The sequence below is a fragment of the Eumetopias jubatus genome, unplaced genomic scaffold, assembly GCF_037043125.1.
Source record: "Eumetopias jubatus isolate StellerSeaLion01/CBP00866 unplaced genomic scaffold, mEumJub1_p1.0 scaffold_8, whole genome shotgun sequence".
Taxonomy (NCBI): Eukaryota; Metazoa; Chordata; class Mammalia; order Carnivora; family Otariidae; genus Eumetopias; species Eumetopias jubatus.
Genome location: NW_028274814.1, coordinates 94,842,969 through 94,901,943, shown reverse-complemented (window position 1 = coordinate 94,901,943; position 58,975 = coordinate 94,842,969). Strand labels below are relative to the sequence as shown.

General features: G+C 36.9%; 1 protein-coding gene across 1 annotated transcript; it reads right to left on the bottom strand.

Moving 5' to 3' along the window:
* Positions 1-11,645: 11,645 nt before the first annotated feature.
* RAP1B (RAP1B, member of RAS oncogene family) lies at positions 11,646-57,504 on the bottom strand. The gene is made up of 8 exons (XM_028110748.2): positions 57,344-57,504; positions 22,116-22,198; positions 20,507-20,575; positions 19,217-19,273; positions 18,096-18,236; positions 16,061-16,204; positions 15,089-15,205; positions 11,646-12,893 (listed from the first exon to the last, which is right to left on the bottom strand). Exons 2-7 carry the CDS (start codon positions 22,170-22,172, stop codon positions 15,119-15,121), a joined length of 555 nt encoding a protein of 184 aa, XP_027966549.1. The 5' UTR covers positions 22,173-22,198; positions 57,344-57,504; the 3' UTR covers positions 11,646-12,893; positions 15,089-15,118.
* Positions 57,505-58,975: the final 1,471 nt, after the last annotated feature.

The window sequence follows — 58,975 nt, the reverse complement described above, 5'->3', positions numbered from 1 at the left end:
AGGTCATTGTCCAGACCTCAGTGTGTTGGCTGAAGATGGGAGGCATGTGCTGAGCGAGACGGAGATACAGAGTGACATGGGAGAGAGCAGAGAGGGGGAAGGAATTTAGAGGGAACAAACACACATTATTATCGGACCAAATGATAGACTTTCAGAAACACTATAATAATTAAAAATTTAAATAGGCAGCTTACCAAATATGTACCGTTATCTTTGTTTATAAATAAATATCTTATCTAATTTAGAGAATCTATCAAACTATATCCTGAAGAGAATGCATCATGCATCCATAACGCTATGAATCTATTCTTTTTTTTTTTTTCCTGGAGAGGGAGGGAGAGAGAAAGGAGAGAGAGAGGAGGGGCAGAGGGAAAGTGAGAGAGAGAATCCCAAGCAGGCTCCCCACCCAGCATCTGGGGCTCCATCTCAGGACCCTGAGATCATGACCTGAGCCGAAATCAAGAGTCAGACGCTTAACTGACTAAGCCACCGAGGCGCCTCGCTATGAATCATTCTTTGACAACAAGATTTTCAAGGTGTTATTTTAATGATTGAAAACATAGCATATTTGGTTATAAATCAAGAGCAGGAGTTGACTTTAAAAATACTTTGAGTGTATTCTGAGCTACAAATATATTGACATATAAGAGCAAACTACGCAGGTTCTATAAATAGAAGTGCATTTAAAAGCATAAATGATTGGCAGTGGTAATGCAAGAAAAAGCTGTGTCTGTCTTGAACATTGACCTTGAAACTTGTTTGGAAGCTTTAGTCTATGCTGCAAAAGGGCATTAGATAAATCTGTACTTCAAAGTCCATCTTGGCTTCCTATTTGCAATTTTTAAATGATTGAGGTTAATCTTCAGGAAACTGCTTGCCATCCTAGGGGAGCATCACCTCCTTGTCTTTCACAAAATCAACTAAAGTTCTTTAGCCATTGCAAAAAGGTTGGATTTTGGTAATAAAAAAAGCTAAACTCCTTTGACTTTTTGAATGATGATTTTTTTTTCCCTGACTTAAGTATGAAGTTATGATAACTTAAAATTTTTTAAACTTATTTTTACTTAACGATAGCATAACAACATGAGAGGCAAACAAATAATTCAAAAGTCACTCATATTACTACTGCTTCACACAGTGATTTTTATTATTGCTCATTATCCCTCCACATGTTTACATTCATATTTTATATCTAATAATGATATTCGTCTAGCTTTTAAAATTTATATTCCAGAAACTGTTACTGACAATAGGGATGCTCCATGTCTTTGTGTTCCTGTTTTTTCTTTTTCTTACTGATGTATTTTTGCTTTTTTTCTTTCACCTACTGAGGTCCCCCTAACTTCCTCACCTCTTCCCTCCTCTGTAACCATGTTAACAACCTGGTACATATCTTTCAGTAGCTTGCTTTGTCCACTTTCGATACCTCATAGAAATCCCTCTCAGTCAACCATTAAACATCATACTCATTTTGAAATGCTGCATAATGTTCTATGTTTTGCATGAATCAATTCGATTATTCTCCACTGATGATGTCATTCACCCTGTCTCTGTTTTTTCTTCAATAGTGTGTGGCAGTAAATAGTCTTTGTGTATGTATCTTTTCATTTTTTTGGTGTAGCTGTCAGGAATAGGATAGCTGGGGCAAATATGCCTGTTTTCCAATTTTAACAGATATTAGCATATAGCACATTAAAAATTTTAGTTTACCCAAAGGCTCTACAATGCACATTGCCATCAGTAATATAGGATTCCTTTCTTGTTCGCTAACCTCCTTTCTGGAACTACAGTATAAGTTATCTCTGCGAATTTTGCCCATGTGTTGGGTTCTTTGGTACTTTGCTTTGCACTTCTCTGCTACTAGTTGGAACATTTTTTTATGTTTATGAGCTATTTGGATTTGCTCTTCTCTGAATTGCCTGATAATATTTCATCCAGTTTTCCTTTGGATTGTTTCTTCACAATTTCTAAGAACTTTGTATTCTATATATTATTTTATTTTCCCAAATCTACTTTGTAATATATTTTGCCAAGCAAATTATATATATGTATATATATTCTTTATATAGAAATATTCTTTATTATAATTTAAATATATAATGTTTTAATTTTTAAAATAGCTTGAGTTTCTTGAATTGGCCAAAAAGGTCTTCTTTATCTCTAGACTACACTTCTGTCTCTTAGATTTTTTTTTTTAAAGATTTTATTTATTTGAGAGAGAGAGAATGAGAGAGAGAGAGCACATGAGAGGGGGGAGGGTCAGAGGGAGAAGCAGACTCCCTGCTGAGCAGGGAGCCCGATGCGGGACTCGATCCCAGGACTCCAGGATCATGACCTGAGCCAAAGGCAGTCGCTTAACCAACTGAGCCACCCAGGCGCCCTCTTAGATTTTCTTCTAAGATTTTTGTTTTACTTTATAGCTTGAAAAATTTAAAAACATCTGAAATTTGCTTTATATAGGGGTTGAACTTTTATTTTCTTCAGATGGATAGCTAGTTGTGCCAGCATCATTTCTTTTATTTTTTTTTAAAGATTTTATTTGTGAGAGAGAGAGAGAGAGAGCACAAGCAGTGGGAGTAGCAGGCCTCCCACTGAGCAGGGAGCCTGATGTGGGACTTGATCCCAGGACCCTGGCTGGGATCATGACCTGAGCCAAAGGCAGATGCTTAACTGACTGAGCCACCCAGGTGCCCCTGCCAGCATCATTTATTAATATTCTTTCTTATTGAAATGTATTTTTCTCATATATTAATTTCTGTTATGTACTAGAATCTACTTCTGGACTCAATTCTATGCTGATTAGTGTCATTACTTCTTTCACTTGAACTTAAAGATCACTTAATTTCAATTTCAAAACTTAACCCAGTTGAAATTCAAATTGGAATTATAGTACATTAAAATATTAATTTGGGGGAATATTAAGTTGGGGGAATTAATTTGGGGGATATTTTATGATACTGTCTTCCCATTCAAGAATATAGTATTTGTTCAGATCTTGATTTATGTTCTCTATTAGGACTTTATAACAGCTTTTCCTTATTAGCTTTATTCCTTGAGGGATTTATAGTTTTTGTCATAAATGTTTACCCCATATCAACTTCCAAGTACTTACTGTGAATATAGACTAAAGCTATTAATTTTTGGCATACTTATCTTGTATCTAGACACCTTCCCAAGTTCCTGAATAATTCTAATAGATTTTTTTTGAACTTTTGAGGTATCCACTTATTTTTTTTAAGACTTTAAGTAATCTCTACACCCAACTATGGGGCTCAAACTTACAACCCTGAGATCCAAGAATCATATGCTCCACCGACTAAGCCAGCCAGGCACCTAGAGGTATTCACTTATAATATCAGCAAAAATAATTTCATTTTCCAGTGCATAAAATGAATATTTAATTCTATTGATTTGATGCTTCTGTTGGCAGTATTAGAGGACACTAATAACCCGTCTTGCATAGCATTTTTTTTTTAAGATTTTATTTATTTATTTGACAGAGAGAGAGAGACAGCGAGGGAGGAAACACAAGCAGGGGGAGTGGGAGAGGGAGAAGCCGGCTTCCCGCTGAGCAGGGAGCCCGATGCAGGGCTCGATCCCAGGACCCTGGGACCATGATCTGAGCTGAAGGCAGACGCCCAATGACTGAGCCCCCCAGGCGCCCCACACAGTACTGTTTTGAGGACTAAATAAAACATGTATAAAGTGCTTACTGAGTGGCATATAGTAGGGGACCCAAGGAATGATTAATATTATTACTTTCAACTATTAGCGCTTGAGTTCTTCAATCTAAAAAGGTCTCTTTCATGGAAACACCATATCAGAAAACATGAATTAAAGAATCATTTGCTAGTTTTTCTTATTCTTTCATCATTCCCCTTAGTTTGTTTTGGGGAACCTGGGTGACAGCTTTCTTAAACTTCTGTGATTCTCTCACCTTTGACAGAACAGCAGGAAAGGAAAGCAGAGAAATAGCTTATGTATGGAATGGTCCCATAGAGTCCTATGTAATAACAGGTTAATAATTAATATATAATAATTATTACAATTGCACAGATTATTTTCCTTTGGAGAAGAGGGGTTAATAGTCGAACGAAGCTTCAAGCTAGATATTGAATGTATTGTGATTTAACTCATGTGGTGTTTCAGTTTATTTCGTGCAGGTCAAGGAGACCTGCCACAAAATCTTTTGCTACCCAGAATTCACCTTTCTTCTTTAAAGTGAGATAAAGCAGTTAAGCCAATTGTGACCAATTTTACGGCTTCTCTCAGTGAGTTTTATAAGCAACTGAGCTAAGATAAAAGCCCTTCCTTATGATGTAAGAGCCCTGGGGAGAGGAACTCTTAGGGAGATGCAGCTCCCTGATGACAGTGGCGGAGGGGGCCTTGCAAATCGCCTTCCCTTTCCAGGGCTGACCGTTTAGCATTTTACATCTTCCCTGTTTGGACAACTTCCTGAGACTTGTCCTCTTTTCCCTCCTTGAGCGAATCTTGGCGGAGGGCGTTGGGCAACAAAAGCATTAACTCTACATCTGGCATTAGCCACATTCTGAAAAGGGGAGAAGGCCTTGACTGTAAGAATATCTTATACTGGTTCAGAGTGGAAAGAAATTGGTGTTAGGGCAGTGGCTAACAACATTCTCTTTGTTCCTGAAAAATTAAGAGCTAGCTATTAGGTGTTTGCTAAATAGTTAATTACCAGCTGGTCCAGCTTCTGCAAGGAGCTCAAAAATGTATTTCAGGAATTGATATTGTTTTATGAGTCTAACCAAATAGAGACTCTATTAAAGTTGCCAGTTAAAATCTTGTATGATGCTTTACTGAAGTCAGAAAATTCAAAGGAATGAATGAGTGAAATGAGAACTTTTCCCAGAATAGTTCCAGTAGAGAAGGACTAAATCAACTTCTGGGAACTTTAAGTTTATATCTTAACATGTAAACCACACAGATGGTTACTGTCTCCTTCTACCATTACTTCAAGTAATTTATGTATAAAACTTATCTGGAGAAGGTCCAAATTCAGTTCTGAGAAGTGATTACAGACGGAAACCTCACCCCTAATGCAAGATGTAATAATAATAAAAAAAAAAGGTTGGACTAAGTTAATCCCTAATTTGCTTAAATGTTCAATGTACTTTCTTCTGTTCAAATCAATTTTTGTCATTTAATTCGTCCTATCACTCCCATTTCTAAAACAGGAAACAAACAAAAAATAGTAAAGAAAACATTGAATTCACTGCAGAAGTTGAGTAAAATCTTCTAAATCATGACCCTGTTTGGTTTCAGAAGTGCTCCTTTACTTCTAATATGAACTCATGTATATCTGATTAAAGGTGGCATGAGGTGGAGGGAAAACCCTCGAGTATGAAAATGAAAAGTAAGAAAATAAAGTTCGTTATTTATATCACTCCTAAATCTAAGTCAGTAGAAGGGGGAAATTTCTGTCACCACTGAAAAATATAAAATACGTAGTGTAGACAAGATGTATGCTAATTCATAAGTGGATGGTAATTCAGTGGGATAACAGCAGTAATATATGGGTACTATGTTGGTTCTGGAATTGTGGAACTAGCCCAGAATAGACCTCTTATGGATTCCTGGAAGTCTCATCTGATTCTAGGTTCCTCTCCAAAGAATCTCTACTGAGTAGATCAAACCTGGGGCTTTCCTAGGTGAGATCTCTCAAGGGAGCTCCCTAGGCCTGCTGATTCAATTCAGCATGTTTGGGGTTATCCTAGAGTAGACCCATGCTAGTCGTTGTTACTGTAAAATTAGTAAAACACTGTGCAGTAGGCTGATAATGGCTCCCAGATAATGTCTGCATCCTAAGCCCTAACCTGCGATGTTATCTTTATTTGAAAAAGGGTCTTTGCAGATGTAATTAAGGATTTTGAGATAAGGTTATCCTGGATTACCCAGGTGGGCCCTAAATGCCATCACAAATGTCCTTAAAAGAGAGGAGACACACACAGAGAAGATACTAAGATGTAAGCAGAGTTTGGAAGGATTGTGGCCTAATGCCTAGGAATGCCAGCAGCAAGGAATGGGTTCTCTTCTAGAGCTGCTAGGGAGCAAGGCCTTGCCGACACTTTGATTTTGGCCTTTTGGCCTCCAGAAGTGTGAGAAAGTTTGTTCTTTTAAGCCACCAAACTTGTGGTAATTTGTTACAGTAGCCCTACAAACTAATACATACTGTTCAACTAGAACATGAATATCTGTCTAGAGAGCAATAGAAATAGATCAACAGATAAGAGCCCAGTTAATAAGAATTTATCTCCCTAACACATTTTTGTGGGTAAAACACCAAAGTACCTTGTAAGAAAATTGAGAGGAACAAAAATGTTTGTATTATTGAAAGGTATATGGAGAAATACTTCAATGGCATGTATTTGAAAGATCCCTCTTGGTTTTGGTTCAGATGAATTTGAAAACTTGTCACCATTGGCTCTGAAACACTTTAGTCACTACACTGACATCCATAGACCTGGTACTAATTAGAGGATGTTATTTCCAAAACCATCCTATTGTCTCAGATTAGTAGCCAATTCCCCACCAGAAGTATAAAGAGGGACAGATATAAATTATGATGTGTCTAGAGAATGAAAATACTGCTGGCTTACAGCATAAGACAAGTAGAGAAGAACATTATCTTGTTCCTTGCCATCAAAGATGCTGTATTTTCAGGCTATGGAAGGCTATTTGCTGCTTTCCCTTTTTAATAGCAATCTTTTGTACTCTAGTCCTTCTCAACCCCAGCCCACTTAGGCCAGGCTTTCCTATTTCACTTTCTCCATGCTTAATCCTTATGAAAATAATTTAATTCACTCATGGTTTCAGTTGCCTCCCGTATGTCAATGACTCCAAGACTCAACTGTTAAAATCTGCCTCTTCTCAGAATATACTCTATAATATTTCACTTAACATCAACTTTATCTCACCAAAAAGTTCCTTCACTCATGCACTAAAAACAATTCTCCATTTTGTCATTGGTGCTCAATCCCTCTGGTCCTGTTAATCACTTTTCTTCAGTCCCCACATCTAAGTCACTGACCAATTCTTCAGTTATTCCTTTAAAAAAATTTCTTGGGCTCCCCTTCTCACGATGGCTCCAACCCTAGTCATTTAATGCTTACAGACCCAAGCAGCCTACAGGTTAGCTGGGTTAACTCTGGCTCTACTAGTCCTCCCCCCTGGGCTTTCACACAGCTATCAGATCTGTTGCTTTAGTCGTATTACTCCCATTTACAACAGCAGAGTAGCTCCCTGCTAACTACCCATTGTATACTGTACCCATTTGATTGTGCTCCATTTCCAGCATAGAAAAATACTAATTTTTTCCTGCCAGCCATAAAGTTCTCCATCACTGGTTAATTTGCTCAGGGAATCTAAAACTGACCTGAGCAAAATAGAAATATAAATCAAATAGTCCATACATTTAAAAGCAAAGTACAATTTGTACTGTTATTGTTATTAGTACAAATAATAAGCACAAACTATCTGTGGTTAGATATGAATTTTTAGATTTTTGCTTTTTGGATACTTTTTGACTGATCTTCCCCACCACTGATTAACATTAACCTCCTTGCCAGCAGGGTCTGAGCATATTCTATCATTTACTCTTTGCAACTCCTCTACGCCCCAGGCATAGTACATTGTACATTCAAAAGTTTGACAGTAGTAGAGTTCCCTGTTCTGAACTTAAGTGTTCACAGAGGATATAGACTATCATAGTATAAATAGAAATTTCAATGGGTAATAATGGCAAATGACAAAAATAAAGATTTTGATCTCTGCCATAAGCTTTTGACTGAAGTGAAAATGTTATTCACATAAAAATCCTGTAAGATATGTTTAGTTTTCAGAAAAAATACTCCTGGATTTTGACCCAAATGCTGAATCTGGGTAATTATTTATGTCATTGTATAAGGAAAATCAGATTAAACTAGGTTCATAACAAGAGTAAAAATTCTTTCCATACCCTTTCAGACAAATCAGAGAAATTATTGACTGCCTATAGATGATCTTTACACATATTAAAGATGTTTTCCTAAAATTAAATTGTCCCAAATGGAAAGCTGTAAGAAAGTTTAATAGACTATTACCAATTGAGCTTTGTTCATTTGCTGATAGTCTTTTCCCCCAATGGAATGTATCCTCCATGTGGGCAGAACATTCCTGCTATATCCCTAGCATAGTGAACGATGCCAGGAACATGGTACACATGCAGTACTGAATACATTTGTTGATTTTTTGATACAAAAGTCAGGCAGATGTCTCTAATTTTGGATAAAATCTTTAATTCTTAAACTCAGTAATCTATAGGCTACAAACAAGGATGTCTTAAGAAAGCAAGTTGAAACTATGTGCAACATTGTGGAATACTTTTTATCTGCATTTAGAAAACAGACCTATTTAGCAGTATTTTACTTCTACCTTTCAAAGATAAACTGTCAAGCCTACAAACTTAGCTGTTCCATTAATAGGCTTATTAGCCAATTTTGACAAGTATTATCAATATCCCCAACAAAGACTTATGCATTTTTCTATCAACAGTCAGGTATGGGAAACTAGGTTTAGTTCTACTCAGAATCATCACACTTCTCTCATGTATTCATAAAACACCAGATGTACCATGCACTGTTAACAAATTATAGATTAAAACAAAAATTTGAGGGTGCCTGGGTGGTGCAGTTAAATGTCATCATCCTGGGGTCCCTGTTACCGAGTCCCGCATGGGGCTCCTTACTCAGCAGAAAGTCTGCTTCTCTCTCTCCCTCTACCCCTCCTCTATCTCACTCTCAATTAAAAAAATAAAAAATCTTAAAAAATAATTTGAGTCCTACTGGGGTGCTGGGTGGCTCAGTCGGTTGGGTGTCTGCCTTTGGCTCAGATCATGATCCTGGAGTCCTGGATCAAGCCCCGTGCATTAGGCTCCCTGCTCGTGGGGAGCCTGCTTCTCCCTCTGCCCCTCACCCCACTTGTGCTCGCTCTCAAATAAATATTAAAAAAAAAAATTAGTCCTATAAAACACAATTTGTTAAGACTCACCAATAGTTTAAAAGCCCAAAAACACTAAGATTTCTATAATAGTCATAGGAGTATTAATTATAAAATACTGTAACTCCTTTCTACATTTCCAAGGTTTAAAAGGGAGGAGACAGAATAATAGATGGAGATTAAATTCAATGAAGACAGAGATTGAAGTAAACCAAAAGAAAAAACATTGTGGTGATAAGTTTTGATTCTAAGTTTGCTGCCCCACATCTAAAGAGATGAAAGCAAAACAAAATTGACTTTCATTAATTGGAGGTTTTAAAACTTTCTACTCCTAATATCCACATGATAAAGGTTATATATGTAAGAAAAAAGCAGCTGCATCAACATAAAAGTCAAAGCAGGGGTTTTATACACTTTTTTTTTTTAAGAAAAAATTAGGTGAAATGTCATTCTGGTTTTCTCCTAAAATTCAAGTTTATCCAAGTATCCATGGGAACATGAAAAAGAACTCATGACTTTCTGACTGAATTATTTTAGTACTTTTCCATTTAAGCACCAGAAAAGTCCATCTACAGGAGTTGCATTCCTATGCTAGTTACTATTTTGTATGAGACAGGGATGCTTTTTGCCAAACCACAGTCCTATTTCTAGTAGCAAAATATAAAATTAAAAAAAAAATGACCAAGAGGGTGGCATTTACTACACTCTAACTCTTCATGAAGCAGGTGTTATCATCATTCCCATTTCACAGATAAAGGAAGAGAGACACCTAAGTAGTGTTACATGCTAGGAAGTAGCAGAGCTGGGATTAGAAACGCAAGAAATCTGGTTCCAGGAGAGCCCAGTCTTATTTGTTATATTAAACTGTCTATTTTGTTCCCCTAACACTAATCTGTAATTAATGTGTTGCTTCCCATCAGAGATCAGTGGTTCTCAGTCAGGTTATTTTGCCCTTCAACATCCCCATCCCTGAATCTAACTGGAAAACACTTGGCAATGTTTGGAGACAATTCTGGTTGTCGCAACTTGGGGATAGGGGTGGTACTATTGGCATCTAGAGGGCAGATACCAGATATGCTGCTAAAAATCCTATAATGCACAGGACGGCTCCCCAACAACTCATTATCCAGCACAAAACAGCCATAGTGCTGAGGTTGAGAAGCTCTATAAGAGTATAAATTCTAGAAGGGCAGGGTCTTAAGTTCATCTCAGTCATTGCTCTATACTCAGACCTAGAACACCTAAACTTATCTGAGTATTTGTTTTTAAGAGCCTAGAACTCCAGGGGCGCCTGGGTGGCTCAGTTGGTTATGTATCAGACTCTTGGGCGCCTGGGTGGCTCAGATGGTTATGTATCAGACTCTTGGGTGCCTGGGTGGCTCAGATGGTTAAGCATCTGCCTTCGGCTCAGGTCATGATCCCAGGGTTCTGGGATTGAGTCCCGCATCAGGCTCCCTGCTCCTTGGGAGCCTGTTTCTCCCTCTGCCTCTTTCTCTGTCTCTTATGAATAAATAAATAAAATCCCTTAAAAAAAAAAGTATCGGACTCTTGATTTCGGGTCAGGTCATGATCTCAGGGTTGTGGGACTGAGCCTTGCGTCGGGCTCCCTGCTCAGCACAGGGTCTGCTTGAGGATTCTCTCTCCCCCCTCTCCCCCACCCTAAAATAAACAAATCTTAAAAAAAAAAAAAAAGAGCCTAGAATTCAGCCTAGTGCATAGCTGGCAGGCAACATTTATTAAAAGTAACTGAATTAATGGCGGTACCTACAAAGAAGGTCAAATGGGTATAATCGGACATAGTAAATTGAAGTGATTTTAGTGCTCTATAATCCCACTTTTGGGGGGGTTTAATTTCCTCCAATGACTATAAATAGAACCAGCTCTGCCAAGACAAGTCTCTTAATTAAGTGGGCCTTCTGAGAGAGTATTTTTTTCTTTAGATACATAAAACTTTTAAATAAATGGAACTCTCGAGTTAAATTTGTAAGAAATATCTTTTTCTTCTTAAAATGAAAGCCTTTAAATGTTCCATTCAAACAGCATATATATTTAAGAGATTAGCAGATACTCCTAAATTAGATGATATCACTAGTTGATTGTGGATATGCTCCAGTGACTGGCAAAAATACTTTGAGGAAGTTTAAGATTTGTTTAAAAATTTCAAAAAAGAATTGAATTATAGCACACCTAAAACACAGATTATCTAAAAAGAAAGTAGTTCTTGAGTCCACGTCATTCAAAGATCTTTATAATCATAATATTCTAAGTATAACTTCATCCTATATTTTTTAAAAAATCCGTAAGCATAACATCAAAGTATTTTCAATTCTTTCTTCTACACCTCAAGAGCCACTGAACATTACCCAGAAAGCATATATTCATAAGCATATTGCTTGATTTACAAAATTCTTTCCCAAGAAAAAATTCAAAAGGTGGTAATGTGGATATTCAAACAGGACTAGGGAAAAAAATCTGACATCTTTCACTCATTATTTCTATAATCAATGAATCAACCTGGCTTGCCCAAATGTTAAATTATGAAACGACACCATGTAAAATGCACCTATTACATTTAAAAAGAAGTTAAACCCATATTTATTTGCTAGCACTGTTAAACAACACATAAAACACATTCAAGTGGCAAGTAATTATAATGCAAGCCCTTGCATGGCAATCCAAATTTATTGAACTACTGATGCTAAGTTATACAAAATTGCACCACTTTAATTAAGGCTTTTAGTTTACATTTGGCCACCTCAAAGTAGTTGTAACATTAGGTTGGTCAATTTAAATACTGTGGCTCCCTGTTGGATAGACACACAATCTTTACACCCAAACGGTTAATGCATACAAAGCAACAAGGCATTGTTAAATAAAACAGCAATAGTTACTGCAACTTAGGCCTTGTGACCAATTACACATGATTAAAATTACTTCCCACATTCACATCCACAGTACTCGTCCACCATTTAACATCTCAACCAAAACGTTACACATGTGAAACAATCACTAACAGGCAAAAATACTAAACCTGTATATTTGGTATTGCAAATACACTTATGCATGAGCAAGCAAGGGATTCACAGTGAGAATCTACAGCTGCAGAAGCCTGAAAATGATTTACAAAAATTGTTAAATCATTAAAAAATTGTTTGAAAATATACACTTCTTGTTGTAGACCCCCACTGTACACACAACTATAAACATTGTTCCCTATGTAAACAAAAAAAGGAAACATATAATAAAAGATTTGAAAAGTCTGGACATTTCCTTCCCAACAGATATTAAAGGCAATGTCTTTAATCTAAGACATTATACTGAAAGGACTATCGTATTTTAAAGACAAGATCACTGTCTCCACAGGTTTTTTTAAAAATTAAAAAAACTATATAGCTGTGTTAATCAAAGCGCTTATTTGTACAATACAATGATAATGACCTTGAATTTCTTAAAAAAAATTACAATAAGCTACAAGTATCAAAGAAGCGAAGTTATCTGGAGTAGTCTATATAGGAGCTCTTTGGACTTTCTTTTATTATGCTAAAATAGTGGTGCTTTTAGGATTTACATTATTGTACTCTCCAATACAAAGTATGGGGCATGTTAAAGTATACAGTACACCATTTTCATACATGTACAACATTGGTGGATGAAAAATGTCTCTTAGCAGTAATACTGGATTGTAGCCTCTGGTTTTACCAGCTGCATACTCTAGGACTATTATCTAAGTAAAAATCTCTCTTGTGATACTGGAAAGTGATTAGAATGTGCAAATTGATGTAGTAGCTTTCATCCGCCTCTTAAAGGGTACCACCACAGAAAGTCCACTTAAGATGTTGGTAGGTTAACAAAGTTGGAATGCTGGCACTGTTGAATTGGGCAACAGTTCTTCAGACCTGTCGAAAGGAAAAAATTAAATTGAAAACATGGGTTGAAAACAGCACACTACAGATCCAAAGGAACACATTAAAGCAACAGTGTTTTAAGTGTTAGAAATGAATATAACGCAGGCTCTTGTCATTACATTCATGACAATGTATGACAATGTACCACACAACTCATAGCAAAGTAAAGCATAGGTAGACATTTTCATCTTTTTTAGATTCACCTACTCTGCTGCCCTCCTGAAAGCCAGACAAATGAAAGTTTTAGACACAAAAAGGGAATGTACCTTAGTGGTGCAAATTTCTGTGTATTACCTTGCAAAGATTAAAAGGAGGAAAACAAAAAACAGAAAACACCACATTAAAATTTTAGGTCAGATCAACTTTATTAGAATTAGGATTAAAAAAGATATAGCAATATTAACAAAATGAATGTTTCCAATCCTAGAATTACATCATAAGTATAGAATGCACATCTAATTAGGGCTTCTAATATCAGAAAATCAAGACCTTTCATCTTTACTCTTCCAGGAAGAGTGGCTACAAAGCTGGTCAGAGTAGACAAAAAAGAATTTATTTCATGATGGCTCTTTACAGTTGACAGTTATAAACGTTCTAATTCCATATTTAAAAACAAATTCTATCAACTTGAAGATGGATGTCAGAAAATGCTGGTATTACACTAAAATCACATGTAATTAAACTTAAGAAAACTGTGAGTGATATAAAAAAAGGTAAAATCAGAACTCATTATCTGCCAAGTATTTATTTACTTTGGATGATCTTTTGCATACATTCCTGGGCTAAAAAAAAGTTTTCTTTTTTACTGTTTTTCTGGGGTTCAGACTTGTTGCAAGTTCCAGCAACGCTGTTAATATAGATGTGGCTGCTGAGAAAATTTTCATAAATGCCTTGAATTTTAAGCCCTCAGAGTCTGAATGAGTTTGGTAAATTTTCTAAATCCTAGCAAACCAACCGTGGCAAATTGGATAGGACAGATTGGAGTGTATGAGTTCACACACATTAAGTGCTGCTAGGAATGGGCATGTGTTGAGGAATGAGAACCCTACATGGAGAGGAGGGACAAACTCTCTAAGATACAGAATCAGAGTGCCACCGAGAGGGCCATTTAACTAACAAAGGAAGCAGCGGAGCCACAAACACTACAAGTTCCCAAGGTAAGGGTAGGTAAGAGTAAAATACAGTTTTAATGATAAAGGAGTAAGAAGCCATTCTCATTGGCAAAGGGCAGCAGCTAATAGTTGAGGGTTTACCAAGTACCAGGCATTGATCTAATTGACTTACAATATTAACTCATTTAGTATGATTGTTTTCAAAAAACTAGATAAAAATGTTGTATGTTCAGTTTTCCTTTGCTGTCTCATCTCTGAGTTGTTTCTGTGGTTTTCTCTGCCTGAGAACTCTTCGGATATTAGCTTAGATGTCTCCTACTTTGACAGATTTTCCCTGAATCCGCAGTTTACATCTGACTAATTTGGTGTCCCAGTTATACATGCTCCTATAGTACCCATAACAGCATAGTGACTAAGCATGGGCTTGGGAGCCAGTTCATCACTCAAAATTCTGAGCCATGCACTCAGATCACAGGATTCAAATTTTGGCCCACTATTTACTAACTGCAGGGCTTGATCTTTTTTGTGCTTTAGTTCTCTCATCTGTAATATGGGAAAAATAATAGCTCTTGCCTCATAGGATTGTTGTGAGAATTCAATGAATTTACGGACAATACTAAGAGTGCTAGCATATGATAAATCTGTCAGGGTTCTTATTACCAGTACTGTGCTGGACTTAGTCTATCCCGTATTTATCATGTTTTGCAATTGTTTGTCTAACTCTTCCACCTGAATTAGTTTAAGGCAAGGAAAGAAGGTTGGTTTTGTTCACCATTGTACTGTCAGCACAAACCAGTGTCCCAATGGGGCTTAAGTATATATTGGATGAACTTACCCAGAATATTCACTTATGTGGAATAACCTACTTTTGATGATGATATATAAAGGAAATAATTATTTTAATTCCTAGGATATCATACTAACTCATGGATATCTTAAAAAGAAGTAACTTTTTTTTTTAAGAACAACAAAACATTCTATACTTGTTTTCTTGAAAGAGTGCCCTTAATGAAGTTGAGGTTAAAAGTCAGAGGAAAAGAATATAAAAATAGAGAAAAAGATAAATTAACATACCTGGCTCAGAGCTACAATGCATCTAATATATTAAAGCAGCTGACATGTTGACTTTTTGCGGGTCTTCCCAGGCACTGGAGTTTTTCTGTTAATTTGCCGCACTAGGTCATAAAAGATCTGCAAACAAAGTTTTTTTTTGTTTTGTTTTTAAATTTACAGGAAACCCCCCCCAAAAAATAAAATAAAAAAATAAAATGAAAACCTGAACTTTCCATCGATATATATGAACTCCAACAAATATTCTGTTAAGAATTAAGTAAAACCAGGTAGTCCTGTAACTGCCAAATGCTTTTGTTTATTTTTTGGGAGGGCTAAAACTGTTCTCCTTAAAGTAAGTACTGAGTTAAGGAGCAGCAGAGATCTGATTGTAGATCACTAGAACATTTAACACCATTCAAAGAAAACAATCCTTTACTCTTCAAATTTTTCTGTTATCTTTTACCCTACAACATGACTTAAGCCAAGGCAAGAACCGTGCAGGCCTTCTTGAACTTGTCTCCATCTTTTACAAAACATCCTGCATTTCACATATATATACCTGAATACTTAATCCTGTCTTTCCCACCCCTATTCTTTTCTGTCCAGTCTTCTTTTCTTTTTTTAAAGACTTTATTTACTTATTTGAGAGACAGAAAGATCATGAGCAGGGGGGAGGGGTATAGAGGGAGAAGCAGTATCCCGGTTGATGCGGGACTTGACCCCAGGACCCTGGGATCATGACCTTAGCCGAAGGCAGATGCTTAACTGACTGAGCCACCCGGGCACCCCAGTCTTCCTTTTTCTCATAGTAAATTCTAGCATTGTTGCTTATTAACATGCATATATTTAACATAAGATTTTTGCCTGTAAGATCAACAAAGCACCCAGAATAAGCATTAACCTAAGGTTGTGTTAATACACACACATTATTTTTCATTAATTTTAAATGCTGAATTCCAAATCAAGAGTTTTTTAAAGTATATTTCACTGTACCTCATTAACATTTATTTTTGATTTTGCAGAAGATTCTAAGAATGCACAGTTGTTCCACTGTCTTGCTAGGTTTTGACCTTGTTCCTTTCCTACAACTCTTTCATCTTCCAAGTCACACTTATTACCAACCAGAATCATTGGAACCTAAAAATACAAAAAAAATTGTGAGGGTAAAAAAAAGTAAATAAGTATGCTATATAAATTCAAAACGAAGAATTCTTTTTTTTTAAATTAACATAATGTATTATTTGTATCAGGGGTACAGGTCTGTGATTCATCAGTCTTACATAATACATAGCACTCACCACAACACACACTCTCCCCAATGTCCATCACCCAAGCCACCCCATGCCTCCCACCCTCCTCCACTCCAGCAACCCTCAGTTTTGTTTCCTGAGATGAAGAGTCTCTTATGGCAAAACCAAAGAATTCTAAAAGTCAACCCTAAGGATTACTTTTTATGCCAGAGAAAAATACTGAATAATAAGTAATAAAATTTACAGTTAAATATGAAAGCCTTAACCCTGTTAAGAACCTTTCGTGTGAAATTTTTAGAAAACAAGATACGATCTACTTATAAAAGGGGGGAAAAACCCTTAAAATTATGTCCCAATGGACTTATAACCAAATATAGTAAGCAAAACACAAAACCTTTTAAAAAATAAATTACAAAAGGATATTACTATGAAAAGCCATAATATATTTCAAAATTTTAAAATGTTTTTCTAAGGGATGTGAATCAACTTCAAGTTTTCTGATTTACTGACATGCATTTATCAAATAATCATTCTCAATTTCATAACATAAAAAGGAGAAATCTGGAAAGCCCCTAAAGGAGAATTTTTAGTTTCTCATATAGTCTATATTAAAAGCCAGAAGTAAAATCATCTTAACTTATTAAAAATTTAGACCACCTCAATCATGTGATATCTATTTTAAGAGGACACTACAGAGATAAATAATACTTATTCTGCAAAATTCCTATTAATCATTTAGATGCTGGCTTTCTGGAGAAATTTTGGAAAAAATTCAAATCAGGAGTATCAAGAACTCTGGTTTTTAGGAACAGATACAGAATTTTATATTCATACATATTTAATGTTAAGTGATAGAAGAAGAAAACTACTTATCAGAGACAGTAGAAAACAGATTTACTAATTGAGAAATGGTCACTGAGCTATAAATATGTAAGAATCCCCCAAAGTTCTCCTGTTTCAGAAGTCTAGGAAATGGCAACATTTCCCATAGATGCCTCTGAACCCTCACAATATTTGCTTATAATTAAATTATATACATAATACAGTGGTTTTTAAAAGTGTGGTCCCTGGACCCGAGCAGCATCAACACCATCTGGAAACCTGTTAGAAATGTAAATTCTTGAGCCCTATTCTTGACCTACTGAATCAGAAACTCTGGGAGTGAGGTCTACCTGTTTTAACCAGATTTACAGGTAATGTTGATGCAAGATCAATTTTGAGAACCACCGCTATCTATATTACGATGAGGAATTAATTAATCCTTTTGAAGTTTCTTACAGGGATTAAACTCCGTTATGGTACACTGTAAGGGGCATGCAAATTAATGTTAGACTCGAATGTATTGGTTGGCTTCCTTTTAAAAGTATTACGATGTTTTCTGTCAGTTGTTTGAGATGTGTTCATATGTAGTTTTGATTCTTGTTAGAAAGGCTCTTAAATCTACCAGAAATATGGCCAGAACATCTATTAGTAACATCTGCCACCCACATTTTTCCTTTCTCCCCACCAAATGATTATTTAAAAATAGGAAGGCTATAAAGTTTATTTTACACAGGTTAAGGAGAGATGAAAGTTATTTCTCACTTTCGACGTTATATATATTTGAAAATACACATGAGTGTTAAAGATGTATTTTTGCCTTTTAAGGAAAAAAGATTTTGAAACCTCCCTCCCCAAAACCCATGAACTTTAAATTGGATTTAAATTCAAATTATTAAATTGGTTATCACTACACTAAGAGTTTGAAATAAAATATATTTATTAGGAAGTCAGCTTACATCATCAGTGTCTTTAACTCGAAGAATCTGTTCTCTCAGGTCTTGTAAATCATTAAATGTGGACTGTGCTGTGATGGAATAAACTAATGCAAAGCCCTGTCCATTTTTCATGTATAAATCTCTCATTGCAGTAAATTGTTCCTACAGTAGAAAGAAAGGATCATTAAAAAACAATAAAGTTCTGCCGGTTAATTTGACAATTTTTAAAGTCTATAATTAGAGCTCAATGAAGAATACAGTAGTGTTATGTAACATTTCTTAAAATTACAGTCTGTGGCAAGATGCTATTTGAAAAACTGCTATTTCATGAAATAAGTTTTATTTAACAATAACACAACCAAAGCAGATTTATGTGCAATAAATATACTTAAGTGGGAAAGAAATATCCTTTCTCCAAAAGCTATTTAAAAGCTTTTAAATATATAGGGTACCAAAACTGAATCCCCAAGTTACTCACAGCAAGTTCACAATACTCTAGCTCTAAGGGGCCCACCAGCATGCTTACCTACATCTTGCCATTTCCTCACACTTTTCCTCCTTCACTAAACCGTGAGCCTTTACAAGTAAGAATACAGTCCATGACACATAACAGGTACTCAAATATATTAGATGAATGGATACCATATATCCAGAATAAATCTTCCCCTCACCTTCAGATACCAACAAATCTAGTTGGTCTATACTTTTTTGTTTTTTTAAAGATTTTATTTATTTATTTGTCCGAGAGGGAGAGACAGAGCGAGAGCACAAGCAGGGGGAATGGCAGGCAGAGGGAGAAGCAGGCTTCCTTCCTGCTGAGCAGGGAGCCTGATGTGGGGCTTGATCCCAGGACCCTGGGATCATGACCTGAGCCGAAGGCAGACGCTTAGCCAACTGAGCCACCCAGGTGTCCCTCATTCAAACAAATTTCTATTTACTTCTTCAATAAATGACCCACTGCAATTACAAAGCACACACACACAAAAAATAGAACTCAAGAGAATAAGAAATACAGCTGTAAGATTTAATGCAAGTAGTAAGCTTTTAAATAAGCTTAACTAGTATTTGTCTATAGAGTACTAGCATTTACAAGGTCAATATTGCACAAATTGTGCATATACTTTGGTATTTGTTCTACATACCGTTCCTGCAGTATCCAAGATTTCAAGCATACACTGTTGTGCATCTACTTCAACTTGCTGGGGGAAAAATTAAAATACACCTTCATTTTTTAATGTGTAAAAGAATACCTTATTATATACAAAAACTAATATGATATTTAAGTAGGGAGAGATTAAGATTATTCTAACTTTACAACTAGTTTCACATTAATACCGGAATAAAACAGGAGAAAAAATAGCTATATAACTGAGGTCCACTGACCCCCAAATTATACTAGGTACAAAAATCACGTGTTCTCAACATAAGGATATCTATAAGATCCAAGCTCAATGTGAATCACTCAGAACTTAATTCTGGGGAGGAAATGATTTCAAAATAGCTCAAAAATTTTTTAAAACCAGTACTAGTTCCAATAAGATCAGAAGTCATTCTGTCTATCTCAACACTGCCATACTTCATTTAGATATAGCTTCATTTCTTTAGATAACTACATCCCCTTCACCATACTGGAACAACGTTTCTGGTAGCAAAGACGCAGAAGACACGTAGCAAATAAGTTATATATCCCCGTGACCTCTTTCCACCCAACATTTCCTAGGAAAAGAAGTTGTTTAGAATTAGATGCAGAAAGAAAAGAGTAATACTGCCTCACAGCTGAGGAGCAAGAAGAGATTTCCAGTTTCTTTGGTAGACTGTGGACACAAAGGAAGAACAAAAACAGTATTTACGCAGCAATAGGAGTCAAACTGGCTGTTACATAAAAGTGGGGAGATAACTCTCCCCCTACTAAATTAAAAATGTCTGCATATTAAGTTTTATTGTCACATGTTGTGTTAGTGGGCATAGAAATAACTCTATTATGAGCAGTAACACTTTCTCAAAGAGTTATTACGTAGAAAGGTTAGGGAGACTTCTGTATTTTCATCTCTAGATTAAAAAGAAGGGAGCCTGAGAGTAGTCAGTCTTTGGTGGTGTTGAAGGTGGGGGGACAGAACTATCACTTGAAAGAGATGGCCTAATTCTGAAGTTTGTGTCAAATTACAATTTTAGGGTCAGGATAAATTTAAAATTCTCTGAAGGGGGGGGAGAGAGAGAATGAGAGAGAGAGAACACACAAGAGCAAGTGTTCTATGATTCTCATTAACTGGTAAGGACACAATGCCAGGAAATAATCAAGTGTGAACTTTTTATAAATAAATAAACTCTTGCTTCTTCATCCGACTTTATGAACAACATTCAGCAATTACAGAGCTAAAACTAAGAACTTATATTTAAGGTCAAAAGCAAAAGCGTTCTAGAGTAACACATACCTTTCTATAAGAATCTTCTATCGTAGGATCATATTTTTCAACAAAAATTCCTTGAACAAACTGTACAGTCTGGGAAAAAAAGCACACTATTTATACTTAAAGGAAACAACAAATCCAAATCTGTATGCTTTGAACTACTGATTTCACATAGCTAGTTACACCATTGATGAAAACATAACCACTATTTTTAATGTATGCATTTTGTGAGAAAATTTAAACTTAGAAAGCTTTTTAAAAACATTAATAATCACTATGCTCCCTATTAGGTAATTCTAACTTCAGAGCTCATATATTTAAAAATTTTTAATTTATCTTATTTTTAGAGAGAGAAAGAGTGGGGGGAGGGGTTTTGGGAGAGGGAGAGAGAATCTAAAGCAGGCTTCATGCCTGGTGTGGAGTGATCTGAAGACCCTGATCCGAAATCAACAGTCCAATGCTTAACCTTAACCTACTGAGCCACCCAGGGGCCCTATATTTAAGCAAATTTTTTAAATGTCTTCTATTTCAGTCATAACAGCTTAAATCTGAATTTTAATTAGAAAGAGGCTAGTTGTTTTGCGTACACAAGTACATACCCTCAAGACACCTCCTCATCACTTTGGATATATATACAAATGAAAAAATTTGTACATTTCTCAGTTTAATCCAAACATCAAATTCTGTGCTAGGTGGCCATTCTAAATGACTGAGAGAGATGGTCAATCTGTTTTTTTTTTTTTAAGATTTTATTTATTTATTTGACAGAGAGAGACACAGCGAGAGAGGGAACACAAGTAGGGGGAGTGGGAGAGGGAGAAGCAGGCTTCCTGCCGAGCAGGGAGCCCAATGTGGGGCTCGATCCCAGGACCTGGAATCATGACCTGAGCCGAAGGCAGACGTTCAACGGCTGAGCCACCCAGGCGCCCCTGGTCAATCTGTTTTATAGTGGGGCTTTGTTAAACTGAACTACTCATCAAGTTATTTTCCCTAAGTTTCTCCCCTTCCCCAGCCACTACCATCAAGCTGTCTTTTTTCTCACTATATTATTATTATTTTAAAAATATTTTATTTTTAAGTAATCTCTACACCCTCCATGAGGCTTGAACTCACAACCCCAAGATCAAGAGATGCATGCTCTTCCCACTGAGCTAGCCGGGTGCCCAAATCGCTATACTATTCTGATACAGAAAGCATGGCTGCTAAAATAATGTGAAAACTGGAGAGTCAAAGGTAGTATTTGAAAAAGGTTTTTTATAAGCTTTATTTAATATCTTCCAACATAAAATAAATATTATAAGTCAAGTCACAATGAGAAAGACCAAAATTCATTCCTATCTGGCTCAGAAATACAGATGGACACACATTTATAAGCTCTCACTCTCTATGTTTAGGCCAAATTGTATTCTGGCCTATCTCATGTTGGTCTGGAACCAACGTACGAGCGACAACATGATCTACACAGGTACAACTAAAAGCTGACTAAAATTACAAGAAAAATATTATATTGCTTCTAAAATCACTGAGATTTCACTTTAACATATAAATGAAAACAAATAATCAAAACCTAAAACTCAACAGAAAAAGAACATGTGCTGTAGTGAAGAGCTTAGGTACAGTGAGAATGACTTACCAGAGCAGATTTTCCAACGCCTCCTGAGCCAAGAACGACTAGCTTATACTCACGCATGGTGCAAATTTGTCCAAAGCTAGTACCTTATAAAGAAAAAAAAAAGAGAGAATTCTTAGGTAATATCTTTGTATTCATGTGCTTCTTACATAAATTAGATATTCAAGCAAGTAGTTTAAAAATGATTACTCTACCATACTAATATACGCATTCCATAAAGACTTACTAAACGACGCTATTGGTAGGGCTCTTTATACCACATCAGAGGTAGAACGAAAACAAAGAGTTACAGATATGACTTTCAGCCCTATCCCAAATTCAAACAGGATAAAATATTTGCTCTATAAAGTAAAAAAAAAAGGGGGGGGGCCTGAAAAACAGCATGAAGTGTTATTTTACTAGTTACAAGATGGCACTAACAAGCATGTTTAGCTCCCTTTCCTGAGCCATCTGTAACCTTGAGTCACGAGTAGCTGAGTACCTACTAAGTACAGGGATATATCCAATGAACAACAAAAAATTCCTGTCCTCACTGAGCAATATTCCAGTAAAGATGGCTAAAACAAAGGTCTGCAAACAAATCCAGCCAATCACCTGTTTTTGTACATAAAGTTTTACTGAAATACAGCCATGTCCATTCATTTGTGTATTCTCTGTGGCTGCTATCTTGCTGTGATGGCAGTTAAGTATATATATGTAAATATACATATATTTACTATCTGGCATTTACAGAAAAAATTTGCTGACCCCTGGGTAAATGAGTTAGCAGAGGAAGCAGACCAAATATCTATTCCTGAAGTGGGGGGAGGTACAAAGAGCCTGAAAATGGTGAGGAATCAGAGACAGAACTGAAGAGTCCCAGACTGAAAAACTATGGTGTTCAGTAAGATGAAAGTGGAAATCAAAACAAAATCCAAAAGAAATAACCCATACTAAGGCTTATTATCATAAAATTTCAGTATACTAAAGATAAAGAAGACCCTAAAAGTTTCTAGGCTAGGGAAATAATTACAAAGCTCCTACATTCCTAGAAATAATTGGTCAGTGGCCATGGGACAAAAGCGGTCAGCAGAACAGGTTCTAAATCTTCTTAATCAAGAAATGACAGTTCTATAGTTATAGTAACTAAGTAACTACCAGAACTGGCTTAAATGCATTTAATCAATCAATAGCCATTTGCTTCAATGAATATGCTTCTGCAAACCAGCCATTATCAATAGCCCCTTACTTATGAAAGTTGGTCAATCAAGAATGGACTCCATTTGGCATTATTTGTGTTAAATCTCTTTATATATTTTTTCCTTCCAACCTACAGTCTTAGAAAATATATCCTTTGTTTTACCTCTCTATGCCAGTCCTTTATTTCTCTTTAGGACACCATGTCTATTACCATGGCTTCCTTTCAAAACTCCATTTCTGACTTTTGATGTGTAGACTACTTAACATATTTTCTCTTCTCCTGAACGGGAGAAAAATTGCCCAAAAAAACCAACCAACCAAATTAGCTGCTAACTTCCCCACTTACTATCCTGTGTTTTATTTCTATTGAACCCATCATTTCCACAGACTTCTCCCCAGTTCTTGAATATTGTCTCCTTAATTTTTGTGATCTGCATGGTTCTTATCAGATTATAATTTTAGGAAAGAGGATATGAAATAAAAGTTGAATTAACTTTTAGCTTTAAGAATATTATTCCACACAGTGGGCGCCTGGGTGGCTCCGTTGGTTAAGCGACTGCCTTCGGCTCAGGTCATGATCCTGGAGTCCCAGGATCAAGTCCCACATCGGGCTCCCTGCTCGGCAGGGAGTCTGCTTCTCCCTCTGACCCTCCCCCCTCTCATGCTCTCTCTCTCTCTCATTCTCTTTCTCAAATAAATAAATAAATAAATAAATAAATAAAAATCTTTAAAAAAAAATAAAACAGTTCTTTAAAAAAAAAAAAAGAATATTCCACACAGTATGGTAGTATGCACACAAATTTGGAATAAAGAAATCACTCTTGGGGTGCCTGGTCAGCTGGTTAAGCACCTGACTTTTGATTTCGCCTCAGGTCAGGATCTCAGGGTTCCGTGCTGGGCATGGAGCCTGCTTAAGATTCTCTCTCCTCCTCTGTCTCCCCACCCTCCCCCTACCCCCCCCCAAAAAAAAAGAAAAAAGAAAAAAGGAAAGAAACCACTCTTGGTAAAAATTTAACTGAAGTCAGGTTTATTTTTCTTTTTTTAAGATTTTATTTATTTTACGAGAGAGAGAGCGCACGACTGTGGGGAGGGGCAGAGGGAGAAGCGGACTCCCCGCTGAGCAGGGAGCCTGATGCAGGACTTGATCCCAGGACTCTGGGATCATGACCTGAGCCAAAGGAAGACACTTAGTCGTCTGAGCCACCAGGCGCCCCAGCTTTCTTTCTTTTAATGTAAAAAATCATTTAAAAACAGGATTACTTAGGTGACAATTCTACTACCAGTCCCATGCAGACATTACCCAAACACATAGATTTATACTGATCTGAGAAATATTTTTTAAAAATTCAGGGTTCTAATGAAAGATGTCTTCAAGTTTGTGTTTCTGAACCCAACTAGAGGAAACACGGTAACTTTGGGGATAAGAATTTCCTAAACATCCCAAATACTTCAGTAACAGTAAACTAAATACTTCGACACAAAAAAAATTAAGACTCATCTCCCTGCATTCTTTTATCCTTTATGTAGCTGGGCTGTGCCAATTTTTGTTAACTTGTCACCGTTTCTTTCTAAAAAAATTAAAAAAAAAAAAGGATTCACTTCAATGAACACACAATAAAATGCCAACTAAACAACTGCCTTGCTTGAATGACAGTGTTTCTACAGTTGACATTAATTCACTTAACTTGCCTATCTTTGAACTCTGAAATTCCTTTAACCCTATAAGACTAGAAGTCTGGTCTGCTCAGGGGTGGCAGTATCTGACCAGGATTATCTTTTCCTTAAGTAATCAATAATTTCAGCTTTGTACTTTTTTGTTTCAGATACTGAATGATGCCTTTCACTCTTTGATAGTTTGACCTAAGACCCTCACTTAACATCATTCCAAATGATGCCCTAGACAAACAAAAGTACTGAAGGGGATGCCTGTGTATAATGTTTGTTCTGTGAATTTGCTATCACATGAGTCAGTCTCAACAACGATGGAAGCTCCAACTGGCTCCTTGAGCTCACACTGCCAAATTTATTTTATCTTAGGATTTGTACCAAGTAGGTCTTGGTATAAGGAAATTAAGCCTTTTAGGTATGGCTTGGAGGTGTACTATTTGGTAAACATTTTTGCCATTAGTTTAAATCTTCAGCTACTGCTTTGCTTTTGTTCATCTACTTGTGTAAAAATTTGTCATGTATTTTGTTTTGTCCTGGACTGTCTCGTTTCCATTCACTCAATAAGGGAGTGCTCCATTTGGAATGGATGGAGGCACAGGCCCCCACAAGCCTCCAACCCAATTCAAGCTGGTTCCAGGAACTAAAAGTTGAAGATGAGTAAAACCAGTGGCCTCTTCATGCAGAGGTGAGTGACTCATCAAATGTCACCTTGGGTCACTTATGAACTTCATGACTGCATACTGTATGGTCAGTATTTATGGGGTTGTTGATAATGTGGGGCCTTCCTAACCTCTGCTTGGTCAGGGAAACAGGATCTGTTTGTAAGGACACACTTGTTAAAAAAAATTTTTTTTTAAGCACTCTTAAATCATTTTTATTTAGGAATAATTTATACCAAGCGAAATAAGCAGATCTTAAATATTAGAGTAAAATGAACTGACATATGCAAACACCTTCACAACCACAAACAGAGCCCTCATTAAGATTTTTTTTTAAAGATTTTAATTATTTATTTGACAGAGAGAGACACAGCGAGAGAGGGAACACAAGCAGGGGGAGTGGGAGAGAGAGAAGCAGGCTTCCCGCGGAGCAAGGAGCCTGCTGCGGGGCTCCATCCCAGGACCCTGGGATCATGACCTGAGCCGAAGGCGGACGCTTAATGACTGAGCCACCCAGGCGCCCCAGGATTTCTTTTTTAGAAGATTTTATTTTTAAGTAATCTCTACACCCAACACAGAGCTCAAACTCACAACTCCGAGATCAAGAGTCCCACGTTTTTTTGTTTTTTTGTTTTAAAGATTTTATTTATTTATTTGACAGAGAGAGACACAGCGAGAGCAGGAACACAAGCAGGGGGAGTGGGAGAGGGAGAAGCAGGCTTCCCGCGGAGCAGGGAGCCCGATGTGGGGCTCGATCCCAGGACCCTGGGATCATGACCTGAGCCGAAGGCAGACGCTTAACGACTGAGCCGCCCAGGCGCCCGAGAGTCCCACGTTCTACTGCCTAAGCCAGCCAGAGAGTTCCCAATGTGCCTCTTCCCAGTTAATTAACCTGATACCCTTTTTCTTGACTCTAGTGGCTGCTTTGTCAAAGCCACAACCTTCTCTAGGAAGAACTGTGGTGGTGTTTTTTTTTTTTATAAACTCCCAGTATAATCTTGACTTTTGTACTTACGCTGACAAATGACAAAAACTGTGATTTTGACAAGTGTGACTAAATAACCGGACTTATGACCAACTTTTGAAATGTCAAAATTAATACCTTAAGAAGAACTGCAACTACAGAAAAAATTATGAGACAAAGTAACATTCAATAGTCAGCTCCTTTAATTGGTATTCTGGGGCCTCAAAATAAAAGGACTAAGATAGGCTTTCTTTACCCCCCTGCTGAGAGCTCTGGAAGCCTGCTCTCTGAAGCGCCCGCCCCCTGCTGCCCACACGGTCCTGTTCCTTTTGTCCCTCCCCTGCCTCTGCAATGAACTACTTTTCTCGACGGTTTCGCAGCAAAGGAACAATTATACTAGCTTTTTAAAATGCTAGAGTAAAAGGCAGAACCACAGAAACTGAGTTGAAACATGAGTCTAGATTTAGTTGAATTTATAGTTAAGGATTTTCTTAAGTATCAGGGAGACTGACAGAAATTTCAGAATTTCAACTTAATCACTCATTACTTGATTTCCTCTTTATAAAGAAAAATGGTGAAAAGCAGACTAGGAAAGACCAGATTCAAACAGCCCAGCATATTTTTAAAAAACTGGCCTTGAGAGAACAAGAACCTATTTAGGAAATACGCTGTTTTAGAAGTCTTTCTTAGAGGTAGATTGGTCAAGATTTAAAACTGTAAGCAAAATAAAAATGACTTGCTATGAAACAAAATAAAAATTAATGTCAGGAAACTGTAAAATATATTTTGTGGTAAGACCCAACAGCTGAGGTAAAGGAAGACAAGTTCGTTCTTTCTGTTAACTGGGCTCAGACCCGAATGGGAAACTTAAAATAAAAAATTAGCAATTTAGAAATCTACAATGGCTAAGATTTTTCAAAGACCCTTAAAAAGTGAAAAAGCTAGGAAGAAAAACTAAAAACTACTTGTTTTCTAAGAAATGGGATCCTGTGGGTGAGGACACTTACATAATGCAAGGAGCAGAACCACATGAAGGATCAGTGTTCCATTTATACTAAGAAATGATTCAAAATCTGCCCCATAATGCTGCTCCAAGGAAAACCTGAGCACCCAACAATTCCTATCCTTTCTCCACTGGAGGCAGAAGTGGACTGACTACATAGAGCCACAAGGAAATTTTTTTGGGTAATGGAAGTGTTCTAACACTGGTTGTAGTGATGATGCACAACTGTATAAAGTTACTAAAATCCCCAAACGAGGGGCGCCTGGGTGGCGCAGTCGTTGAGCGTCTGCCTTCGGCTCCGGTCATGATCCGGGGTCCTGGGATCGAGCCCCGCACCGGGCTCCCTGCCTGGCGGGAGGCCTGCTTCTCCCTCTCCCACTCCCCCTGCTTGTGTTCCCTCTCTCGCTGTGTCTCTCTCTGCCAAATAAACAAAATCTTAAAAAAAAAAAATCCCAAAACGAAAACAATGACACAGCTGACTTAATTAACATAAAAATTACCATTTAAAAATATTGACTATAAAAAGTAAACATTTATGGAATTGCATTTCTTAATGAGATGGTTGAGATCTGTTTCCCCAACTGCTTCATTTATCCATAGTGAACATTACCTGTTGCTAGAATCAGAATCAGGTTCATCCACATTACTGCTTCCATCAGTAATCTGTTCCTTTTTTTTTTTGTTATGATAAAAAAAATCCGTTGTATGGATACATGAAATTTTCTTTACCCATTCATCAGGTGATGAACATTTGGATTATTTCCGGCTTGTGGATATTATAAATAATACTAATTGGGGTACCTGGGTGGCTTGGTCGGTTGAGCATCTGACTCTCGATTTTGGTTCAGGGAGGGGGGAGGGGGGGAGGGTGAGGAAGGTGGTCCTGAGACTGAGCCTTGTGTTGGGCCCCGTGCTCAGTGGGGAGTCTGCTTGGGATTCTCTCTCTCTCCCTTCCCCTCAGTCCCTCCCCTGCCTAAAATAAATAAATCTGTAAAAAAAAAAAATAAAATAATGCTTGTCTATTTGTTTTAATTTTAGTAATTCAACCAAGAATTTTTATTACAGATAAAAACTTACATAAATACTACATAAAAAACCTTAGAACTGAAATTTTAAATTCTGAAGTAGAGAAATATGGTAAGTTGTTAATAAACTTTCAAATCTAAAAACTGTGACAAAACACATGTAACTTGCCAATAAGCTTTGTAACAAGCAATACTGGTAAGGAATTGCAACTGAGCAAAGTCATTACCTCTCATTAATTTTTACTAATATTTCCTTACATGTACTAAACAACTAAAATATTTGTATCTAAATCCTGATAAATACCAAGGCTAGGGGCACTTTTTTTTCCTTTAAAAAAATAGCAGTATGATAGCCAAGATTTGAACTAATATCTACTTTTCAAATAGGTGCTTTTTTCTACTACACCAGCTTTGAAAAATTGTTTACAGATTCTAAGATTGAAATAATGGATTTCATTGTGAATCCCAGTGACTGACTGGGAATGGCCATTATTTGTTTTTTAAAAGGATTGTGTGGTTGCATCTAGTTTTAGCAGAAAAGGCAACCCTGTTCAAAAAGTAATGTGTCATTAGCTATTTGGTGGGGAGGAGGGAAAAGGTGCTGGCATCTGTGTATTTGTGAGCTGTGGGCAGGACCTTCCTGTTCAAGTGCTCTTAACTTAATGCCCAAGAATGAGCACTTGAGAATCTGAATTTCTAAAATTTCACGCACAATTTTGATAGGACGAATTACATAAGAATTTCAAAGGGATTTGTGCTATTGTTTGAGACACTGAGAATAACTGTTCTCTTTCAAAGAATCCCAAAGAGGGACAATTCTGACAGCACAGCATAGTGGTTCACAGCACCTAAGTTTCAAATCCTAGCTTTGTATAACTTTGGGCAAGTCATGAAACCTTTCAAAGCTTCATTTTCTTTATAGGGAAAATGGAAACAGTAATATCTACATGATAAAGTTGTGAGGCAGATACACAAGAAAGTAAACTCCAGGGCACCTGCATGGCTCAGTTGGTTAAGCGACTGCCTTCGGCTCAAGTCATGATCCTGGAGTCCCGGGATCGAGTCCCATATCGGGCTCCCTGCTCAGCGGGGAGTCTGCTTCTCCCTCTGACCCTCTTCCCTCTTGTGCTGTCTCTCATTCTCTCTCTCGCAAATAAATAAATAAAATCTTAAAAAAAAAAAAAAGAAAGTAAACTCCAAAAAAACGGAGTTTTGTCTGTTTTATTCATTGCTATATCCCCAGAACCTGAAACAGTGCCTAGGGGCACATAGTACGTGCTCAATAAATTAACGAATGAAATGTAGTAATTTTCCTTAAGAGTCACTGGTCCCTTGCACATAGTAACAATCAAAAGACAACAGCTTTTTAAATAATAGCAGCAGTGATCTGGGCTACTGCTCAAGTTGGCACAACTGAGAATCATTGCTCTACCCTTTTACCTACTAGCTCAATAAAACAATACAAGTCAGGGACTGCAGTCCAGCTTTTGTCTGACTGAGAAAGTTTCTCCTAGGTAGGCAAAGAGATATAATGTATAGGCTAAAACTATTTTCCAACCATATTTAGTCTTCCTGTCACCACAACCAGTTTGGAATATGTTAAGATCAACTGAACTATATTATAATTCTTTAGCTGTAGACTCTAAGGCCTATTACCATATTCTACTAAATCTAAGAGGCACTTAAAAAATACATTTTAGGGGTGCCTGGGTGGCTCAGTTGGTTAAGCGTGTGCCTTCAGCTCAGGTCATGATTCTAGGGTCCTGGGATCAAGCCCTGCATTGGGCTCCCTGCTGTGTGGGGAGCCTACTTCTCCCTCTTCCTCTGCAGCTCCCCCTGCTTGTGTGCTTCTCTGTCAAATAAATAAATAAAATCTTAAAAAAAAATACATTTTAACATCTCTGCAACTGGAATGTGTTACAACCTCCCAGGTCAATACAAAAGCAAAAAGCTAAGTACATGTCAGTATTCTGAATCATTTAAAAATGTAGTTCAGGGAAAAAGAATGGGAAATAACCCTCTTGCAAGTCTTTAAAAAACAGATTACTACACAAGAAAATTCTCTAATATTGGTGTTATTTCTGACCCTTAATATTAATTACACAAGTCAATGGACTTTACTGTACCTCAAGTTTGGCAGACTGTAATTTTGACAGCCTAGAGAGAATCTCTGTATACTTTTGGAACAGTGAGAAAAATCTTGAGATTGTAATATAAATTTTAATTCCCTTGAATGTGTAAAACGATACGTGATAATGTGGGGTATCATTTTTCTTCTACTTTTATGTTTTTTTCTGAGAGTTTTATAAACTTATAAAACTTATAAAATATACAAATGAAATATACAAATGAAAATTAAAAACTGAAAGTAAGAGGAGTTGTGGAGTTGTCTTGTAATTACCCCACGTTATTATCATTTAAGAATGTTGATAATCATTGGCATTTTTAAAAAGTGGTCATTAGAAACAAAAACACCAAGTTTAGCCAGTCATTCAACTCAAAATGAATAGTAATTATAATATTGATGCTGGCAGAGAGAAGTATCTTTCAGATAAATAATATACTGTTGGTGAAAGTGCATGTTTAAAGAAAACAAACAGGCAAGCTTAAAGAAGAAACAATTAAAATTCTTTTAATCCTATTTTTAAACCTTAATAACTAGTATGCTTGTTCTTGAAAAGGGCTAAGAGGTATTTATTGAAAATTACAAAATTAAACATATTGTTTTAAGTGCTTTACAGAAGAATTATCAACATAAATACTGACAATATTTACTCTAACAATGTAAATACTGAAATTTTAAACACTTTCCTCTCTATTGTCAAAGCAAAATTTATCTTTATATTAATTAGCATGCCAAAAAGTCTACCTAGAAAGAAAAGTAGGGTGGCAAAGGATTTAAGTTCTAAGTACTTTAACTAGTGTGCCACAATCAAAGGATTGTATTCTGAAAAGCTTGCTGGTTTATCTTCTCCTACTACTTCAGGAGAAAATAAAGATTAAGACACAAAAAAAGATACAAAGTGGGGCGCCTGGGTGGCTCAGTCGTTTTAAGCGTCTGTCTTCGGCTCAGGTCATGCATGATCCAGGGTCCTGGGCCTCGCATCAGGCTCCCTGCTCAGCGGGAGGCCTGTTTCTCCCTCTCCCACTTCCCCTGCTTGTGTTCCCTCTAGCTGTCTCTCTGTCAAATAAATAAATAAAATCTTAAAAGATACAAAGTAAAATTAGGGCACTTGATATTAGAAATTATTAAGAGTTCTGATAACTAGGTGTTACTGCCAGTTGGAAGAAATGGGAAGTACAATGAAAACCATTTCATAATCAACTAAAAAAAAATCTACATTGAAAGCAATTTTAACAACCTTCAGGAAGTTAAGAGCAACACCATGAGAAAATGTTAAATGAAAATATCATCAGCAATGGGAATGTCTTGGTTAAACACTGCCAAAAATTATGGTGCTATCGGTCCACTGTGAAACATTCTAGTTTGAATTTCTAATACAGGTGATTGGATTTGGTTGGTTTACGTATGTTCTTTTTTTGTGGTATTTCTTGTAAGTAATGGCATTTATTTGTAAAAATTAAGTGCACTCTGGAAATTAAAAGCAAAGTTAAGAATTGCTAATTAAAAATAATATGCCTAAATTAATCTACATTTGAACTAAATCTATTAAGTCACCTATTATATTAAGTCATTAATTAATGAAGGACTCTCAGATCCTCATTTTCTTCAGGCAAACAGGTAAGAATGTAGTATATATGCAAAATGAGTTTAGTGGTGTTACCATTAATGCCACTTCTCACTTATCCTTCTTCATTAGCAAGGAAGTGTAACTTCTACAACAAGCAGGCACTTACACAATTATAAATATGAAGCACGATTCACATTACTCCTCCAACAATCTAAGATTATAGATGAAGAAAACCAATTAAATTGCTTTAATAAATAAACTGAATAAAAAATACTTGGGGGCGGTAAAAGTTGCATTAAAAATTGGGGGGTGTAATTTTGGGAATTATATGTAAAGATTCCTAATTTTAATTACTTATATAGAGCTCCTAAAATTTGTGTGACTTAAAACCAACTCCCAATCAATGAAAGTAACTGATAGGTTTTAGACTTTGCTGTATTTCTTGCAAAAACACTTGGGTACCCTATTCACTAATTTAAAAGGTTATTTTATTATTACCTTCTACAACTTCCTCCACTTACTCTACAGACCTAATTTTGCTTGCATTTTTTTTCCCCAGTCAATTTAAGAAGTTGTTTAATTCTAGTCTCAAAGAAAATCATAGCAAAGATATGGAAGGACAAGAAAACAAATCTCCTAGGGCTCCTTCCCAAGTCAGATTTCATGGGCTGCTTCATAACTGCTTGAAAAGAAAGTTGAGGAAACAGATGCAATCACAGTCTACCTGAAGCTCAGTAAATATATCCAAGATAGTACTTTGTCAATCAGAAATGTACTGGAATTTTCACAAAAATACAAAACAAAAATGGACGCTATAACGATTCTGAGAAAATTCTGAAGAGACATATGAGTCAGAGAAAATAAAAATTCAGTAAAATTTTAGTCTAAATGTCTTCACTATATAAAAATACGTAACAAAAAGCAAATAAGTGACTTGATTATCTACCACTCTATATTACATATATTTTTCATTAATAAGACCTAAGACAGACCCAACTTCAAATATTACTGACCCTAATTATGAACCGTAAGAGTAATTCTAAAAATCTCTGGGGAAATAAAAAAAAGCATAAAAAAAAGATAGATGTATCTAAAAAAAAACCTCATATACATATATAGTTTTATATATGTGTATTTTTTAACTATATATATAGTCATAGTTTTTAACATCCATTCATCTATCGATGGGACACTTGGGCTGCTTCTATAGTTCAGCTATCGTAAATAATGCTGCAGCTGCAGTAAGCACTGGAGTGCGTATGTCCCTTCCAATTAGTGTTTCTGTATTTTTTGAGAAGGAGATTAAAAGTACACTTACCCTGAGAGCACTAATATACAGAACTGCTGAATCACTATATTGTATACCTGAAACTAATTTAACAGTTAACTACATTGTAATTTAAAAAACCATCAACTCTTAGCTTTTACTTGGTGTTAACATTTACTGAAGACCTACTCTAGTCCAAGAGTTGTGCTAGTACCTGAAGATTAAAAAAGAAAATCTAAGGGGCACCTGGGTGGCCCAGTTGTTAAGCGTCAGCCTTCGGCTCAGGTTATGATCCCAGGGTCCTGGGATGGAGCCCTGCATCAGGCTCCCTGCTCCGCAGGAAGCGTGCTTCTCCCTCTCCTGCTCCCCGTTTCTGTTCCCGCTCTCACTGTGTCTCAGATCTCTGTCAAATAAATAAATAAAATCTTAAAAAAAAAAAATCTAAGAAATAACTTACACCAAGATTACTATAACATTTAGTACTCAATATCAATATATAATGAGTGCCTACAACATATTAGGTACTGCTCTACCCAATGGGAATGAAGCAGTGAACAAAAGACTCTGTCCTCAGAATTTACAATGTGGAGAGACACAAATAAATCAATATAAAACAAGTCAGAAGTATACAGGTGACCCTTGAACAACAAAGGTTTGAGCTACATGGGTCCACTTATATGCAGATTTAAAAAAATACAGTACAGTACTGTAAATGCGTTTTCTCTGATTTTCTAAAAACATTTTCCTCTAGCTTATTTTGTTCTAATAATACAGTACACAACATACATGACATATAAAATATATGCTAATCAACTGTTTATGTTATCAGTAAGGCTTCCAGCCAACAGTAAGCTATTAGTAAAGTTTTGGGGGAGTAAAAATTATATGTGGGTTTGACCCTTAATCCCCACGCTGTTCAGGAATCAACTGTATAGCTCAGTACCCAAAGAGCCCTTTGAATAGATTGATTTTGTGTTTTAAACAAAAGTTTCTACCATTTGGCTTTATTCTGTTTATTATTTTCAAATCAACATCTTTAGCAGGGTAATATGCCAATTAATTTGTAGCTAAAGTTAAATTTGGATTTGGGAAAGTTCACAGAGATCTGTCTAGAATCTACTGGAGAGCTCATGGCTACAAAGCCCCTTCTTTGCTAACGGGAAAAATGGGATTTCTGGAGCAATCTAACGTAGTTGGTCTTATGAGGCACCATTATTCAATATGAACAAAATGCTCCTCAGTGATTTCCTTTGCCAGCTCTATATGGAAAGACATTCATGATCCCCTCTCCCGTACCACCCCTTCCACTGTTACATAGCAAGAATACTACACAGATCAGGATAGAATGTTCCTGACTAGCAAATACTTAGAATGCAATTCTTAGGAGGGTAGTGTCAAGAAATATTTCTGAAGTATTCTTGAACTGTCTCAGACCACAATGATAGTTCCTCTTTCTGAAAACCCACACCAAATACTTCTGCACTTGATTATATACTATATCTTGTATTGAGACAACAAATTGTAGAAAGGAACATTATCTTAAGATTTAAGAAGCTTGGCTCTATTTAAAAAGTTATACAATTTGAGATAAACCACTTTATTCTCAATTTCCAGTTTCCTTATTTGGAAAATGAAGGAATAGGGAAGGGGAAAGTACTGAACACAGAGTTGCCTTAGATCAGCAGCCAGGTAGGCATGTAAAATGTTTGAAGCTGGAAGGTGTTAATGGCCAAGGGGAATGAATGCTTATACAGCTAAAGTCATTCTTTAGCTTAAATTCTTAAATTTAAGAATTCTTAAAAACGTGAATATTGTGAAAACCAATAAAATCTATTTAAGGTATGAAGATTTGGACTCTGAGTCACTATTTTCTACTTCTGGACTAAATAATCTCTAAGGTCCCTTTCAATTCCAAAATGTATTGTTACATATACCAGGGTTTTGAAGACTTTTATATGGACAGAACTTTTAAAAGTATCTTAATGTTATAGTCCCTCTTCTTAATTATTGTAAAAAAAAGATATAATTCTCTGTTGGTACTAACATTTAATGATAATGTAAATATTCTTTTCCTAACTTCATAATGGTAGTTTGGTATTACACACATTTTAGAATTATCTTTCAAATATAATACAGACACTAACTAAAGGAGCTGAAAACAATACAGGACAACCTACACATTCATAGCTGCTCTCAACTGAGAAAATCCATTGATCCTTATGAGCACTCAACCAAGGCAAGATGCAAAGGCTTTCCATATTTTCTTCTTAGTTCTGGCATGCTAGTATCATATGCTTTGTGCAAGTAAGGTCTTCTTTTGAACTAATTTAAGATTTGGGTATGGACACAAGGTCCTCTCTTGCCCAGGGTGGTAAAACATGGAATCTGGAATAAGGGAACCCTAGAATTGACTACCTATGTAATTTACCTGAGGGTAGTCACTTATTCTCGGCTTGTGTCTTAGTGTGTAAAATACAGACAATGCTAATATCAATTTCACAGACTTAATGGGCAGATTAAATAAGAATGTATATTGTCTAAAAAATTTTAAGTGTTAGTCATTACTATCATCAACTAGATGTACAGGAACCCCTTATTTTGTCCCCAATTTGGTCTAGAAATATTTGTTGAATCAAGCAATGACTAAAGATTAATAATTCAGTTCTAGCAAAGGAAAGAACTATTTAGATCTTTAAAAGACCACAAACAAGTTACCTTTTGTATGTAAACTGCCATCTGAGTTCACATCAATTACCAACAGATGTCAAGAATCCCAGTTGAAAATGAACTATACAAATCTTGAAAAAAAAAATTAGTTCTTATACTTGCCCTGTAGGAATGCAGTTCCAGTAGAAAAGAAAATGCTCTGAAGCAGGAAAAGTATTAAAAACAGCAATTTTTGGGTTCCAGAGACACCTGCTCTCAACCTAATAATCTGATTTATTCTTTAAATCAATCTCATTAGTAAATGTGAAAACGCTGTAAGAATCAAATCCTTGAAACATGGGAAGTGATATTCAAAAAGCATAATTCCTTTCCATCAGAATATGTCATAGGGTCTCCCAATAGCTATAGTCAAATCAGAAATTTTCCAAAACTATGTAACTCAAGCAATTCTATCCTCAAGTTATTTTGCTACAACACCCACCCCCAACCATCCATTTTTGAAATTCTGTGATCTTAAATTATAAATAAAGGACTAAGTAAAAAAACTTAACTACTGGTTCCCGAAGTCAAGTGACATTACTTCTCCCACTGAACACTTTCTGGAAGAGACAATATTTGATTTCTCCTTTCCGCCTCCAACTCCCAAAGTAGTATTTTAGCAGCTGAAGAGGATTACTGTGTTCTCTTTGCCCTCCTAAATAAAATTAACTAATTAAAATGTGAGGAGAACCTGGAACTAATCTGCTAGACACAATGATAGAATTCACAACTTCTGAGCAGATTTAAAAATTATTTTTGGAGGTCTGAACACTACTTCTCATACTCTCTTTTAAAAATAAACTACAAAATAAACAAAAAGCTGTTAAAATGAACATTACTTATCATATTTACTGAGTTTGTCTCTCTCATAATGAAGACAAATGGGAAATGCTTCCAATCTTATATTCTGCTGAGAAAGGTCTCATTTGTGAACTAGATTTCTAAATCTAGTCAAGTGTAGAATTTGTAGACTATCAAACTGTTCGTAGCATTTTCTCTACTCTGACTGTATTTATAATACAAGTAGGAAAAAATTCTTCCCTTGACCTTTTCATGGATTAATATTGCCAGTAAATAAAGCTTATTCCAACACATACTATGACATGCAAGTTAAGGTCATGTTTTCTAGTTTTATTACTGGAGTTACTACCTTTCAGTTTATGAGTAATATGACAAATGCAGAAGAACCCGTTTCTTAGATTTCTCAGCCAAATCAAGGGATGAGCTGGTAGGTAAGTGACAAAAAAAAAAAAAGGAAAGTCCAACATGTTTCAAAAATAAGCAAGAAGAAATAATGGGGGCTAAAAATGACCTATTAGTTTCTACTGATCCCTCTAAATAGATCGGATTTATGTGGAACTCTCCCCTGCTCCCAAGAGTTCTTTGGACATGACCTAAGAATTAACCTGTCGGTTTCTTTTTTTTTCCTTCTTGTCAGATCTAGCAGTAATTCTATAAGTGTACATAGTGACTCAAAGATCTGCTGTGTCTTCCAAACATAATTAGGTAAATATGGATGGGAGTACGGAGATTAACTTTACTCTTTGCTATATAGCTTAAAATCTGACATACACACACACACACACACACGCCTTATTTAACTGTATTTTAAATTGAAAAAATGATAGGAAAATGTAAAAGTTAAGAGCACCGGCTTTAATGTGATTTCCTAGAATGCCAGTTCTAACTATTAGCTAAGTGACCCTGGTATGCTATTTAACCTCTCTGTGCCTCATTTCCTCATCTGACAATGGGAGTAACAGTATCTACTTAAAGTTTTTAAGACTCAAATAACTTATCCCACGCAAAATATTTAACAAAATGCGTAACACATAGTAAGCAGTATTACTTGCTATTTTAAAATCCCATCTATCTATTTACAGTGCTCAACTTGAAGCACCTACAGTACCTCAAAAGCACAGTATACTACAGGAACCTGAATACCTGGGGGAACCGTCATTGACACGTCTATCTTCTCTAGTCCATTACCAAGTCTGATACATTCTACCTTGGCATCTCTAGAATCAACTGCACTCTCTCCACTTCATCGCCTTATAAGGGCCCTCATTATTTCCCAAAGAGGGAAAAGGGGGGTGAGATACAGGAGGCAAATATGAAGGAAAACATTCATTTGTCATACACTTGAATTTGAATGACCAAATTAGAGACAGTTTTAACTATGAAGACAAAGAGGTAGAAATTTGAGGAAAAAAAACAATATGACAACTATATTTTAGTGGCCTTTATACCGCAGAAAATCTGTTAGTTTAGAACATTAAAATGCAGTGTTTGCACTGTGTTCCCTCACAGTCAAGCATGGTCTACAGAACAAAGTGCTATGTGTACATATAAAAGAATTCTCTGCCTAAAAGGATATGTCAAGCAAGGCTTCACTAAATGGATATTTAAACCAGACCAGTGGATATTTTAAAGAAATAGGGGGAGTTCACTGTGAAATGAGGCATTCTGGGGGAAAAGGATTAGGAGCGCATGGGGATGGGGGGGGGAATAAATGGAAGAGGTATGGGACCCTCTTAGCTTAAGAGTTTGACCTGTATTCTACAAGAAACTGAGAGACAAAGAATTTGCAAGTTGGGAAATGATATGAACAGATCTGTGCTTCAGAAAGATCACAGAAACTAAGTACTCTTTTTCCGAATTCTGGGAATTCAGTAAGAGGTTACCACAGCTGAGATGGTGACCTAGGTTAGGGCAATGACAGAAGGAATCAAGAGAACATTGTGACTGACTAGATGGGTAAGGAAAGAAAGATAGGATGTAGCATGATCAAACATAGATAGCGAGGCCATTAAATCAGACTGGGAGCTTAAGAGGAACAGACTTGGTTCAGGAAGTATCTTTTATCTTTTCCAATAGGTCTCAAAGGCGGCAGAGTAAAAACTGACAATAGTATGGACATGGTAGTAGCATCTCTCATTTCTAAAGAGATCACAAAGAAGATGCTCACTGCCTGTATTCAAAAGGCTTCGGACATAAAACAGAACACTGATTTGTTTAGCAAGATTATAAATGTACCATGTGTAATTTGTTCCACTCAATATTCCTGGGTTATTAATTTGAAATATGTAATTTATTTAGATGATTACAAATCTCAATTTTAAGGTTTATAGTTTTAGTTGTTAAGGCTTCATCAAATGAACTTTGATGGAGTCTTTTGCCAATTTATGAGAAACAGAAATATGAACAGAAAAGATTAATAGTGTACAAAACCAAAAACCTTTCTAGGCTTAATGAGTATCTCAGGGCAAAATATTCAGTAATTAACTTGTGTTGTACAATAAACCATATCATATAAAAATCATTTGCCCACAAAGTGCCATACAGTGTCTTTAGACTTGCTCCCTTTTCCTCTTTATGGGAAGCCTTTTGTAAACAGGCCAGTAACTTTTATCTTATTTTCTCATTTCTTTAGGAATAATCAAGTAATTACTGCTATGTGACACCACCACCAGTATTTACTTCACATTCTTTCCTTAAGATCTAGTCTAAAAGAAAATTTATCTACTAAAAATCAACTAGAACTACTGTAAGCAAAATACAGATTTGCTCCTTCTTTTGTGAAAAGAACACCATTCTTTTTCAACTTCAACCTAAATTTTTCCATGTTCTTGCCTTCTCAAGTCTTTTCATAACCCAAATCTGATCTTTACATTTCTATATAGGAATATAATGTTGGATACAAGGCACAAGTAATTTTTCTACAATGTGGCCCAAGATATAAGCTGGCAAGTCTCACAGGCTGGCAAAAAGAACCATAAAAAACTAAAATAACATCAAAGGATTCTATTCACATTCTTAAAACAAGAAAAATAACAAGGATAACCAAGCAAACCATTCCAGAAGAGCCTATTTTAGCCAAAGAGTAATCAAATTAAGGATGCTATTATTCCACATAGCCCCAAGAGGTACGGTTAAAATAAAAAAAAATTAATCATTACAAAATGGGAGGGAACTTGAAACAAAACAAAATGAGGAGCGGGAAGAGGGAAGGAACGGGTCATTAATGTCCTTTTTGGTATAAAGTATCAATATTTTTAATGGCTCTTTTCCAACAATACCACCAGGCATAGTGTATATCCCAGAATAGTTAAGCCACTATTGCCTAAGTGCTGATAAAACTTAAAAGGATTTTTAGTAACTTGAAGTTATACACCTGCTCTTAAGAGAGTTCTCAGCCATGGATTTCTCTGATTTATATACATAAGCACGTACAAAAGCTAATTCCAGCAAAGGTATGTATGACCAGACATAGTCTATCCTAGGTATTTCTTTAGAAAGATGGTCTCTGCAATGCAAATCTATGAGTAAAGTTTAAACCACTGTAAAGGGAACTAAGAGGAAAATTTCAGGCCACCTCAGACTTCGCTTTATCTAATAAGGTACATTTAAGTAAAGCATTAATCATCTGACAGATTATGCAATTTTAAATTAAAAAGTTGAGTAGCACCATCTTCTGATAAGGTCACCAATGATATGTCATACACAAACATATTCCTAAATAGACTAATTAATCAAATGCACTTTTGTATTTTCATTTGAACATCAGAAAATGTCCAAAATAATAGCAGAGACAATAAATAAGAGCCCAAGTGCCCCCAACACCCCTCTCCCATCAAACCAATCATCCAGTTACTAGGCATTTATTACACTTCTTAAAACTGTGCCAACACAGTGACATGCAAGGAAGATGGCTACATCATAAAGTGGAGTCAGGGTAACCAACAGTCCTGGTTTTAGCACTGTTAAGTCTTGTGTTTCAAATCCTCACTCCTGAGCAAATCAAGATGGTTGCTTATCTTAGGAGGAATACATCTTAAGAGGAATTTGCTTCCTCTTATATTTCATAATCTTAAAAATATGAAACTGTGAAGTCTTAAAAAACATCTTGCAAACATTTTGGGTACTATATAGCTTGTCTTTTGCCACAACAGAATCATACTCTTCTCTGAAATAAAATATGGAAATTAAAAACCAAACTGTGCGGCACTTAGTGTAAGAGCCAAGTTGAATGTTTATGGTAACAGACAATATCTGTATAGTATTTATAATTTACGGTATATCTTGGCATGAGTTTTCTCATTTGGCTACAAGTCTAAGGACATTTCACTTGAAGAAACACTGTCCCTTGCTAAATTAGGAGTACTTTCATCTAATTAGTATTTGAACATGCCTTAAGTTCAAGTCACTATGAAGGTTACAGAGGTGAACAAAACATACTTGCTTTCAGGAAGTTTACAGTTTTGTAGGAAGGATGAGATAAAAAATATGAAAAATGAGAAAAATATTATGAAAATTTGAAGAGATGTCAGGAACAAATTTATGAAGGTGGTGGCAAATGAACAAAAGGCACAGCATTTCAATAGGGAAAAACACACTTGAGAGAAGTAAAAGCAAAGGCACAGTAGGCAGCAAAATGTAGGAATATGGTTAGACTACCATAGAAAGCACAGTCCGAGTGGATCTCAGGGTACAAATAGGAAAATAAAAACAGCAAGGTAGTCTACAGTCAAAATAACATAGATCTCTGAGTACTGGTCAAGAACCTGGTCTCATTTTATAAGTAACAGTACCGGATGTTTTGAGGAGAAAACCAAAGGTACTTTTTAAAATGAATAAAAATAGTTCTAACAGAAGCCTGGACAATATGTCTAGAAATGTTAAGCATTTTATTAAAATATGATTAATAGATGGCTTACTTTTAAAATGCATCAGTTTGGGGGCACCCGGGTGGCTCAGTCAGTTAAGCGACTACTCTTGATTTCAGCTCAGGTCATGATCTCTGGGTCTTGAGATCAAGCCCTGCAGCGGGGCTCTGCACTCACTCAGTGGGAGGCCTGCTTAAGATTCTCTCCCCTCCGGCGCCTGGGTGGCTCAGTCGTTAAGCGTCTGCCTTCAGCTCAGGTCATGATCCCAGGGTCCTGGGATCCAGTCCCACACATCGGGCTCCCTGCTCAGCAGGAAGCCTGCTTCTCCCTCTCCCACTCCCCCCTGCTTGTGTTCTGCTCTTGCTTCTCTCTGTCAAATAAATAAAATCTTAAAAAAAAAAGAAAAAATCTTTATTAAAAAAAAATTCTCTCTCCTCCTCTGCCCTCCCCAAAATAAATGAATCTTAAAAAAAAAAGCACCACCTTGCAACAAAAACCTTTAATGAGATGATAAAAACTAAAATTAAGAGGTCAGAACCATATACTGCATAGAGGAAGAAATTGCAAGTGACTGACAAAAGATAGCTAAGACAATCAGTAATTTTAGCTTTTATAAGACTGCATGAATACTGTGTACCTACCATGGGCAGACAGAGCAGCTATCAGATGCATACATTCAAGGCTATTTTTCACAAAAGAATATTAACTTTGCTATCACGCCACGTGATATCCAAAGCATACTGAGATTACTTTTAATTAATATCACTACCACACAACATGGCATCACTTAGCATATTTGCCCAAGATCTCACTTATATTGACAAATGAGGCAGATTTATGGGACAGGCCATACTTTTCCTCAAAAAACTGCTTTGGATCTGTCCACATGCATAAAAAAATACTCAGTTAAGACTTAAATATCTCAGGGGACTGGATGGCTCAGTGGGTTAAACATCTAACTCTTAATTTTGGCTCAGCTCATGATCTCAGGGTTGTAAGAGGCTCTGCACTGGGCATGGAGCCTGCTTAAGATTTTCTTTTCTCTCTCTCCCTCTTCCTTGCCACCGCCCCCCTCCCCGCCCCCGCTTTCTCCTTAAAAAAAAAAAAAAGACTTAAATATCTCATGGCGAGAGATATGTGTAAAGTTAATTGCTGCATAACCAGCACTTAACACAGTTGGAATATAGAAGGCAATTATTTGTTGAATGAATCAAAACCAGTTTCTTGCCATAGAGGAGGGGCTGGGAAACTCCAGACCTCAGGCCTAATCCCATTTACTGCCTGTTTTTTTTTGTAATTAAAGTTTTGTTGGAACACTGCCATGCAACTGCATATTGTTTATGGTTGCTCTGGTAGAGATGAATGGTTGTGACAGAGACTGTATGGTCCTCAAAGGCTAAAAATGTATTATTTGGCCCTTTACAGAAAAAGTTTGCTGATACCTACCCTAAAGGCTAGAGCCTGGAAGAAACAAGGATAGATCTTGTCTATTTATTCACAGGTGGCAAATGGGTTTTAGTTCAAACACCAATGCAAAATATAAATGGCTACCTGGAGTGCAGTGTTGAGAATGATTCTGAGACCAACTCTGGTCCCACAGGGAAAGAGTATAGTTCTCAATTATCAATGACTACTGTGGTTTAGGGGAAGGAGAAATAGGGTTGTAACTCTAAAAACTTTCACTGTAGAATAGTTTGATCTTAAATAACTAGCAGTGTTGTCTGATAGTTTTACAAAGATGATTAGCTGCAAAATAATATGCAAAGCCCCCCCCCCCCCAAAGGAATCACTGAGAATGGTTTGCCTGAATGCTGAAGACTATCTACCAAAAAACAGTGCTTTGGGTTCCAGCACAGTTCATGTTGCTCATTTTTATAATGTTCACTCATTCACTCCATATTCATTCATTATTCACTTAGTCAACAGATTCAGTTGTTTAAAACTATTCCTGAGGATAATTAAAGTGTTACCAGGGGAACCTATGGCAAGAAGGTAAGTCCCCAACATGCCCTAAAACTCCATCAAGCTTTATAGATAAAATTGTAAAGAAGGGGGGCGCCTGGGTGGATCAGTCGTTAAGCGTCTGCCTTTGGTTCAGGTCATGATCCCAGGGTCCTGGGATGGAGCCCCGCATTGGGGTCCCTGCTCGGCAGGAAGCCTGCTTCTCCCTCTCCCACTCCCCGTGTTCCCTCTCTTGCTGTCTCGCTGTCAAATAAATAAAACTTAAAAAAAAAAAAAAAACTTGTAAAGAAGGGCATGTTGGGTAAAGTACTTTTAATTTAGAAGCTAAATCTATTAAATTTGCCCACTTTGATTCTGGAAGTAGTTAATAAAGTAACAGTTTCACATTGAAGGATTCATGCTACTGGAGCTCTGCAAAGTTTCCCTTTAGATTTTAGAAAATTCCTTTGTTTGCTGGACCAACCTCAAGCACTTGCGCCCTAGCTGCAAGGGAGGCCGGGAAAGCTAGTACCTGGCATTTTTACTTTCTACAAAGCAAGGTTGTCAACCAAGATTCATTTAGACCTATGTCTTTTCAAACACCGGTAAGTCTCTCTAAAAATAAATGTGAACACACACATTCATACATCTATATAAGACATTTTGAGGCAGATATTATGTTTCTGTTAGATACAGTCTGGCCCTATGGGCCACACCCTAGCAGGACAGGAAGTAAGGAGCCATGCATGGGATATCTGAAGAGGTGACAAAATCACTCCTGGGAATGGTGGGAAGGAAGGTCTCAAAAGTCAGATCAAATTTAAATCTCAAGACACAGAAGCCTAGGAAAGCTAAGTGGTATCACAGCAGTGGTCATCAGTAACATCTCTCATCATAGTAGGGATTGTGTGTGTGTGTGTGTGTGTGCACATTAAGTTTTTAAAAGTACCTCTGGAAGACTGTGATAACACCTCCCTGTTCCTCCTGAAGACCCCAAGACCTATACTCCTAGCAAAGAAAGGTCAGGGTTCACCCCTGACTATCATATTCATCATTTTGCCTTCAGATAACTGTTCCCCAATTTAGTAAAGAAAGGGAAAGTCTCTGTTGTTCCTCAGGTCTGCAGAAATCAGATTCTTCAGTAATTTAAATAACCTGCTCTTAATGTCAACTTCCACAAGTCACAGAAAGCGATACAACCACTTCAAAGGGATGACTGTTACTGGGGTAAGAAAGCTAACCATGTATTTTTCTGTTGCAAGCTGAAGCCTTATCTTCTCCAAGTTTGCTGATTTGTCATTCCAGAATTTAACACTAACACCAAAGGTGCTCAATAATGTTTTCTGAATAGGCTGCAGAATGAGATAACTACATTAACCAGAAATATCCCTCTTAAGGAAAATACCTGCTTTTATATATTTCAAGCAAATACTCTACGAAGTACAGTTTATGACCTGTTAGGACAAAAGTAAAAGAAATCAGAAGTGAGGCACTGATAGTGCTAGCAGATAAATTAGAATTTATGGGTAAAATTTCCAGAATAAACCACACCTGTTTTCATAAATGGAAGAACACCACAAATATTTCTTTTAATATAAATACTCAGATTTTACAAAACACCACCTTCCAGAAGGATGGGGGGGAACATTTAAAACATAATTTTACAATCTGTTTCAACATAAGGCTGAATTCAGAAACAAACAGAATTAGTGTCTTCCATGACAGAAGGAATAAATGACTGCAAAAAATATTTTATTTCATTTTACTGTTAGCCTCCTAACTAGGATTAAATGACAAAGCTTAATATGATTGCCCCAAATGCATTTGAAACCATAATAAGAATGCCATGACTTAGATTGTGGGTTCATAATTTGCATGACTAAATTAAATTCTAAATGAAATTTCAAGGCCAGGACATTGCTAATGGAAAATTCCCTAGTAAACCTGCCAAAAGTTCAGAGGAGAAAAATTAACCAACTAACAAAAAAACAGTGGAAGCAGAGGTACTTCCCATAATTTTCTCCGGTAATTTTAGTATCTCAATCTAAGCGGCAGTTTATGCTAGCTGCTTAATGCTGACACTGGCATATACAACTGTCTTATGAAGTTATTTTTGACTAATTTAAGTTCTTCCTTTTACACTTTACCATGTTCAGTTTGTTCAAAGACGCTCAGTGACCAAATAAAATAAAGGCCATTCAGAAAAATAAAATGCATGCTACACTTCGAAGCCCCAAATAATGCTTGTATATTTGGTTTTCTCATACATTACTCCACTTAACTTGCATAATTAGTGGGTCAGTAAGTACTTTAAAAAAAAAAAAGTCACTTCAGAACTTGCCTGTCTTGGCAATTCTATAATAGAAGTCAGTATCCAAAAAATAGCATATACATGTTTGCATTCTTGGAAATTAGTTATGTACCAAATGAATGGATTAAAAGCAACGAGAACCAAAGTTTGGGTGTTAATCAGGCTATCGGAATAAGGACAGCGTATGGGGAAACCACAAAAAGTGGGCAGGCACTTTCTGTAATCAATTCTGAGTTTCAAAGAAGCATCTTCAGATATTTCCTTCCGTGTCAAAAATAAGTGATTCCATCGAGAATTTTTAGAGATTATGTTAGTCCTATAATATTCCTATCCCGATCTTCTCTTGTACTCTAACTTACAAAGAAATGTATTACGTAATTCTTAGAAACCTTATGAACTGGAAGACAAACCACATGGTATCCTAAAAAATCTATTAAGAAATTGTGGCTAAAATATGAACTCTGAATCATTAAACATTTAAAAAAACCATTTATTATGTTCCAGGCACCAATACACACAGATTAATCTTCACTATTTCCAAACATTTAACCGGACTCCTAGGAATTAGGTGGTTTTCCCTACAGACTCATCAGCCTAAGCAGTGCATTCCATCCTGAATCTGTGTCAAAAAGAATTCCTTGGCAGAGACTGTTTTTAAGCTAATTGCTTCAAGTAACATTTTCAGACCCTGATGTCCTCCCCAAAGACACAAAGTAATAAAGAGTAAAGCCTTTCCAACAATTTCAGGTCCATTTCTCATAGTAGATACAATTTTTTTTTACACAGTAAAACTTCACTTAAGCACTAGCATGAGGCTATCTAGTTTTTATTCATCCCATTTAGTGTGACTATCCATGTTTCACTTTAGAAATATTGATTACTTACTAAAATTCAAAACAAATCTTTCCACAAAATTCTGAATTCCAAAGTATCCGAGACCAAGAATTTTAAGGGGACCTATAATCCATTTCATAAACATCTACCATAGCAAAACACTCCTTTGAACATACTTTGCATTTTCTAATTTCTGTAGTTGCCCACCCTGAGTCACTATTAGTCTTACATACTCTTGATATCATGTACAGATCCCACCTCATTTATAATTTCTTCTTTGACTACTAGAGCCTAAGACTTTTCACTATTCCTCTGACTCTATATAAACACTCACCTGTATCACTCATTTGGGTATCAATTATTATTATTTTAAACCGCTATTTAAATTTCATACTAACTTTTCATGTCTTTGCTAAAAACCTTTGTGCGTAATTACTCAATTTAATCCTAACATACAGTAACTGAGAATAATTAGCTCTCAAAAACATGCAGTCAGATGAATGAGTCCTCCAGAGACAGAAGCCTAAATGAGGAATTATAGTTGGAAATAGATATAACACGTTAAAAAATTAGTGTAAGTAGCCTATGATGGGAACTGATAAAGAAATCATTGAACACCTTATGTATTCTTTTCATTAAAATAAAAAATGTTGGGCACTATGTGCCAGTTATCGGTCTAACCATTTGAGATTGTGGTGGCAAAGTGACATTGTATTCCTGCTCTCTTGAAACAAACAGTTTAGAGGGCAAGAGAGAATAAATGGATAAATGTAATTATTAATTGTGATAAGAGCTATGGAGATAATAAAGGGGATGCTCCTTTATATAAGGTGATCAGGAGAAACTTCCCTGTAAATGTACATCTGATAATGATACTTGGGCAGAATTGCAGACAGCTGGGGAAAGTGCTAGAGAGTAGTTGCAAACACCCAATCTCAAAAGATGGTAGAGGGGGGGTGCCTGAGTGGCTAAATTGGTTAAGCGTCTGTCTTCGGCTCAGGTCATGATCCCGGGGTTCTGGGACCAGCCCCACATCAGGCTCTCTGCTCAGCAGGGAGTCTGCTTTTCCCTCTGTGCCTCACCTCACTGGTATTCTCTATCAAATAAATAAACAAAATCTAAAAAAAAAAAGATGGTAAAGGCCTTGTTGGGTCAAGCTCAGAAGAAGTCCAATACGGGTAGAGCTTAGTGAACAATGGAGAGGAGATAAAGTTGTGAAGTAAGCAAGAACTGGATCTGGCTTTTCTTTTAAGCCAATGGGGTGGGTTGGAGGGGAGCTTGGACTGGAGGGTAATATATGATCTGATTCACATTTTTAAAAGATGATTTTTAAAATCTAGGTGGAGGCTAAGGTAAAAGAGGACAAGAATGGAAACGAGTTAGGAAGGTCCTGAAGGAGTCCAAACAAGAGATGACTGGCTTAAACAAGGTTAGTATCACAGAAACACAGGATTTGAGTTCAAAAAGACCTAAACAGCCATTTCATCAAACTGGCTTATGTAAAGATAAGTCCTGAGAGAGAGAGAGAGAGACATTAACTTGTTCGAGGTTTTACAGCCAGTGCCAGAGAGAGAACTGAAGCCTGGGACAAAGCCTGGGACAACTGAAGCCTGAAGCCAGTTCAAAGTTGTCGTCACTAAGTCATGATACTTAATAGGGTGGAATAAAAGGTCTAGCAACTACCGAAAACTAGTACATCATTTCTCAAATTTACCCCTCATGCTCAAAGGAATCAGCTAAAATTTACTAGGAAAATAAGTGTCCAATTTAAGCACTGAAGGTTCAGAGAAAAGTGTGTAAGAGTCTGTTGGGGAGTAAAAGTAAATGTACTCTAGAGTTACACTGCTTAGTGATGAAAACTTTTACTTTAACCCCATAATCTCGCAACAGATAATACCAATTTATCTTCTACCCAGGACCATTTCTTGGGAGACAAGATTTATCAATCACTAAAGCATCACAAATGCTTTTCCAAGTGTTTATCATTCCTGTTAACCTGAACTCTAAAGTGAGTGCAGTAACAGTAGGTTTGCTCATTAGAAAGAGAACTTCTTAATCACCATCCTTACTCTTTTCTGCTTGACTTCCTGTCCTCCCACCTCTCTACTGCCTATTATCACCATCATCACTTTCATGTAAATAACAGAAAAATGTTATGAATGCTCTTCTGTCCTTAAAAGCTTGCACATCTTGTCTGCTCTTTGTTGGAAGGATGAAGGTGACAGGACTCTTGGAAGAAAAAGCTTAAATGTAAAACATCTAAAATAGAGGAAGTTAACAATTTTTTCAGCTAGCAACTAAAACTGAATAAGCAATAGCCAGTGGCAACCTTGTGACTAATTTGGATGTCCTGAACATAAAATATGATCTCCGTATGTTCCCTAACTCAGAACAGGCAGAACAGCTGACCAGATAATTGTTTAATATAGAGAGAACTCAAGTTTCCTATTAAATTCCCTCTCTCACTGTGGGATTAGCTCATGTAGGCAGGAGTTCCATAATGCTTATTCCTCAAAGCTACCCCAAAGTTAGCATTTTTACACTTATTCCTCTAAACCACTCCACTCCAGGCCTCTGCCTCTTCCGTCAATGCTGTTCTTTCAACCAGTAGAACTCAGACTCACTACTTTCTTCACAGAACACACTCATTTTATTACCTCCAGGGGAGTAACTGGCACTAAATTTCCAAGAAAGTACAGTATAATCTACAATTTACCTATCTTCTCTCATAATCTGAAACTTATTACTTGAACTGAATGGGTAGCCTAAAAATCCTTTAAAATTTGGAACTGTCCTATGACAAAAGGTTTATAAAAATAGTTAACAAGGATTGCTACGGTTGTTCTCGAACAAGCATGAACAAAAAACCGCTTTCTCCCCAAAGATAAGAACATTATAATTTGTTTTAAAAATATCTACTAAAGGTAGACAACACAGCAAATACTCAGGTCAAAGACACATTATTAAACCTGAAATGGGAAAAAGTCCATAGCTTTACTACAGGAAAGCTACTAAATATCCTAAACTCATGAAAGTCAACAATTAAAAACTTTTTTAAGGTTATGTCAAAATTTGGGCACACATGCAATCTATGTGAATGAGTTATCAGATGTACAAGTATTAAAACCAAGAAATAAGCTTAAAAAATAACAATCACCTAATTTATTACAATGATCAAAAGGTGAATGGAATGCTCAAGGAGAAGACTATTAAAAAAGTCAATCCAGGGGGTGTCTGGGTGGCCAAGTCGGTTATGCCTCCGACTCCTGGTTTTGGCTCAGGTTGTGATCTCCAGGTCGTGAAATTGAGCCCTGTATAGGGCTCCATGCTCAGCACAGAGTCCGCCTGAGATTCTCTCTCCTTCTCCCTCTGCCCCTCCCACTCTTGCTTGCACACACTCTCTCTAAAATAAATACATCTTAAAAAAAAGTCAACCTAAAATGACTATGTATTAATAAGAGATTTCAAGATGAAGTGCATGAAAATACTGCTTCACATATATCTCTGGTTCCTATTCTTATCTTCCCCTCCAACAAAAATCAAATCAATCCAAGACATACATTGAGAGCAAAGCATGGAAAAACTAGTATACAAAAAAGTGAATTATAAGCACACAGCTGGGGATATTTTAGTAGCCTTTTCAGATAAATGTGGATATTCTCCTTTGATACTACACCAAAACTTAACAACTGGTTGCAATATACTGGAATGGAAAACCTTACCAATAAACTTTAGGTCTGTTTTAACATTAAAATCCATAGGTCTAGCTAGAAGTTAGGAAGGATTTCTTATGCACGCATGATTTTGTAACATCATGCACTGGTCACTTGGAAAATACTTGTACAAAGAGTTATGCAGATCTTCAAATACTGACACATTATATATTATTTAAAAAAAAAAACTATGTTCATTAACATCACCAGTATCATCAGAAAAATTTTCTAAATATTGGGAAGCTGTCAAGAGCACAATGGCTGATACAAATTTTCCAAAATTTGGAAACTAGAACTTTATCACTGACCATAAATAGTGTTGATCTTTTCCTAAAAAGAAACAGGCTCATTTTGTTTATTTTCAAGAAAATGTCAGCTTAATACCCAAGTCTGAATAACTCTGAATAGTTTTTCAGGCATTCTTTCGAGTAAAAAAAGTATTCATGAAGAAAGTGGCTGGTTGAGCTTGCAACTGCAATAATTACATAAATGCTTTTCCTACAGACAACCATTTTACCCTCAATAGGACAGCAAAATAGTGTTTGAAGCATACTTTCCATTTTGTCATACTATATTGAAATAATATGTATAAGAGCCAAGATTTGATTAAAAAAAATTTTTTTTTTAACTTCAACAAGTGCATTCAGGTGAAAGTTTTTTTGTTTTTTAATGCATGGCAGTGAAGAATACAATGATACAGCGTGGTGCTCTGACTTGATTTGTTCTAAGGTGCCGGAAGTTTTACTCACCACTGCTTTTGTTACCATTGGTACAAATGTCCGCAGTGAAAAAGGCAAAGAACATCTCAGTATTATTGTAAAAATAGTTTTGTATTTGCAGACTCCTGAAAATGTCCAGGCAATCCCCAGGATTCCTTGGAGTGTATTTTGAAAACCCCTGGGCTAGACAATTTGTTAAGCTATTCACAATCACAATTATTCTTTCTTAGTCCTTATTCAAGCCTTAATATAAATAACTTCTATTGGGAGAAGCGATGCTACAGAGAAATAAAGTTTTATAGAACGAAAACTAATACTACGTTAGTATACTCTTTTATAATCATTTATAGATAATACTCCACTTAATCCTCAACAACTCTTAAGTATATGCCACTGTTCCCACTGAAGAACCAAGGAGGTACGAAAGGTTCAGAAAAGGAGGTACGAATTTTGCCTAAAAATTCATTGTATTGGTGGGATTATACAGGACATTAATTTTTTCCTTTATATTTTTCTGTGTTCTAAACACTTTAATAAGGAACTTCAAAAGACATACATTTAAAAACTCAGCCAGTCTTACCAATACAAATTCAATGCAATATCTCAAGTTGCACAATTTCAAGAGAAGAAAACACACGTATTTATATACTTCACCCCTATCCTTATTATCTGTACAGTCCAGAATTCAAGATTACCCAGGGATTCCGGAGTTTTGTTATCAAGGAGCGTAACCATAACTTATCAATCTTAGGTAGCAGCTATAACTTTGCTAGCCATTACGTAGTAATAGTAATATTCTCACTGTAACCTTAAAACACAAGATAACAGTTGGATGCAATATGCATACCACTTTGACATCCAGAACCTACTAATTAGTTTATATTTACAGTTTTTATTTTACTGACATCCTCAGTCCCATTAACTGAGAATTTTCAGAAAGTCTAATTTTTTTTAGAATAAAGTGACTTGGAAAAATATATTCCAATGTATAAACTTTAGAAGTATAAATTTTAGAAGACACAGATAATTAGAATTTTATTTTACATAACATTTTCCATTTCCTTTCCAGAAGCTTTTGCCAAAAACTATTAAATGGACAAAACAAATTTTCTTTCATCTTTTTTCTCTTCCACAAGGCAAAGAGGAAAACAGGTAGAGGTAATCCACTATTGGGGCATCAGTTCACTGTATATTTTCAAAGTAAAGTTATTCAATGAAATGCTAAGTTTTGAATATAAAAAAATCCATTTTATTAAAAGTACATATTTACTGAAATAAATTTTCAAAGCAATACTGAAAATTCAGCAAGATCTATAATGTGAAGATGATGTGAAGATGATGATTCCAAGAAGTCAATAATTTAATGCAATCAAAATGATTTGTAACTGATTTAAATAAATGCTCTCTTCCTTTAACATCGTTATTGAGTCTACCTGGACAACAGTTAAAAATACTGATTTCCTCACCACTGGAAAAGACTACCTAGCAAATTATCTCATGAGATCAGAATGGTTTAAATTTAAAAGGTCTCACTGGTTATATGTATAAAATATATAAAGTATATAAAGGAACTTAACTACAAAATTATAAAATAGCATAACTACAAGAGTAAGCTTTAGAAACCAACTCAATGTAAAATCCAAAATCAGAACACTAGGTAATTTCTCTCTATGGCTAGAGAGACTGGGATTCTTAATTTCAAAGTGAACATATTTTTTTTTTTAAGATTTTATTTATTTATTTGACAGAGAGAGACACAGCGAGAGAGGGAATACAAGCAAGGGGAGTGGGAGAGGGAGAAGCAGGCTTCCCGCTGAGCAGGGAGCCCGATGTGGGGCTCGATCCCAGGACCCTGGGATCATGACCTGAGCCGAAGGCAGACGCTTAATGACTGAGCCATCCAGGCACCCCTAAAAGTGAACATATTTCTAGTACTCAAGTACCTCAAATACAACAAATTTTAATCATAGTTATATTCCAGAATATTGTTCTGTATAATAAAAACCAGATGGAAATTCTTCAGTTCATGTTGCAGGTATTTTTTCTTTTGATAAGTAATTTAAATATTATTTAAAACATGGTACATTTCCCTAAATGTTCATTTCTTTCTAAGTTTTAAGGCTCTTTGGAAACATAAGTTTAAAAATTCTTGATCCTCTATTAATGCTGAGCAAAAATTCTTTCTAAATCACTACTGAAGTAATAATCAGATGCTGTATACCCCAATTTGACTAACATTAGGAATAAACACACCAGTGATAGGAAGTATGGAATAGTGGTATTTCTTTTTGTTTGTGGAACATTTTAAAAAGTGGTTTTAATTTTTTAAAGGCAACATAACCTTTCTTCTTTAAAACAGAAATTCTATGACTAGAACCCAGTGTTCAACTAGGCTCAAAGTACAACAGATTATATATATAGCAAGCTAGTCTTTCCTGCAAATGGATAAACTCATTCTATTCTTTGTAGCTACTGCTTCCAATGTATTCATGAGATTTCCAAAGAATTAATAAAGACTTAAGTCCTCAAATGGTAATTAGTACCTTTGGATACTATCGCAAAATACCTAAGAACACTGAAAAATATTAGGCTTTCAGCACAAGTGTTTCAGCACATGGTACAGTACTCCTGTTTATTGAAAAATTTGTCCAATGTTACAATGAATCATTCCATCAGCCAGAATGTCCGTTCTTAACTTTTTCTACAAGAAATTCAACTTGAAAAGGCCAACGGTAAAAACTTCAGCCTAATCTCTAAGACTATGGAGTCCTCAAAAATGCTAAGAGGGGAAAAATAATCAAGGCATTTATTTTAATCACAGTCTTATGTGGTCCTACAAAATTTAAGATCAATCTTATCAAAGTTTTTCTATAGACTGAACATGTGACATCACTGCCACAACAACAAAAAAAGCACTTTTGACTATTTAGTTCATAAATACTAAACTATTCCTGGTGTGTCAAATTTAGACAGTACAGATCAATATCCACCCTCTTTATCAATACATACACAGGAACACATTAAGTCTAGGAAAATGACACGTGCGCTTTCAGTGAGAACTTGGTATTCAATAATAAAATCGCTTATTTAAAATTACACATTTGGGAAAAAAAATAACACCTGTGTAAAACAGCCAAATTTTCTCTGTATTCAGATCTAGTTTCACTGATTAATTTCACTCCCTTAACAAATATTCATCAAGTACCTACTAAAGTCAAAATTGAACATGAGCAATTTCTCATCCAAATCTTAGACATGTATAGTTAGTTACTATGTTATCAACCTCTCAATAGGCCTTCTACTAGTCTTGAATTACACTAGAAGATGCACTTAATATGGTATTTATGTATATGATCAAAGTTTTATGATTAACTCTTTATTACATCTCAACAGATGTTCCTTGATGGCCCCTTACCATGGGGGTTTCACTTCCCCTTTATATGGCTAAGAGAAAATATTGGAATTCTATATTGGAATTCTAATAAGGATTGTTTTGAGGATAAAATGAAAATCAATTTATAAAGTTAAAAGGATTCCAAAGCCAATGTAGAAATGTTTCTTTTGAAGGAAGACAACGTTCTCTTCAAATATTCTCAAATGTTCACTACAGTTATTTCTTAAGTCTAAATGCTAAACACTTGTTATCTGCACAGGCAAGGTTCTAGGAACTAAGAATACAATGGGGAATGCAATGGTCCCTACCCTCATTATGCTTACATTTAACAAACTGGTATTATCTATGTGCAATGTACCATGCCAGTGCTTTGGGGCATACAAAGAAGACATCCTGTCCTGGACTTTACAACTTAGTGAAACAGGTAACAAAAATAGTATGAATGATAACCTAACAGTAACAGAATGTTAGAAGTGATAGGCGTCACAGAAAGAAAGAGATGACTTTCATGGAGTGAAGCCTGGGGGTGTTAGGGGGAGAATGCAAAAGTCAGAGTAACTGTTTCATGCCCTCTATCACATTTTTAAATTAAGCCAGTTTATTATCGGGTTCTTCAGTTGTATTCTGATACCTGGCACATTAAAACTAAACTGGCTACAGGTGTTTTATAAATTTACTTTGTGGCTTCCTCAGATAAGGCAACCTCACAATTTATTTAGAATGCCAAAGAAGAAAATCCAAGTGAAAACACTGTGTCATGCAGAGTTTAAAAGCAGGAAGGGCTCAAATAAGACCATCATTCAGGGCTCTGTGTCCTTAAAGTTATTTAACCTCCTTGAGTATCAATTTCCTCTCCTAAACTTGGGAATGTGGTTCTTCCACACTATTTGACTACGGGACTAACATTTTGTATATGATTGTTATCCTGTAAAAATGTAATTCACTATAAAAATATTCTATTTCTTTCTCCTGGTTCTCTTTTACATACTGTCCTCAAAGTCAGCAAGGCCACTAACTAATCTTATCTTTTCCAGGCCTCAGTTTCCTCCTCCGTAACATGAGAGGGTGGAACTGGATGACCTAAATAGTCCCTTCCGGCCCTTAAAAAGTCCCATGACTCCATTATGACTCAAATACTATTCAAGAGTCAGCTTTGGGGAGAGATTGGAGTTTGAAATTAAATGAACGTCTCCCTTTTTTATAGTTTCTTGCTAAGATAAGGTTTTGTTGCGCAAGTCTAAACAGCATTCTAATTACAAAAAAGAGAGTAAAAAATAAATTTGCGAGTTAGAAGGTTTAAGTTGTAAGCACTCGATATACATTAGATGCTACCAGCAAAACAAAAATCCAGTTAGACTGAATTAATCTTAAAATACTAAAATCACAATGTTAATTTAGTGTCAACTTTCTACCCCGTTAAAAATGTAATTTCCCGTTACTGTAATACAGAACTTCTTACGTTCCTTTCAAACAAGAGTTGCAGGGCAAAAATGTTTTGCTAAACTAATGGGGGGGTGGAGCAAAGGGGAAGCAAATCTTGTGCTTAAACTCGCAAGGATGATCTTTTCTCCAAAAGTCATCAGTTCTTTTCAGAAGAAAATTCCAAACAGCCCGGTTAATTGGGGGTAATTTTAAATAAAACTCATGGTGCTGACAGTTTTAGGATTAGACACATCGAGATGGCGAAAAAGAGAAGACGACAAACTTCCTGGATTTTGTCTCCCTCTGTAAGAGAAAAGAGATTTCCTCCTGCTGACGAAGGGAAAGGCCCCTTTAACAGTTTTTCCCTACGCGGTGGTTGCTGCCAGACTAGGTGGGGCTCCCTCCCCTGCCTTCCTCCTGCCACTTCCCGCAACAAATGGAGCAAACCAGTCCCGTTTCAGGCAAACTTTTTCCCTGTCAGGCTGGAGCCTGCAGGGCGCCGGGGAGTGGTTTCCCCCGAACGCTCCTCGTCCTGGCTCGGGGCTGGGGGAAGCGGCGTCTTCTCAAAGGACAACTTTCTGATTTCCGTTCTAACTTCCACCCACACCCTGGAGGGCACCGAGGTGGCCAGCGAGGGGGCTCCGGGGCGGGGGACGAGTGCTCCGGGGAGCCGGCGGGCGGCGAGAGAGGCTGCGGCGGCCGCGGACAGGAGGGAGCGAGCGGGTGTGTGTGTGTGGGGGGGGTCCTCGGGCTCTCACTTCCTCCGCCATATTTCAGACATTTGACCCCTTCCGCAAAGCGCGCTGTTCCCCCGCGGAGGCGGCAGCGGCGGCTCGTCCCCGCCGGCCCGGGAGGCAGCGCGCTTGCCGTCCGGTCGCCGGGCCCTCGCACCACCTGCAGCGCGCCGTGAAGCCGCCGCCGCCGCCGCCGCCAGGGTCCCTGACCGCCGCGCGCGCCCCGCCCGGCCCGCGCCGCACCCCACCCGCTCCCCTCAGCCGGCGCCCGGCCCCCGCCCCGCGCGGCCGCCGCCGCCGCTCCCCTCAGCGGCCACGCACGCACTCTGCGAACCTCTCACGCTGTCACCGGGTCCCCGCAGCCCGCGTCGCCCCGCGCCTCGAGCTCCCTCCGGGTCGCTGCTCCCGGCGCCACGGCGGTACTGCCGCTGCCACCGCCGCCGCTCCGGCTGGTTTACACGCCTGACTCTGGGCGAGGTTTGGCGGTGTCGCCTTGACGTCAGGCGTTCAGCCTCGCTCTCGCTTCCGTCCGCGGGCGGGGCGCGCGAGTGCGCGGCCGGGGAAGGGGCGGGGCCGCGGGGCGGAGCGAGGGGAGTCGAGGGGCGGGGCCTTCCGCGCCGCCGCAGCGCAGGCCGGACACACGCGGCCCCCTTCGCGGCGAGTTCTGGGCGGTGTTTCTCTCCCACCTCTAGTGCCCCTTTAGCTTCGCTCGGGCCACCTGGCTTGGGGCAGATGCGCGTGTCGACTTTCCTGACCTCAGCGGGTTACAGTGAGGCGAAGGGTTTAGAAACCCTCCGAAACTTAAAAGGTGCCTTTAATGCAAACTAATTCAGTCACCAACGCCCCCCAACAGTTGGTGCTTGCGGATTCCTTTGTGCTGGGGAAAGTGGCTGGGGAAGTAACAGACCGTGCAGTTTCCACACACCTAGATCTCGCACGAAGGAAACCAGGCCAGGGACCTTCTGTAGCTGAGGGTAATCATGGGTGGGGGCCAAATTGGGCAAGGTCCTTTTCATTCTTGAAAGGGTTTTTCTCTTGACAAGTATTTCATACACTGGTGTCTTAACCTCGGTGAAATCTTTCCAAATTACCCTTCCAAACTCAGTTAACAAATCCATGATCACAAACAACTTGGTACTCTGTACCTAAATCAACTATTTGTATGGATAAAAATAAATGGCATATTTAAATGCACGACTCGGACACTTTAAAGTGTTACTCATAGGTAGGTTTATGGTGAGACTACTGGGCAACAGAAAGCACTTTCTGTTCCAAAAATGCCTTGTTCCAAAAAAGGCGGGAACTTAACGAGGGAACTTAAATTATTAGAGAAAAGACTAAAAAGCAACTACCTTCGTACAAAACATCAGCTCTTTTATGAAACAAAGTTTTGATGAAAGAAGAGATTCAAAGAGAGAGCAAAATGCAAGGAAAAGTAGGGATTGGGAAGTAATTGAAAACTAACTTTTGCTTAGTTCAGCTTAACTTTATTCTTGAAATAAATTCTGGTGAACTTTGATGAACTTGGAAGATTAATAAAAAGTATGATTAATTTCACTCCTTTAAAGAATACTAGAAATTGAAAACTAACCAAGTTAAAGAATAGATAAGCATGAATTATAATTATCCTAAGTTTTCTGTATGTAAATGCTTTCTAGGTATCTCACAATTTAGGTTGATTGAATGTTACATATTTCTGCAATTTCTGTTTCCTTAGAAAACCCTTTTCTAATGGACATTTCAAAGGCAAATTTCAGAGCAGTCTGTAGGAATTGGTTTTTTTTTTTAGATTTTATTTATTTATTTGAGAGAGAGAGAGAGCGCGTGAGCCAGGAGAAGGGCAAAGGGAGAGGGAGAGGCAGACTCCCCGCTGAGCAGGGAAGCCCCACATGGGGCTTGATTCCAGGACCCTGGGATCATGACCTGAGCTGAAGGCAGACACTTAACCAACTGAGCCACCCAGGTG

Coding starts and splice junctions, on each gene's coding strand:
- RAP1B (XM_028110748.2), bottom strand. CDS start 22,172: ATGCGTGAGTATAAGCTAGTCGTTCTTGGCTCAGGAGGCGTTGGAAAA. Junction 16,205..18,095: donor GAGTTAAAGACACTGATGAT/GTAAGCTGACTT, acceptor TTGTATTTTTAG/GTTCCAATGATTCTGGTTGG. Junction 15,206..16,060: donor CAAAAATAAATGTTAATGAG/GTACAGTGAAAT, acceptor CTTTGTTTGCAG/ATCTTTTATGACCTAGTGCG.